The 72,089-nt window shown below is 45.5% G+C and overlaps 1 protein-coding gene across 1 annotated transcript; it reads left to right on the forward strand.

Moving 5' to 3' along the window:
- Positions 1–18,881: 18,881 nt before the first annotated feature.
- Positions 18,882–41,752, forward strand: SPADH (spermadhesin family member). The gene is given in 16 exon segments (XM_064595548.1): positions 18,882–19,191; positions 21,591–21,662; positions 23,432–23,749; positions 25,069–25,107; positions 26,394–26,541; positions 27,582–27,772; positions 29,013–29,042; positions 29,652–29,693; positions 30,527–30,913; positions 31,492–31,604; positions 34,923–34,932; positions 35,009–35,162; positions 36,676–36,893; positions 37,681–37,998; positions 39,694–39,727; positions 41,599–41,752. Coding segments are annotated over 16 exon segments (2,538 nt in total).
- The last annotated feature ends 30,337 nt before the right edge of the window (positions 41,753–72,089 follow it).

Here is a 72,089-nt window from a genome sequence, read left to right on the forward strand (position 1 = left end):
TTGTATTGCCTGTAAGGTGACTGTTACTGTATATTGTCTGTGTTCCTTTCTGGTCTATGTTGCTTTTAGGCTCTGTCTTTGCTTAGAGGACCCCTTTCAATATTTCTTGTAGGGCTGGTTTTGTGTTTGCAAATTCCTTTAGTTTTCGTTTGTCCTGGAAGCTTTTTATCTCTCCTATTTTCAATGACAGCCTAGTTGAATATAGTATTCTTGGCTGCATATTTTTCTCATTTAGTGCTCTGAATATATCCTGCCAGTCCTTTCTGGCCTGCTAGGTCTCTGTGGATAGGTCTGTTGCCAATCTAATGTTTCTACCATTTTAGGTTACATATCTCTTCTCCTGAGCTGCTTTCAGGATTTTCTCTTTTGTCTCTGAGACTCGTAAGTTTTACTATTAGATGTCGTTTTACTATTAGATGTTGACCTATTTTTATAGATTTTGAGAGGGGGTTCTCTGTGCCTCCTGGATTTTGATGCCTGTTTCCTTCCCCAAATTAGGGAAGTTCTCTGCTGTAATTTATTCCAATATGGCTTCTGCCCCTCTCTCACTTTCTTCTTCTTCTGGGATCCCAATTATTCTAATATTGTTTCATCTTATGGTATCGCTTATCTCTAGAATTCTGCCCTCATGATCCAGTAGTTGTTTATCTCTCTTTTTCTCAGCTTCTTTATTTTCCATAATTTGGTCTTCTATATCACTGATTCTCTCTTCTGCCTCATTTATCCTAGCAGTTAGAGCCTCCATATTTGATTGCACCTCATTAATAGCCTTTTTGATTTCAACTTGGTTAGATTTTAGTTCCTTTATTTCTCCAGAAACGGTTTCTCTAATAACTTCCATGCTTTTTTCAAGCCCAGCTAGTATCTTTAAAATCATCATTCTGAACTCTAGTTCCAACATCCTACTAATGTCCGTATTGAGTAGGTCCCTGGCAGTTGGTACTGCCTCTTGTTCTTTTTGTTGAGGTGATTTTTTCCATCTTGTCATTTTGTCCAGAGGAGAATAGATGAATGAGAGAACAAAATGCTAACAGAGTAACAAAGTCCCCAGAAAATATACACTAAGCAAATCAGAAAAGACCTGAAACCGGGGGAAAAGAAAGGGAAAGAAAGAAAAAATAAAAATAAAAAGATAAAAACAAACAAAAACAAAACAAAACAAAAACAGAATATGATCAAATATGACAGGACTGGTGCATAGAGCAGTGCCACCCACTAGATTTGGGGCGTATTTTGGTCTGTTAGAAGAAAGTGCCTCCCAAAATTTTAAAGAAAGAAAAACATATACACACAAAAATAAGGGTTAATACAATGAAGGGATGGAATATGACTGTAAAGATGAAAATTATAAAAGATTTTAAAAAGGAATTGATAAGATAAGAAGTTGGTTGAAAAAAGAAAGAAAAGGATTTTTAAAAAAAAGGAGGGGGAGAGAATGTGATCAGGCAGGAGACTAGAACAAAACCATACACTAGAGATTTAGGGTATATTTTGATCTGTTAGAAGAAACTGTATCTCAAAATTTTAAAGAGAGAACAACTTATATATATATACCAAAAATAAAGGTAACTACTATGAAGGGATAGAATATGACTCTAAAAATGGAAAACAGAAAATATTTTTTTTTAAAAGGGATTGATAAGATGTTGGTTGAAAAGGGAAAAAGAAAATGTCAAAAAAAAAAAAAAGACAGTTAAAAAAATTAACTTTGAAAGACTAAAGAATCAGGGAAAAAAAGCCATGAATTCTATGTGCAGTATTCCCCTAGCACTGGAGTTTGGCCGTTTTCATTGATAGGTAAACTTGGTCTTGGCCGGCTGTTCTTGCCGATCTTCTGGGGGAGGGGCCTGTTGCCCTGGTTCCCAAATGTCTTTGCCGGAGGCAGAATTGCCCCATCCTTGCAGGTCCAGGCTAAGTAATCTGCTCGGGTTTGCTCTCGGGAGCTTTTGTTCCCTGCAAGCTTTCCGTACAGCTTTGGAGGCCGAGAGTGAAAATGGCGGCCTTCCAATCTCCACCTCGGAGGAGCCAAGAACTCGGGGCCCCACTCCTCAGTGCGCCCCCAGAGAAAAGCAGTCAATCACTCCCGTCTCCCCAGTCTCCAGCCGCACTCCGTGCTCACCCGGCCTGTGACCGAGCATTTCTATCTCTGGCACCCGATCCCGTGTGGAGTCTCCAAACCCAGCAGATCCCTGTGGTGCGCTCCCGTGCCGCTCCTCCCAGGGGAGGAAGGTGAGTCTCCCCGGATCTGCCACTTGTTGGGTCCCTGCTGGAGGATCAGTGGCCCGACTGTGCCACGGATCACGGTTTATGGCAACCCTGAGCTGAGAGCCCACGCCTTGGCTCCGTCTCTGCAGCCGGCTTCCCCGCTCTGATACCTGGGAGCTCTGCCACACTCAGGCACCCCCGGTCTTTCTGTGACCCTGAGGGTCCTGAGACCACACTGTCACCTGAGGGTTCCATCCCCCGCTTACCCACCGGAGCGACGTCCCTCAGCGGAGCAGACTTCTAAATGTTCCGATTTTGTGCTCCGCGGCTCTATCACTTGCCAGAAGTGGCCAATGGAGGCCCCCTCCCCTGCCATCTATCCTCCCGAATATCGCCTCGGATTCACTTCTCTGCACATCCTACCTTCCAGAAAGTGGTCGCTTTTCTGTTCAGAGAGTTGTTGCTATTCTTTTCTTCGATCTTCTGTTGAGTTCGTAGGTGTTCAGAATGGTTTGATCCCTATCCAGCTGAATTCCTGGGACCAGACCGAAATGGATTTTTTTAAAAAGAGAAAAATAGTGGAAGATCTTAGATGGATCTAGACCCATTACAAGGACTAGATTTCAAAATGACTGGTAAAAGACAACATAAGTCAACAGTGATATTAGTCACTCACTGAATGCAATCTACCTTTCTTCAAGACACTGTGGGACTAAAAGGTAGTTTTTCCCACTAAAAGTTTGCAGTCTAATGAAAGTGAAGAAAATGGGGGTTTATAAATCAGAATAGCACTGAATTTTGTCCTGTTGATTGTTGAGTCCAGGCTATGTATTTCTAATCATAAGTCTTCAACCAGTTAGTAATGACTGTGATCATTCTAAACCAGGGTTTCTCAATCTCAGTACTATTGATGTTTGTGGATGCATAATTCTTTGTGGAAGGGGCTTTCCCATGCATATAAGCTATTTAGCATTATCCCTCACCTGAACCTACTGAATGACACCCCCCCCCCCAGCTATGGCCACCAAAAATGTCTTCAGACATGGTCAAATGTCCCTTGGAGGTGGGGGATTGCTCCTAATTGAGAACCACTGGTCTAGACATACAGATGAATTTCCACCAAATACATGACTAGTATAATGGGTTTATACTACCAATGTTAAAGACATAAATGCGTATGCCAGTGGGAAATAAAGGAAAAAATGTAGTGGGTCTAAAGCAGTGAACTTAGTCACTTGCTAAAAATTCCAATCATATTCAAGTAGAAAGACTGTATTCGTATTACACTAAGGTAATTAGTTAATTCAAACAGCAAAAATATTGGGGGGGTGTTTTGTTTCGTTTTCATCTATTTTTTGTTTCTCTTTTTTTCCCTTTGATTTGCCTTTGTTTTATTTTGGTTGTTTAGTTGGATTTTTGGTTTAGAATTCCATCAAAGCATGTCTATTCTGTAAAGCGACTGGGTCCCACCTGTCTCATGTGTGTGTGTGTGATGAGTGTTTGCCTCTTACTTGGAGGTGTTATAGAGTCTGCAGGTAAGAAACAGCACAGGCACAGCTGGGTGAAGATGTGTTGTTAGACACAGTGTATTAGCAAACGTTTGTATGTTCGATGGTTAATTAAAGTCATCTGAACTAAGGCAGGGAGAATCAAAATTTTTATATCTGAGAAATACATTTTCATTTTAAAATTCATTTTGAATTGAGTATCTCTAGAAACAACTTCCCTTTTCCAACTGTAAGTCTTTCTTTTCCCACACATGCACAGAGACTGAGTATTTCAAGCCTGCATTGGGTAAGTGCATGCTTTTGTTTTATCGACATGACATTTTTCATTCTATGTGCTACCTGGGCAGGTATAGGTAGATCATAAAGGGGAAAAAAAAGGGAATAATGGTGGGGGAGGGTTTGGATTGACATATTTTAACAATCATTATTTGCCATTTGCACATTCCTGGGCTATTAAAGATGATCTTAAAGGTGAAAATGTGGTTGGGCCACTTTCTCCCTTCCACAAGAGTTAGCCTTATTTTCATTTCAGTCATGAGAGTTTTAGGTTTTTCTCTGGTATCGATCTTTTTCAATCCAGTGGAATTGCTGTTAAAAGCATTGTTAAGGAAATATCTTGGTAAATTATTTGTATAGCTTGCACAACTGTTCAGCATCTGTTCCTTCCTACTGTGTGTTTTATATGGCTGTAGAAGGGGATGAATACCTTTACATGCTAACAGCCACTGAACTCTCAACCCCTCTCCCTTCAGAGAACGCAGAAGAATCACTGCCAACACCCCAAGGTAGGAAGTATTTTCATGTTGAATTTGCAGTATTTGTCCTGTCTTAATGCAAACTTTCCTTTTGGTTTAAAAACGAAGTTTTTTTGTTGGGATTGCTGAGCCAAATTTGAAAGGAGGAACATATCACATATTTTGTACATAAACAATCAATTTATTGGTGTACTAGGAAACTGGTGAGTTCTGAAACTAGTAAACCTGGTGGAAACATGTTCAAGATAGGCCTGTGTACTAGCCCCGGTAGGCCTTGGGATGAGGGAAGGACAATAGGTTTGGCAACAGGAGGTTTGAGTTTAATTTCCATCTCTACCCCTTACTTAGTATGACCTTGGGCAAGCCACTTACTCTCTTTGTTTTATTTATTTTTTATTTTTTATTTTTGTGGGCATAGAAGTTTATTTTTCTTTATTTTTAATTTTTTAAATTTTTTAAATTTTTTATTGTTATGTTAATCTACTATCTTTGTTTTAAAAGGAGGCAAAAACACTTCACAGAGCTCCATTTGGGTTAAAATAAGGTCATATACATGGAATGAAAATAAGAGCCAATTTTTATTGAGTGTTAAGGATATCCTAGGCATTTTTCTAGACCTTTGCCTGCACAGTTATTATTTGATTCTCTAATTCAGGGATCAACAGACCTTTTCTATAAGGGTCAGACAGGAAATCTACTAGGCTTTGTGGCTAGATGGTCACTGCTATATTTCAGCTCTGCTTCTGTAGAATGAAAGCGGCAGCCATCACAATTTGTAAGCTGCTGGGTACACCTGTGTTCCTAAAAAATTTACTTACAAAAATAGGCACTGGGCTGGATTTGAACCACAGGCTTCATTGTCCTGACTCCTGCTTTAATGAATTAATTCGAAGCACTTTGCATACATGACTTATTTAATTTTCACAACAACCTTATGAAGTAGGTATGGTTGTAATTCTTGCTTTATCTTGACAAGAAAACTGAAGCATAGAGAAGTTAATCAACTCGCCCAAGGCCATGAAGTTAGCAAGAGGCACAGTTGCTGGTCTGTTAGATTATGATACCTTGATAAGCTTGGCTTTTATGGAGGGTTGATGTTAAAAATAGACATATTCTTCCTATTCAGTTAGTTTCTTGAACCAGAGGCCACCCCACCTGCTTCCTTTCCTTCACTCCATACAACCAATGCATCAGAAAATTCTCAGGCTCTACTTCCGAAATGTATGCTAGACCCATTAGCATCTCCCAACTCCACTGTTACTCTATTCTCCAAACCTTCAGCATCTCAAATTACTGGAACAATTTTCTAAGTAGTCTTCTGCATTGTCTCTCCCCTCCATCACACATGGAATCTTTTCCTGGCCCAGAAATTAGACCTGGCTGGTAAATCATAAATCAGACCATTCCTCTTAACTCAAAACCCTCCGAAGGTTTTCTATTATATTTGGAACAATGCCCAGATCTTTTATAGTGACCTGCAAGACTCCATGATCTAATCCTTGTCTATGTTTCTGACTGGGAAAATGCCTCATCTTGTGCTGTGCTCCCTATTGGACTTTTTTTTGCCATCCTTTGAAACTGACAAGATAGTGCTCACCTTAGGGCCTTTGCCCTGGCTCTTCCCTCTATCTGGAATGCTCTTCTCCCAGATTTTTCCTCAGCTGACTCCTTGTAATCAAGTCTCAACTAAGATATCATTCCTTCAGAGAGAATTCCCCTGAATATACAATCCAAAATAGACCCCTCTTAATCATGTTCTCTTTTATCAACCTCTTGTTTATCTCTTTGTAGTACTTAGACCATCTGATATTGTCTTCAGAGTTTTCTTTTGTTCACCTGCTCATCATGTGCCCTTTCCACTCTACTTTCCAGAATGTAAGTTTTATGAGAGCAGGAATTTTGGCAAGTTTATGTCAGAGCCAAGGGCAGTTCCTGGTACATAATAGGTTCTAAACAAATATCTATTTTTTTGAAGATTTTATTTATTTATTTGACAGAGAGAGTCACAGCGAGAGAGGAAACACAAGCAGGGGGAGTGGGAGAGGGAGAAGCAGGCTTCCCGTGGAGCAGGGAGCCCGATGCAGGGCTCGATCCCAGGACCCTGGGATCATAACCTGAGCTGAAGGCAGATGTTTAATGACTGAGACACCCAGGTTCCCCCTAAACAAATACCTATTGAATGAAAAAACAATAGACTCATGCTAGCACTCTGCCTCTCCTATAAAATTGGTGTTGAAGACAATGTATTAGTCACTAACATGCTCAGTGGTCCCCAAACAAAAGCAATAACTCCCTTTAGGAAGATATCACTTATCAAACAGTTCTGCCTCCTACAAATTATTAATTAAGTATAATCCCATTGTGCACCATGATTTCCATCTCCCTTCAAATTCCAGAAAGTTCAGAGTTTAGCTGAATAATCAGTCCTAATAATTAGCCAAGAGTTTTCTTGGTCAATTATTGGTTGTATTAGTTAGTTGATTGTTTTTCTATTAATTTCTCTTTCGTCCATATTGTCATTAAACTTGTATTCCTATTTCTCTGGTTTTCCTATGCAGATACATATGTTTTACTGTCAGTCATTGGAAATCTGTGGCAGGGTATATTTACTCAGATTAATAGAAATGTTCACCAAAGGTCCAGGAAGAATATATCATGCAACTAGTTCCTGTGGGAAGCATGAGCTGGGAAAGCAGGTCAGATACAGATAGGCCATGGTCCTCCTGCTTACTCTTTGTTGGGACCCCTTCCCTGAACAGGCAGGAGACCCCAAATTCCAGGAATGCTGGCTTGTTCTCTGTCCGTTTTCTTAAGACAGCTGATTAGCAACCTTAATTCCATCTGCAGCCTTAATTCCCCTTGCCCTGTACATGACACAGTCATAGGTTCCAGGGATTAGGATGTGGACATTTTTGGGGGCCCAGTATTCTGCCTCCCACACTTAAATTCTGTAGTTGCCACACTCAGTGGCACAGAGATGGACACATCTCTCAGGATGTATGCTGAAATATGGTGACCCAAAGAGCAAGCAGAGAGGAAGGGTGTTATAAAAAAAGGGGTAGCATCTACCCGAGTCAATACAAAACGAAAAGTAATATTGTCATCCACTGTTGTTCCTTCTGTGAGTGTTCCTAAGGGATATTGCAAGTAATTCCCAGGTCTATGTAGGGTGTAGAGTCAGGTCTGGAGAAAGGAGAGAATGTGGGATTGTGTGGATTTATGGAGAGTTCTCATGCTAGGGCAATACCTATGACAGCCACAGAGCCACACGTCCATAAGGAAACAGGCTGAGGAAGGAAACAAGCAGAGCAAGTGAATGCAAGTACCAGGGGGTCTTGAAGGTCCAGACCAAACCAACTCTTAGGGAGAATATTCAGATCCAAATCACATCATTTGTGTCACAAAACACCAAACACCTGCACCTGGACGTTGAGGCTGGGAGAGAGGGGATGCAGTTGACTGAGCTGAGGATCCACAGGGCTGAGGGTCAGCAGCTGAGAGGTGACCTAGGCTCTCTATCACTTATGCAGTGGTCACTTCAGAGTTGAAGCAAAATGACATTTTGTGAGACCACAGGGAGCCCTTGGTCAGCCACATCTCCAGTCATTGTGAGCAGTTACTTACTGCTAACAGATGTTTCTTTATTACAGTTCTACCGGCTGCCAGCTCAACTCAGCTCTCTCCCATGACTGTGGCACGTTCACCACCACCAGGTAGGACTCCCAGCCCCACCCACTACCACTCTGAACTATCTTAACTCTCTAAACCACTTTAAAATCCTTAAATTACTGGGAGCCTGGGTGGCTCAATCAGTTAAGCATCTGCCCTTGATTCAGGTCATGACCCAGGGTCCTGGGATCCAGTCCCGCATTGGGCTCCTTGCTCAGCAGGGAGTCTGCTTCTCCCTCTCTCTCTATCTACCCCCTCTGCTCATTCTCTCTCTCTTTATCTCTCTCAAATAAATAAATAAAATCTTTTTTAAAAATCCTTAAACTACTAAAAAATTCTGACTGGGCATGTAACCTATTTAGAATTTGAGGCAAGGGAAGCTAAGAGTTAAAAGATGGGCTAATCTCTGAGCCAGGCCTGCATTGATTTTTGTATTCTTCCATTTCTCCCACACTCACATGTCCATTGCCTATTGGTGGTCCACTAGGACACCAGTGTCTACCCCCTCTGCACACCTGGTCCAATCTTTCCATCCCAAGCTGGCAGCAGCGCTCCCCTCTTCTAGATTCCCAGCTCTGTATCTGTCCTCACTTTTATCTCCCATTCCTTTCTTGATTGTTGTTTGTATCCATTTGTTGTTCCAATAACATGGTCAGCTTCTTGGAGCAGAATCCATATGTTTCTCATTCATGACATTGTCCGCCCCCCCCCGCCACAGACACACAGTCTCAAGAACAATGCCCGCTCTCTGACAGGCATTCCGTGTTTGTTAAATGAAGAAATAAGTAAACGTTTGGATAAATGAATCCCATCTGGCTCCCCAGTTTGCGTATCTGTGTCTACTTTCAAATATTAATGAAAGAGAGAGCAAACACATTAAATTGTTAGGTCTTATGTAATGTATGGGGATTAACATAAGAATTTAAAAATAAATAAATAAATAAATAAATAAATAAATAAATAAATAAATAAATAAATAAATAAATAAATAAATAAATTGTTAGGTCTTATGTCTAACTGACTAAGGATTCTTTTGAAACCTGAGTGACATATCCCATTCACTTGCCAGTACAATGCTCAGAGCCAAGCGCTGGACCACTGGATTTGGGGACACTCTCCTACCTCTCAGCTGTGTGGTCCTCACCAGTTTTTCCTTGCCTCTTTGCACTCAGTTTCCTTATTGGGAATGGAGGTAATAACTGTGCATTTCAATGAGTTGTAAGGAGGAAATCAGTGAGTTTGTTCACAGGTGAGCAAACTATGAAGCCAAATGAAGCCAAACCTCCCATTCCTTTCTTGATTGTTGACAAATATTTTTTTTCAACCTCAGCAGATAATGAAAAGCTACCAACTATCATATCAAGTAGAACAATGATTCCATCAGCAGGTCCTCACTATCCATATGGGAGGTGCAAAGAGATGGGTCATGCCATTAAGTTATATGATGTCCTATGCGGGGTCATCCAAGATAATCAGCATCCTTATAAGTATAATCCTTTAAAAACTTTTGCTCAATTCAACAATGACTTATTTTACTGCTGTAGAGCACCTTACTCAGAACGTGGAGTTGATGTAGAGCTAAAGAAAGTGAGGCATTTGGGGGCAGCAGGATCACATTTAGGAGGTTTCTATCAGCAGCCTGAACTTGACTTCAATCTCATTAGAAAGTCATTCTTCATGAGTGTGTGGTCAGTCCAGGCGTTTTGGAAAGGTGTGGCATAGCAACCAGTTAAGCCCTTTTCTTACATGTTGTCCTGTGTCTGTCTCAGGAAGAGAAGTTTCAGTTCCTTTTTTTTAGTAAGTATTCAATGATTTTTTAATTTAAATTCAATTAATTAACATATAGTGTATTATTAGTTTCAGAGGTAGAGTTTAGTGATTCATCAGTTGCATATAATACCCAGTGCTCATTACATCAAATACCCTCCTTAATGCCCATCACCAATTAACCCCATCGCCCCACCCACCTCCCCTCCAGCATCCCTCAGTGTGTTTCCTAGAGTTAAGAGTTTCAGTTCTAATCACTGTTTCTGTGCTGTTCCAGTTCTACCTGTGGTTGACTCACTGTCTTCCAGCCACAGAGCCAATGTTCCTTGGCCCAACTCATCAGGTCAGCAGCCTTCCCCACAGAATGCGCCATTGCCCTTGAAGACCACAGGGGGTCACCACAATGGGGGAAGGAGCCTGGGGGCTGCAGTTAGAGGCTTCGGAGGTGCCCAGGAAAGACCACGGTTAGAGGAAGAGAGATCACAGCCTCCAGGACGGTTCTGGGCCTCCGACCTCTTTGGCACCTGATCATTCTCACTCTCCTGTTGTTCCAGCAAAGCATTCTAAAGTTCAGAAAATACAGAGATAAAGAAACACATAGCCATGTGCCCTTTACCTACAGATGACTGATGCTCACATTTTGTTATATTGGTTTTCCAGTCTTACCAAGAAATAAAGCATCATAGATAAATTTGAAGTTCCCCCAATTCCTCAGTCCCAATCTCTGTTCTCTCCTTCTTCCTCAGAGACAAACACTCTCTTGAATTTTGTAGGTATCTTCAGTTTTAATATCTTTACAAATAGGAATTATGTGATCTCTATATATGTTGTGTTTTTCTTTCACACAAATTACATTATTCCCTTTATATCATTCAGTACCTCTTATTCTTTACTCAGAGTTATGTTTTTGAGATTCACCCATGTTGAAATATATATATACTTCACTGCTTTTAACTGCTGTAGTTTTATGTTTTTTGAAATAAGCCACTAAATTATGCATTTCCCGACTGACAGAAGGTCTTTGTGTGGTCTGAATGACTCTGAACAGAATGGGTTATTACAGAAACTGAGCAAAGAGCCAGTGGTCCCATCCAGTGAGGGTAATGGCTTCCTCTCTTTACACTAACAGGTTCTCTGAGGATGACCCCCTTTCCTCCAGGTAAGGCTGATTCCTACCATTTTTATATCTCATTCTTAGTTCTAGTCCTGGATAGCTAATATTTATGTGTGTGATAGAAGTGGAATGAAAATGACCCCGTTAAATCAAGCTGTGAGCAGTTTACAGAAGTTGGTTTGATTGGTCCATTTTGCTTGAAACCTAAAAGGTTTTCCCCGTCTATAGTTCACCCCACCATAACACAGGGAACTCAGAATACAGGCATGGTGCTGACCTTGCTCTCATGCTCTCAGGCTCTCCTCGAGGAAACCTGCTAATCCTGGCCTGAATGGCCTAATGCCCTTCTTCTGGACAGCTGCTTGAGGGTAGATCTCAGGCACAATTTAGGGTGCAGCTTGATGGAGAGCTCAACAGTGAAGAGCAATATCAGCAAAGAGGGAGTTCGGGAATCAGTTAACTACCCAATCACTCAGGTGTAGGAATCTTCCTAAATCAGAGTGAAATTACCAGGCAGTTGCAGGCAAGACAGCACTCTTACGGGGCCATGAAGGACTGTGATTAATGGTCATTGGCCTAGGATAGTTTTCTATGACTATGCCCATCAGTCATCACAAACCACTTATTTGAGAGAAAATTGCCATTCACTTTCCAGAGTAATTAGATCAGAAAATCATCCTTCTGGAGTCTGTGGGATCTTATCCTTTCCAACAGGTGAAGAAATGACATCAGTTAAAAATTTATCCTTATGTGCTTTTAGAGTACCTCTGCCATTAGGAAAAACCCTGGGCCATTGCAATCATTTTTGTTTTCATTCTAAAGCAGTTGGTGTTTTACTTTATTGTGTATCATAGTTACCCAGAGGGCCTATTAAAACACAGATTGCTGGGCCACACCTCCAGCGTTTCTGACTCAGTGGGTCTAGGGTGGGGTGTAAGAATTTGCATTTCCAACAAGTCCAGGATGCTTATGCTGCTGGTCTGGGGACCACACTGTGAGCACCTCTGTCTTAAAAGAAAGGAGTCTTTCTTATCCTAATAAATAGGAGCAGGATTACCATCATTTTCATCATCATTATCATTCTCCCCATCGACATCATTGTCACCATCACCATCATCACCATTGCCATTGTCATCACCACCATTGTCATCATCATCACCATCATCACCATTGTCATCGTCATCACCACCATTGTCATCGTCATTGTCACCATCACCATCATCACCATTGTCATCGTCATCACCACCATTGTCATCGTCATTGTCACCATCACCATCATCACCATTGTCATCGTCATCACCACCATTGTCATCATCATCATTGTCACCATCACCATCATCACCATTGTCATCGTCATCACCACCATTGTCATCGTCATTGTCACCATCACCATCATCACCATTGTCATCGTCATCACCACCATTGTCATCATCACCTATGTCATTGCCATCATCACTATGATCATCACCATTAGGGTTGTCATCATCACCAACATCACTGTCATCACCATCCTCAATGCCATCACCATCCACATCCTCATTACCAACACCAACACCATCACTATTATCAGCAAAAACTATTCTATCTAGTAAGTCAAACTTCATATTTATGAATCACTTCTCCGGTTGTTTTTACTTTGTGTGCTTTTTAACAATATGCATATACAAAGCTGAACATCCAAACAAGAGTATAAGTAAATTATTAAGATATTTGCAAACATCTGGATATCCCTTAGTATGTAAGTAGTCAGGTCTCTATGTGGATGATTCATTTTCCATTTATAGCTAGGAGCCTGAGGTTGCATTCATGGCCTCCTCTTCATCTGATAGCCACTGTCCTAATCCAAATCCTATCACCTCTTCTTCCCTGGATGAGCACAGAATTCTCCTAACTGGTTTCCCTGCTTACTGACTCCCAATATTATAGTCCATTGTTTACATGCAATCAGAGTTACCTATCAAAAATAAAAGTCAGGGGGCACCTGGGTGGCTCACTCAGTTAGGCTTCTGCCTTCAGTTCAGGTCATGATCTCAGGGTCCTGGGATCGAGCCCCACGTCGGGCTCCCTGCTCAATAGGGAGTCTGCTTCTCCCTCTCCCTCCCCCTGCTCATTCTCTCTCTCTCAAAAAATAAATAAAATCTTTAAAAAAAGAAAATAAAAGTCAGGCTTTTTGAGATATAATTCACCTATGGTAAAAATCACCATGTAATTTAAAGAATTTTGATAAACAGTTAAAGTTCTGTAACGATCACCACCATCAAAATATAAAATATTTCTATTACCTTAAAGAGTTTCCTCATGCCTCTTTGTAGTCAATCCCCTCTCTAATCCCCAGGTTCTGGCAACCACCAATATGATTTCTGCCCCTATAGGTTTGACTTTTCCAGAATACTATCTAATTTAATCAGACAATATGTAGCATTTTGTGTTGGGCTTCTTTACTTATCATAATACTTTTGAGATTCACCCATGTAGCTCCATGTATTAGACATCCATTCTTTTTTATCGCTGAGTAGTATTCCATTGTATGGATGTTCCACATATGTGTATCCATTTGCCACTTGATGGATATTGAGTTTATTTTTAATTTTTGACTATTATTAATTAAGCTGCTTAAAACCTTTATATACAAATTGCAAACCATTTTCCAAGGTGGTCGTACCATTTTGCATTCCCACCTGAAACATATGAGAGTTACAGTTGCTACACATACTTGTCAACGCTTGGATTTTCTATTTTTTGTTTGGTCATTATAGTCTCTCCTATAATGAGAATGATATCTCTTTGTGGTTTAACTTGCCTTCCCCTAACAACTAGTGATACTAAGTACATTTTAATGTGCTTATTTGCATCTCTTCTTTGGTGAAGTGTGTGTTCAAATCTTTTATCTTTTTTTTTTTACTGAGATATCATGTTGTAAGATAGGTCTTTATATATCAAATATTATATATTTTAAAATACTAGATGCAAGTATTTTTTCAGATATGTGTTCGGCAAATATTTTTCTCTCAGTCTATAACCTATCTTTTCATTTTCTTTTTTTTTTAAGATTTTATTTATTAAAAAAAAAAGATTTTATTTATTTTTTTGACAGAGAGAGAGACAGCCAGTGAGAGAGGGAACAGAAGCAGGGAGAGTGGGAGAGGGAGAAGCAGACTCCCTGCTGAGCAGGGAGCCTGATGCCCGGCTTGACCCCAGGACCCTGGGATCATGACCTGAGCCAAAGGCAGACACTTAACGACTGAGCCACCCAGGAGCCCCTATCTTTTCATTTTCTTAAAAGTGTTTTTTTTTTTACTATTTCTCTTCTAATGCGTAGCTTAGGCATTTTTTCTCTAGTTCTTCAAAGTGTAGAGTTAGTTGGTGAATTCAGGATTTTTCTATTTTTTTGAGTGAGGCTTGGATGGCTATGTATTTCCCCCTTAGGACCACCTTTGCCATATCCCATAGGTTTTGGACCGATGTGTTTTCATTCTCATTGGCTTCCATGAATTGTTTAAGTTCTTCTTTGATTTCCTGGTTAACCCAAACATTCTTGAGCAGAGTGGTCTTTAGCTTCTAAGTGTTTGAATTTCTTCCAAATTTTTTCTTATGATTGAGTTCCAGTTTTAAAGCATTATGGTCTGAGAATATGCAGGGAATAATCTCAATCTTTTGGTATCGGTTGAGACCTGATTTGTGACCCAGTATAGTGGTCTATTCTGGAGAAAGTTCCATGTGCACTTGAGAAGAATGAGTATTCTGTTGTTTTAGGGTGGAATGTTCTGTATATATCTATGAGGTCCATCTGGTCCAGTGTGTCATTCAAAGCTCTTGTTTCTTTGTTGATTTTCTGCTTAGATGATCTGTCTATTGCTGAGAGTGGAGTATTGAAGTCTCCTACAATTAATGTATTGTTATCAATATGACGCTTTATTTTGGTTAACAGTTGGTTTATGTAGAAGGCTACTCCCATGTTGGGGGTGTAAATATTTATAATTGTTGGATCTTCTTGTTGGATAGACCCTTTAAGAATGACATAGTGTCCTTCTGTGTCTCTAACTACAGTCTTTAGTTTAAAATCTAATTTGTCTGATATAAGAATTGCTACCCCAGCTTTCTTCTGAGGTCCACTGGCATGGAAGATGGTTCTTCGTCCCTTCACTTTCAGTCTGGATGTACCTTTAGGTTCAAAATGAGTCTTGTAGACAGCATATGGATGGGTCCTGTCTTTTTATCCAATCTGCAACCCTGTGCCGTTTTATGGGAGCATTTAGGCCATTCACGTTAAGAGTGATTATTGAAAGATATGAATTTATTGTCATCATGTTGCCTGTGGAGACCGTGTTTTTATAGATTGTCTCTGTAAATTGTGAAGCTATTGTCTTCACAATTGCTAGGCTGAATTCCATCTCCGACATCTTGGTTATATCTGAATCCATTTGTAAATCTGGGGCATAAGTCATAGTCTCTGAGTCTCTCCTATTTTGGGGTTTCCTCCTCCTAGTCATTCTGTTGAGGGGTGGTTGAGGGAATGTATAGAGTCCAAATTATTGACCACAACCCAAGCAAGATGCACCTGTTTTATGGGGACCTTAGGGTTGCTGACCTCTTGTTTTCCCAGCCTGTCTTCTGGGGGAGGGGCCTGCCACGCTGTTACTCAGGCAACCCCGTTTGGGCAAAGTTGCCCTGCCCTCTGTGGCGGTGGATGGGCTCAGTGGAAACCGGTTTTGGGGGGATTTTGTCCCCTGGTGGCTTTCCCTGGTGGCTTTCCGCATCTCTTCTGAGAGTCAGAGCAGAAGAGACTGTTTCCAGGGCGCCTGGGTGGCTCAGTTGTTAAGCGTCTGCCTTTGGCTCAGGTCATGATCCCAGGGGCCTGGGATCGAGTCCCACATCAGGCTCCTTGCTCAGCGGGAAGCCTGCTTCTCCCTCTCCCATTCCCCCTCTCTCGCTGTCTCTCTCTGTCAAATAAATAAATAAATAATTTTTTTAAAAAAAAAGAAGAAGAGACCGTTTCCAACCCTCTGCCTCAGAGCAGAGAGATTGCTGTCTGTTCTTCAGTGAGCTCTCCAAGCCACACTATCTCCATTTCTATCTGTGCTGCTATAAACTGCAGTCCTGGATTGTGCGCCCCTCAGCCTCCCTCCCAGTCCTCACCTGCAGGTCAGAGCACATCTCTGCCCTTTGTGCTTCTAAAACAGCCAGCTGCCCCCACATTGCACACACAGCCCTGCCACTCCGGTTTCCATCTGGGGGGCTGCCCTAAAGTCCTTTCCCTGCTGCTACTGGTCTGTGAGTCTGTGCCCCGTCCCCAGAGTGGGAGGCTATTGTTCACCGGTGGTGCAGGATCCTGACGGCTCTCTCCCCCTTCCGTTTATCCTCCAATATCTGCCTGCGGAATCACAACTCCCCATTTCATACCTCGAAACCAACCACCTGCGATATTCTGTTTGTAGAGATCCAAATCTATCTTCTTACATCTCAGGCTGACTTCGTGGGTGTTCAGAGTGGTCTGGTAGATACCCAGCTCAATTTCGGGGACTGGTTGGAATAGGGTCCCCTACTCCTCTGCCATCTTTTCTCTCTCCCACAGAGGCACATTTGTAAAATTAGGCCCAGTTAATGTTGCAGTATAAAGGGCTCTTCCCCCCTCCCTCCCTCCCTCCTTCCTTCTTTCCTTCCTCCCTTCCTTCCTCTCTGCTTTCCTTCCCTCCCTCCTTCTTTCCTTTCTTCCTTCCTTCCTTCCTTCTTTCCTTCCTCCCTTCCTTCTTTCCTTCCTTCCTCTCTCCCCCCTTCCCTCCCTCCTTCTTTCCTTCCTTCCTCTCTCCCCGCCTTCTCTCCCTCCCTCCTACCTTCCTCCCTCCCTTCCTTCCTGCACATGAACTAACAATTACACAGTGCTAACAGGCTTACTGTCATGCAGGCTTCCTTCTCCAACTTCACCCACTACCTTGGTTCTATACCCACAAAATATTTATCTGATTCTTTTTGGGATTGCTCTCCAGTTTTTGTTTATTTTGTTTTCTACTAAATAAATCTTACTAAGATTTCTTGCATGGACCGTGGAACCAAATTTCCTAATTTCAAATACTGGTTCCCCAGAACTGTGTGATCTTGGGCATGTTACTCAACTGCTTTGTGCCTTAATTCCCCTGTCCACGATATGGGTATAATAATAGAATATATTTGTATCTAATACATCTGTGAGTGTGTGTATATGCATGTGTACACACTATTATTTATATAAACACATCTACACACACATATATATACATAGATGTGGTTTGAGGACCATGGTGGGCATTAAAGGAGTTGATGGTGTCAATTACTTAGTGCTGGACACTAGGAAGTCTATATAAATGTTAACTTTATCATAATTGTCGTCATCATTGTTGTGATCAAATATTTGCTTTTTGCTGAAGTGAGAGTATTGGCCCAGAGAAACTTAAACACATTGAGAAGTAGCTTTCAGATGTCAGCATGAGGCCTGGCCTTTCTCCCAGGATGGTGGCCAAGTCCCAGGCATGAGTCCCTGAAGGAAACAGGACACGAGTGCATGGCACTTCCCTCACCCTGGCTCAAAAATGTTTAGTGTCACTTGCACCATACTCCATTGGTCAAGAAAGTCACAACCTGCCCAGGTTTGGAAGGATGATGCAGAAGCTCCTCCTTGGGACATGGGACAGTCAAGGTTCCAGAAGGGCTTGAGGAATGGGAGATATTTTGTAGACATCTTTCAAAAATACAATTAACCATGATCCCCTTCTTTGCCAGCACCTCACTCCTACATTGGTTGGCATCCTATTCCTCCAAACACATCACCTGCAAGGTTTCTCTGGTGTGAGTCCGCTCACTTCTGGTGGGTAGCCATCCCCGCCTAGCCCACTACAGCCCAAATTAATGCTCTGCAAACATCTCCCCAAAACCCACTCTGTCTGCTCTCTAGTTTCTAAAAAGAATGTTCTGAAATTTTCCATTAGCTCTCATTATCCTTCCCATTTTCTGTGTCCTTGTAGATCACAACATTTGCATGACTTTCTCGTGCTTGAGGAAGACAAAATGAGCTCATTTATTCAAATCGTGTTGCAGTTGAAGCACCACAAATTTCCCTCCTATGTGAACTTGCCCTTCCCTTCACTCTGTCGGGAGCAAGCCCCCTTCCCTTGTGATCAACGTGCAGAAATTGTCTTCATGTTTCAAAGCCATTTCTTGGCTGATCTCCCAAAAGAGATGAAGTGTCCATCACTGATAGCATTATTAGACTCCTAGAGGTAGTCCTTGTTATTTGCCCTGATAGTGCAGTGTGTGTGGTTTCTCCATCATGTCACTGGTTATAAATCCTGAGGAGTGAACTCTGTCCAGTTTTGCACCTTAATAGACATTAAGTGAAAATTCTATGTTTGAAAGTACAACCATGCTGGCAACAAAGAAATGTCTCTAGTGCTAAAAAGAGTGCTCTGTAATCTCCAGATTACACCACACTGGGCAACTTCTATAAGAAGACTCTGGTCAGCTATCCACCAAGGCAAGGCTGTCACAGGGGCCCCATCCATGTGACCCTCAGGTCTAGGATTCCCTGAAGTTCTTTTGCTGTAGGTGGGATGAGTTGACATGTGTAAGGCTGAGAACCCAGGGCCTCTGGCTTTCCCCCTCTAGAAGTCAGATGCTGCTGCTTCCTGGGGTCTTCCAGCCCCTTCAGGCACTTCCAGGAAGAAGAAAGTCTAGCCTTGATGTTCTAAGACCATAGAGCTCTCTATCTGCCCAACCCAGAGGAATTATGACATCAGCAGTTTATCAGACCACTATAACAGGATCAAGGCAATATGCTGACACCAAGGCCAATCTCATAATTTCCCATTGCTCTGTATCTCCCCAGGAACCTGGATGGCCCTGAGGCTGGTAAATGGCACAGGGAGTTGCTCAGGCCGAGTGGAGGTTCTCATCCAGGGCAGGTGGGGGACTGTGTGTGATGACCTCTGGGACCTGGCTGAGGCCACAGTGGTGTGCCACCAGCTGCAGTGTGGCCAGGCTGTGGCAGCCCCCTCAGGGGCCCACTTCGGGGCAGGGTCCGGGAAGATCCTGTTGGATGATGTGCAATGTGTGGGCAGTGAGAGCCACCTTGGGCAATGCGTGCACAGAGCTGAGGCCGGGCACAACTGTGGGCACCTGGAGGACGCTGGCATCATCTGCGCAGGTGAGGGGCTGGCTGGCAGTCCTCATTTGGAGGGCTACTCCTATCCCCTCACTTCTCATTCCTCCACACACACAATGTAGCACAGCCTAGAAATGTCAGTGGATTGAGACAGGCAACTGGTGTTGTCTACATCCTTTCAAAGTTATGCATCAGCCTGACCATCCCCTTGACTGCAAAGATTGTTGAGTATGGCTCATGATCACTGATGCAGGCTCAGAAGTGGCTTGTTTGGTTTGAAAATGCAGACTGAACTTGAATTCAGCCAAATCAGAATATCTGGCATAAAAATCCAAATTCTTGCATTTGTGAAAAAAATAAAAACAGAAGTTCAGGCTCAAAACAACAAATTATTTTATTATATTAACTGGCTGGATCTGAGAAAGAGCTGACCCTTTGGTCAGGAAACAGCTTTCTAGTTCACACAGTCCCCATCATTCAAATCCCTTATTTGTTTTATTTCCATGGCCCTTGGAAACTTTAGATTTTGAGTTTGTAACCTCTGGGTGATGGGCCAAATTTGTCAGCTGATTTTCCAGGCCCTCCACATCTAGACCAGGTGACCTTCCCAAACCTATGTGTCCTTCTATTTGACTCTGTGTCACAACAGAATCTTTCCTGATTCCATCCCACTGGCAGCTGGAGTAATATACCTACAAATGACAAGCTCTGCCAGGCTGCACCTGGCCCTTCCTGAGCCTCTCAACACCTAAGGCCCCTGGGGGGGGGGGGGGCGGGGCACTACTTTCTGAGGCTCTCCTGGGACACTCAGCGTTTGCTGCCTGGTCTCATGTCTCAAATCCCCAGGAAATGCTAAGACTCTCAAGGGCAGCGTCTCTGCCTCTCTCTGCTTCCCCCAGCTCCCTAAATCTAGGACGTTCCCAATAAACAGTCACTGAATAAGACATGATAACATGCACAATCTCTCTTCATGTTCACAGGTGCTGATTCCACAGCTGCTCAGCCTACAGGTAGAACCCGTGTTACATTTGGCATCATCTACTAGACCTAGCATGATATAAGAAAGATCATGAGGTTTAAAGTCAGATCCTGGTTTGATTCCCAGCTTCATTCATTCACTCATCTGTTCATTCAGTGGATACTGACTGAACTATGTGCTACTCCGTGCCAATAAGCACTGGGGCCACAGCCGTGATCAAACCACCCCTCCCAGCTCCCTTCTGTCACTGGGTCTGCACCCTAATGGGAGGGACAGACATGGCATAGGATCACCCTCAGTTATGTTACCTCAGCCAAGTTATATCATCTCTTGATCCCGTTTCATCTGGATTTCTCTTTGCAAGAGTAGGAAAAACACAGAGAATTGAATGATTGAGAATTGAATATGACAATGCCCAAAGACACCTAGCACCTGACAAGCACTCACATAGTTCCTCCGTTTGGTCTAATGCTGACTAAGGGAGGTTGTGTGGGGAGTGCAAAGGGCCCTGAGCTGAAGGAATCTGATCCTGGCCGGTCTCTCTCCAGATGAATGACCTTAGCCATCACTCCCCATGTCATTAGAATAGGCACAGGGGATTCCACGCTCCCTAAAATTCTATGCCTTTGACATTCAGTGACTACACAGAGAGGATAAGCAGCCATGTGGACTGGTTGAATGAAGTGTATGCCACTGTGGAAAGCAAGAGGTTGTCGTTGAAGGACAGAGATGTAGGTCTTGTACTAGAAATTGAGGGACACTTTCCCACCTAACATCTTATTATGAGAATTTTCAAATAGGCAGCAGTTTGAAGGATTTAACAATGAGATCCTACCTACCTAGATCCCATGATAAATTTAGCGATCTTTCTATCATCTCTTTACTCATCCATCAACCCATCATATTTTTATTAATGTTTGATTTGTGTACCATAAGGCTCACCCATTTTCAGGTCCAGTTTGATGGATTTTGGTAATTGTGTGCCACTGTATAATCACCATGGCAGTGAAAATATAATACAGTTCCCTTGCCCTGAAAGGTTTCGTCGTGTGTTTCAGGGTTGATGCTCTCCTCCCTCCCCCCACTCCATTTCCAGAAACTGCTGTGTGAATTTCCTTGCTTTGTTCAGGTGAAGTCATGACACACCTGGGGAGAGGGCAGCAAAGAGAGAGATCATGGCCAACTGATGGCCTCTCCTGTGGCAGGCCACATGGGGCAAATTGTCCATGAGCTTTGCTTTTCTGATGGCCATGTGGTGCATGTTCTTTTGTCAATGGGGAATAATACCATGTTATGCCCTAAATGAAGATCTGGGGGCTATGATGTCACTGGCCTTAGAATGCAGTGTCATGGTTATTCCTGGTGAATCCTGGGAGGAGGCAGATGGCCCCTTGAAGCAACTGTTATCTTCTCCCAATGTTCTGACTTCTCCTTGATGACCTTCCTTTTTATCCACCAACAGCCTATGAGAACCTGCTTCCCACATCATTGGTGATATCAGCAGCTCAACACCCACCTTCTTCTGGACCTCCAGGTAAGGCTGGTTTTTTTTATATTATGTCTTCTGGACAATTTTTTTCATCCAACAATGGATGAATGAATGAATGAATATGTGTCACTAAGAATATATGTCACTGGGATTATATACAGCAATAAACAGAGCTGAAACTCAAGTAAACTAAGTTCCTGGGGGAAGAGGGGGAGTAACCTGTTACCAAAAAAGTGTGCTGAATACTCTGATGGGGGAGCACAGGGTGCCATGTGTAACCAGAAGAGCCTCTCCATCCAGAGCCGAGGGGTCTGGGCAGGACCTGAAGGGTGAGGGGGCAATGGGATTGTGCCAGGCAGGGAAGAAACCAGACTGACTCCCTGTGGGCTGCAGGGTGGAAGACATTAACATGTGTTCCAAATTCGAATATAGGGCTGGCCAATAACCATACAGAATTAGTGAACAGTGCAGTGGCTCTTTGAGATGATTTTCCGCTGTGATCAGGGATGAGTAATATTTCAGGATATTTGACCTTGAATTAAGTTTTGTTTTTTTCTTTTACAAATTAGGTCTAGTCTGAGGTCAGATAAGGCAGGAATAAAACATTGGACCCTTTAGTCTCTTAATCTAGCTGTATAGTCAAAAGATTCAGGGAGGAGAGAATGGAGCCATTATCACTCCCAGGGATCTGAGCATCCCTGATAGAATAGTGCCCAGCAGGTGCCATAGCTCCTAGCCATTGGCCAAGGTTTTGGGGGTGTGGCAATTACCAAAGGCGCCATTGTTGGCTCTGTGAGTTTCAATCACCTGAATTCACACTCCACATCTTCTTTTTTATGTTTTTTATGTTAGCATTGTTTATATATCTGTCCAAGCTCTCTTCTTTGCATACAATTTTTTATTGAGGTATAATTGACATATAACATTAATATTAGTTTCAGGACTACAACATAAGGATTCCACATTTGTATATATTGCAAAATGATCACCACAAAAAGTAACTTATCTAAGAAGGGAGTATGGATAAACAAGTCTATAAATTATCTATTGCCATGTAAAACCATCCCAAAACACAGTGGCTTAAAATGACTACCATCTACCACTGCTCATGAGTCTAAGGGTCAGCTGGGTTGTTCTGCCACTCTGGGATAGGCTTGGCTGGTCTTGGCTGACTCAGCGGGGCTTGCTCATGCATCTGTGGCTAGCTGACAGGTCAGCTGAAGACTGCTGGCCTAGGATGGCCTCCCTCACATGTCTTACAGTTCCATAGCTCTTACCTGAGGTGACAGAGGTGATGAGGTCATGCATCCTTTATCACCCATGGGCTAGCTCAAGCTTATTCACATGATCCCCTCAGTGTTTCCATGGAATGAACTGAAGCCCACCTGTCATGCCTCTTGAGGCCTCAGTTCCACATGAGTGCACCATTACTTCTGCCACATTCTACTGGCCAGAGCAAGTCACAGGCCACAGCTTAAAATCAAGGAGTGGGAAAATAAGCTAACTTCTTGATAGGCAGAGCAGCAATGTCACATCGTAAAGAGTGAGGATATCAGGAAGAGAAGCATGGTGGTCATTTTTGTAAATACTCTACCACAGGCAAGCAGTCTTAAATGAGTGTGGATAAGGAAGACATTATAGGCTTCTTAAAGCAGACTTACCTAGAGAATAGCATGGGAGCTCACATGACCTTGTGAAGAGTGTGAATAGCAAAGTCATGGAAAATAAGAAAAGCTAGGTTGGGTAGCAGATAGTCCAGTCATCGAAAGGCAGAGTGAGTGATGATCACCCCGTGACCCACGGTTCTTCCCCAGGAGGCTGGGCCCCCGTGCGGCTGGTAGGTGGCCATGGAAGATGCGCAGGCCGTGTGGAACTCTTCTACCAGGGAGTCTGGGGGACCGTGTGTGATGACCTCTGGGACCTGCCAGAAGCAAACATCATCTGCAGGCAGCTGGGGTGTGGCTGGGCCATTTTAGCCCCAGGTGAGGCCCACTTTGGGGAAGGCTCTGGGAAGATCCTCCTTGACAACGTGCACTGTGGGGGAGATGAACAGCACCTGGAGGAGTGCTCCCACATCGGCTGGTTTTCCCACAATTGTGGGCACGGAGAAGATGCTGGCGTGATCTGTTCAGGTAAACCCCTGCCCTCCCAGGCAAAGCCCAGCCTCGGCTCTTTCTGAGAGAATACCTTTCAAAAGACAATGTAAATCTAGCTGTTGAAAAGGAATCAGTACTTTACTTGCTCACAGCAGATATTTTCATCCCTCATGCTTACAAATGCTGAATACTCAACAGTCTCAGCCCCGGGTAAGGAAGGCGATATTTACATGGGCAGTTTCCCAAAATCTTGGGGAAGAAGTGCTGCTGGAAGTTGGATGTGTCATCCTGCAGGCCGGGGGAGTGACTGGGACATGTGGTGTCACCTGACTGTCCAATGGGAGAAATGGATAGTTCCTTAGAAATCATTTGATCCAACCTCACTTTCAACTTCTCCCCCATTTTATACACAGGAAGCAGATTCTAAATTTCTCAGACTTGTATATAGCACTTTCAGTTTGCCAGCTCCGAGGGTTACAAGGCAACAGAAGGGGTGGTTAAAACATAAGAGGTGGTTAAGGACATTTCTTGCCCAGGAGCAGATGGCTGGTGGGCTGGACCTGGCCAAAGTCAAGGTGACCATTCCCACCTTCTCCCTGCTTCTGCTTTGTTCCTGGTGCCCACAGAACTTCTTTTGCTATTGGTTTTCCCACATGCTCTTAATGCCAGCACCCAGAGTTTTCATGCCAGTGCCCACTCTCCTTCATCAAATCCCCAGGTTCCCTGATGATCAGGGCTCTTGATCAGAGGGTGAGTCATGAATAAAGCTGAGTAGAAAAGGTCTGATAAAACTTCAGGCATATTCCCTCCTGGGTTGTCAACTCTAGCAGGTGGGAATGGATTGGTCCTAGGAAAGGGTCTCTAGTGGGAGGTTCTGGGCCAGGTGTCACTGGTAGGAGATATGCAGGGGGCATGAAGGAGGATCCACAGCATCCTTAGATGTTGGCTCACCATCTCTGAGCAACACCAGGTCAAAGGAAGGGGTAAATTGGTACCTCTTCCTATTCTTTCCTGGAAGTCTCATAACTCCCAGGCCTTGGGTCACTAGAATTGGCTACAGTTGGCAGAATTTCATGTCTTTAGTGTTCTTAAACCCCCAATTTAAAAATATCTCATTTGTGTGTATGACAAGAGGATAATTTATCAAAATCTGGAGAGGATCTAGATCAGTGCTTCTTCCATCCCACACATTAACGTCCCCTACATGTTCTGGCCTTGCCCCCAGAGATGACTCAGCAGTTCGGTGGGGGGGGGGCCCACTGTATTTGATCTGAGGTCCTCAGGGTATCATGTGCAGCTAGTGTTGGGACCTCAGAGCCAGCTGACGAGCCACATGTCCTTTGTGTGTTTGACAGATCGCCCACTGGCTGTCATAGCAGGAACAATGGCCACAGGTGAGACTTTGATATCCTTGGCTGCTCTGACCACCATCTTCTAGCTCAAGCCCTGAAGTGATTCTCCAAGGAAGTTGAGCAAAATACTACTGCCCTGGCTGGGTCACCCCTCTGAACCTGTGTTCTGAGTGAAGAGTCCAATAATGAAGGCAGATGAATTTATGGTTCCAATTCCATTTCTATGTAGTCAAAAAAGGCAGTCCAAATAATCAAGTGACACCAGCATGCTTGGTCTCCAGCATGGACACTACATGTGAAAGACAGGCATGTGGCTTTTAACATGGCAGTGTTGCCATGGAGCTACCCAAGAGCATCATTTCAGAGGGCTGCCGCCATAATGACCATGTTCTTCTTCTCCACCCTTTTCCCTTCTCTGACAATCTCTATCTTCCTTATTCATGCTTTCTTTGCATCTTCCATTTTTTCCCCTCTGTTTTCGTCTGTATCTTGGGCTTCCAGAAGCTCCACTAAACTTTTCTTAGCACCACTTGGAGATAAAGCGTTAAAATAATACTGATGCCTGGAGAGCCTGGCTGGTCCTTCTGTGGAAGAGCCACAGATAGATGACCAGAGCCAATCGAGTGTAGGTCCAATTCTCATATGGCCAGATAGTCTGATGGAGAAAGCCATTGCCTTAGGTGTTACCTTTAATTTTGTACTGAATATTGGGCATATGGATACACAGACAAGCAGATGGTAAAACAAATGGACAAGTGGTGAACAGGCAGACACAGAATGATGTCAGTGTTGGAGGGGTAGATGACTCAGGGCAAGTTCTCTCCACTTAGTAGTGGATTTTTAATAGTGTAATTTTAATAAATTATAACAGATGGCAGATGGAACGCTGACATCTTCATAGACATAGAGGTTCCATGTAGACTCAGCTTTACTTGGGAAAATGAAGCCATTTACTCATTACTACTGGTGGCCTCACAAAAGTCAAACCTACAGAACCCACCACTAGGGAATAACAACCAGAGGGAAAGACTCTGGTTGATACTGGCTAACCGCTCTGCCCAGCAAGGCCACGTCAGGGTAGAATTCTCTAAACAAGTGAGAGGTGTTTCAAAATTCAGACACTCTCATACCCTAATCTCCTAAGTTTGTGAGTTTTTAGACTGGTGTATGCCTCTGATATGTCCTAAGACATACCTACAAGGTAATGACCAATGAGACGTTTTCGGTGAAAAAAAAAAATGAAAGGGAAAGAAAGTGTGAATTATATAAAATTAGTGAACTGAACAATGAAAAAAAACTGAAATTCTAAAATATTTTTCTTCTTTTAGAAAAATCTAGGTGTGGCAGAGTAATTACCAACTCATCTGGAGCTATTAGGAATCCCCCACAGAACGAAATGCATAACAACATAACCTGTGTGTGGGAAATCAAGGCTAATGCATCTGATCACATATTGCTGGCATTTCCATATCTTAAGTAAGTCACAAGTGCATGATTTAAGTATTCTGTGTAGTTTAAAATTCGAAGCATTTTTCTGTGCCATGAGTCCTTCATGCCCTTTTTAATTTTGAATTTTGAAATAATCATAGACACACAGGAAGTTACAAAAATAATACATAGAGTCCGATGTACCCTTCACCCAGCTCCCCCCAATGGTGGCATCGTCTATAACTGTAGGACAATATCAAACCAGGAAGTAATGCAATACTGCGCTAGGTCATAGACCTTATTCTGTTTCACTACTTTCCATATCCACTTGTGTGTGTGTGTGTGTGTGTGTGTGTGTGTGAGAGAGAGAGAGAGAGAGAGAGTGAGAATGTATGTTTCAGTCTCTGGTTAAAGATGCAGATTTCAGGGAACCCCCAGACCTCACAAATCAAGAAATTTTAGGTTTTAATATTGTAAATAGTCAAGGTTGATGTCATTCACAAATGAATGTCTTATGGAAATTAACTCCCAGGAGCAACCTAAATTATTTATTACTTTTGAATTTTGCTTAATCAAAAAATGACTTAGAATGGACGGCTCATCAGGCTGAGGCATGGAGATGGTCTCCTGACTCTAACCCTGGGGGCATCTGGACAAAACTTCACAATGAAGAACAAGAGCTGACAGATCAGATGACTTGCACAAAGCAAGCAGGGCAGACTTGGTAGCGCGCTTCCCTCTAGGCAGGTCGCTTGCAGAGTTCGTAAATAGGTTGTTTGGAGCCTGAGGCCATGTCTTAGAGGCAGGCCATTGCTGGCCGTTGGCCCTGGGCTTCCAGGTACCTGCAGTCCCAGACCTCAGCAGGGGTCCACCTAGTGCTTCAGCCGCCTATTCCCTCTTCCAGTTAAGATCCCATCTCCTCAAGAAAAAGTGGGATTAAAGGATTCTATACTATGTTTAAATGGCTGACAGGCTTTTAATCTGTCCCCAGTTTCATTGTCATGAAAGAAAGAGTCTGCCTCACAGCATACCTCTAAGATCTGCTAATGGGGAGGCTAAGAGGCAGCCATTGGTCTTTGCTTCCCTAGCCTAGATTGCACCAATGAATATTTTGAAATCCTGGACGGCCCTCCATCCTCAACAAAGTCCCTGGGGAAGACCTGCTCTGGGTCCTACCTCACCTACTCGTCCTCCTCCAGCTCACTGACCCTCGTGTACTTCCGAAGCTTCAACAACATAGGGAAAAACTTCGTTGCTTATTATTATTCTGCAGCCAAAGGTATGAATGCTGGTTAAAAGCAGGAGCTTTGGAACTGCAGCTGGAGTGCCTGCCTTGGGGCCAGTTAGAACCCCATCGCTTACTTTGTGACCCTGGATAAGAGACTCGACCTCTCTGTGCCTCAAACCATTCCCTGTATAATGGGGATAAGAGAAGCGTCCCTCCTAGGCTTGTTGTGGGGCTTACCTGAAATGACACAAGCCCTTGCACAGTGATGGTATATCATGTGCTCAGTACTTGGCAGATTCAACCCTGGGCCCGGTTCCCCATAAATACCTCATTACAGTCCGCCCATTAGGATGCCACTTCTGGAGTTACACTGAATCTAGTACTAGGTGGGTGTTTTAGGACCTACAGAGGAAGAAGAAGGTGTGGTCCCAGCCTAAGAGGGGCTCGTGTACAACCTGGAAGGAGTTCAAGACAAACCCATGTGATACAATTAGAGGACAAGTAGAATATACTAAATGAAGGCAAACAAATAGAATAGACTAGAATATACTAAATTGACACATGCATGCATCTCAGCAAAAGACATTAGAAAAGGGGAAGAGCCATGCGGGCTATAAACATGAAGGGAACATAGGAGGAAACAGCCTTAGATTTGTCTTTAAGCCTAGCCAGGCTGTGAGTCAAGAAATAGGGAGGGGGCACACAGGTGAAGGAGCAGTGTGAGCACAGAGATGGGAAGTACAGGACATGTGGCGAGACGCGAAGGCAGACAGAAGCTAAGCCAAGGGTTTCTGATTAAGCACAGGTACTCAAGGTTGGGTAATCACAGCAACAGTGATCAAAGTGGCAACGAACATTTACCGAATGCCTATTTTATGCGAGGCAACCCTGTAAGCACTTTATACGTGTTACCTCCTTTCATCCTCACATGAACCCATGGTTCTTCCCTTTTTACAGATGGGGAAGCTGAGGCTAGAGAGGTTCCGTAATTGTTCCGAGGTCACCCAGTCATGGGTCCTGCACTATTTACCACTGAGAGAAAAGACGCTTACCACTGAGAGAAAAGACGCTGCCTCATGGACCTCATGAGCAGTTCTAGCTTCCGCCTTGGCTGAGATGCTGTTCAGACTAGTCTCCCACCCTGTTAGCGAGCGCCAGGGCAGCTCAGTGAGCACGCTTGGGAAGTATGCTATGAAACACAGAGGAGGCACTCTGTGTCACAAAGTGGATCAGAAGAAGTCACTGTCACTGCGATTGAACAATTACTGACGAGGCTTCTTTGTCATTGCAGAGGCAAGTTCAAGGACCCCACATCTAATCAGTGAGTCGCATTTACTGTTGCTACTCTATCTTCATTCCTCATTTGTGTGTCTTCCTCTGTCTGCCCTCCTGGTGCTTGGAGTGTCATAGTTCGATCTCTGTCTTACACATTTCCTAATTTCCTGCATCAGTCCAACTAGCTGAGAGGTCTGTCAGTCCAGGTTTTGCACAAGCATGATGACCATTCACCATGGAACCAAGTTAAATATACCAATAATTGGGTTTCTATAAATTGATAATTGCCAATTTGACTTCTTAATTCCTTGCTTTTATCAAAAACAGTAAGACACACCTAATCAAGCACTGCACACTTAGGGAAAGTTAACAAAACAGAAGAAATGGCTTTTTCCCTAGAAGGACACCATGCATGTTTGCATTTTGGCACAGGATGGCACAATTTAAGTGTCATTATATTTCCAGTGACTGAACAGAAGGGAATATTTTTTCTGTTGGATCCTACACGTATGAGGAGCAACATAAACAGAGTTTGACTTGGGAGGTCACTTATTATAAAGATGCTAGGGAGAATGAATCAACCAGAATCTTGGTGTTTAAGGGATATAGCCATCTTGACCCTTTTTATCTGAAGGGTGTCATCTTGTATTCACAGCAATCCCAACAGCAACACCCAGGACAGTGACAGCAAGACCAGGTAAGCCCTGGGATGCATTCATTCATTTACCAACTATCCTTTCCTCTTGGTACCTGCATTGGTACGTGCTGCATGGGCAGGAACTGGACCAACTGCAAGTAGTTCCTCTGTTTGCAAAATGGGCCAGTTGACTCTATGCACATTTTTAGGACCATCCAAAACTCTTGGGATCCTTTGGCTCTAGCATCCCAGGGTGAGCAAAGTTCATTTTTTCAGTGTTTTTCAGTCTTCAAACCCTGAGCAGCTTCCAAGTGCCTTTAGTGGGGTTCTATCTTTTTTTTTATTTGGCCAGTCTTGCTCATAGTTAACCTATATGTGCATAACTAATAGGCTTTTTCAAAGTGAGTAGAGCGTCAAAGCCATTCCAGAGGCAGTGAGATGGAATATCAGAGAAAAATACTGAACTTTGGAACTGGAAGTGCTGACTTTAGATCTGCTACTTCCCAGATGTGGGATTTGGGGTAAATCATTTCACCTCTCCAACTTTCAGTCTCCTTATGGATAAAATTGGCATACTGGTGCTCTTCTGCTTGCCTCCTGAGTTATTACAAAGGTGAAGATGAATACATACACGTGCACACACACGCACACACACACAAAGGCATTCCACAAAGCCACAAATTACTGTGAATATTATTTACAATTTTTGCCTGCATTTAGCTAAAATAGATTGGCACATACCTCTGGCCCAATAGGTACTCGATTAATGAATGCTTTAGGCTAAAAGTTATTTTGACAATCTTAATTGCATATTAACCTCCAACTAGGAGGTTGAGCAGTTGACTGGCTCTTTTATCAAGTTCCCCATCCCTAATAGTAGTGTCAGGGTGGAGAGCTCAACCAGCTCATGGGCAATGTGCAGTGTCTCTAGAAGACAATGATCACCGGGTCTCTATCTGCAGGGGACTGGCCAGAGCTGCGGCTGGTAGGCGGCTCAGGTCGGTGCTCAGGACGCGTGGAGGTCCTCCACCAGGGGGCCTGGGGCACCGTGTGTGATGACCTCTGGGACCTGAACGAAGCCGAGGTCGTGTGCCGACAGCTGGGGTGCGGACGGGCCCTGTCCGCCCTGGGGAAGGCCCACTTCGGCCCGGGCTCTGGAAACATCTTCCTGGACAACCTGCAGTGCTCTGGGGTGGAGCTCCACCTGGGCCAGTGTGCCCACTCGGGCTGGTCGGAGCACAACTGTGGCCACCACGAGGATGCCGGCATCATCTGCTCAGGTAGCCCCTCCCCTCTCGGGCAGTAATCTCTAATGTTTTTATTGAAGACATTTTGAAACTGTGCATCCCAGATGGAATTTATCCATCTGCCCATTTGCTCATTCTTTCATAAAACAATCCTTGAGCGTCTGCTCTGCACCAAGCCCTGGGCTCACACACACCCTTGGGCAGCGCCAGGTTGCACACGGGAGGTCTCGAATGTTTGTGCACACCAGCCCCACCTGAGGTATTGCGATGCAGAATCCTGGGCCTCAGTCCCAGAGATCACGACTAACTAATTTGGGCAGGGCTGCTGGAATCTGCCTTTTCACAAGTAGTCTGGGTGATTCAGCATAAGAGGGGCCATGGGTAATCCTGCACTGCCTGAGGTGGTGCAGAGATGACCCAGCTGCTGTGTCCCACCCCTCCCAAGGCCAGAGACCCTGCCAGAGGAGGGCTGATCAAAGGCAAGGGTCCTCTCCCCTTATTCCCCACCTGCACCCTTTCCCCTCGATCTGCCACCTGCACCCTCGTTACCCCTCCCCCATGCTTTGGATTCACTAAAGAGAGTGACCTATTGCCTTTCTTTTTGCATTCAGATGCAGAAGAGCTGCCTCCTCCCACACCTCCAGGTATGTCCATATTTTTTTCTAGTCCAGACAACTTTCCAATAATAATAATATCAAATTTACTTGCAAATGCTAAGAAACAGGCACTGTTCTGAGCCCCTCACATATATAACTCATTTAATCCCCACAATAATGCATTGAAGCAAGTACTTTTCCAGATGGGTGAACTGAGGCAAAGAAAGTGGGTAATGTACCCAGGGCCAGCCAGTGGATTTGAACCCTTGGCCACCAGTCTCATTGACCACATCCTTTCACTGACCCCAGCTCCACAAAGACAAGGTAAAATTAGCACAAAGACGGGGAGACATTTTGCTCAGACTCTTGCTAATCCTGCAAAAAGGCATTTTATATTTTACAGAAGAGAAATTTGAGGCACAGAAAGGTTGAGTAACTTTCCTGAGATCACTCAGTAAGTTAATGGTGGAACCGAGTACTGACACTGATCAGTCTGCCCACAAAGTACATGCTCTTGGGGATCTTATGACTTTTGCCTATTTTCAGAGATTTTCTAATTTAAGGATTGAGTGATATTCATCTGTAATAAAAACCAAAGATTAGAAAAACCAGACCAACACATGCAATGTAAATTCTGAAATGATACTGGAGGTAAACAAAAAGGCATTTTGTTTCATTGCAATAGACATTTCTGAGCATCTGCACCGGAGCAGGCATGATGCTGGGGTTTCTGTATAAATAAATTTATCTCATCCTCAGAGCTGAGGATTAAGGAGATCCAAAAGCCTGCCCAAGATAACTCAATTAGAAAGTAGCAAAACTAGGGGCACCTGGATGGTTCAGTCAGTTAAGCATCCAACTCTTGATTTCGGCTCAGGTTATGATCTGAAGGTCATGGGATTGAGCCCCATGTCAGGCTCTGCGCTCAGCGGGGAGTGTGCTGGAGATTCTCCCTCCCTCTCCTTCTGCCCCTCCCCCGACTCGTTCATGCTCTCCCTCTCTCTCTCTCTCAAGTAAATGAATAAATAAATCTTCAGAAAAGGGAGAGAGAGAGAAGAAAGAAAGTAGCAGAACTGGACTTTGCAGACCCCATCTCGCCCTTTGAATGAACCTGGCTGCCTCCACATACACAAGTCATAAGTCATTGGCAGAAGCATCTCTCTTGGACACTTGCGTAGAGAAGTGGGATCATGAGTGGGAGGGAGGACTGTCCAAATTTCCAAGGCCATGGATAGAGGTCAAGGGCAGTGGATATTCAAATGAAGGCCTACCTGTAGTTCTCATTTTATATAACTCAGCTATACTGAAGCTTACATAGATGACAGGGAAATGAGGAGGACCATGTTGAGTGGAAGAAACCATCCTGGTTATGTGTTGCTACTCCAAAAACAGAGTGGTTTAACACCACAGCCATTTAATGACATGTTACGTTGTTGTGGGTCAGGAATTTGGGCAGGGCTGGGATAGGAGATTCTTCTGTTCCACGTAGCTCTGAGCAGGGTCACTCGGTGGAGCTCACCTACAGGGTGGTCCTGAGACTTGAGGACAGCTGCACTCACATGCTCTGTGCTTGGAGGAGACTGCTGGAAGGGTGGGCTCAGCCAGGGCCCTCTTCCTCTCCAGGTGGTCTCAGGACTCCTCACACGGTCTCTCCTGCAGCAGACTAATCAGACTCCTTGCAAGGTGGCTCAGGGTGCCACAGACAAGCCCGTGTTCCCAGAGACAAGAAGTGGAAGCTTCGGTCTCTTAAAGCACAGTGTCACTTCCACCATATTCTGTTGGCCAAAACAGAGGCCACCCAGGTTCAAGCAAGGAGACGTAGATCCCACTTCGTGACAGGAGGCATGTCCAAGAATGTGTGGCCTTCTTTAATCTGCCACAGGACAGTAGAAATGTTCACTCAGCACCTTCAGACCTTTCTCAGATGGCACTAAGTACCTTGACACTTCAGAGAAACCCCTTCACGTTTCACTAACTTGTAGATGAAATGCAGTATTTTTCCCCTGGATGTCAGCATGACCTCCCTTTTTTTTCCCCCTTCTAGGTCTTTCCACAGCTTCTCGGGATTATATAACAGGTAGTCACTTGTTTTAAATTGAGATGTAACTCCACACCGAGAGAACCGTCACAGCAGATGCTAGGCAGTGTGCCCAGGATGTGGCACAGAGAGGCTGGCACGACACGGCTGAGGGGCTGCTTGCCCACCTCCCAGGCCAGTCCTGTCATGGCCCCTTCCTTGAGAACGCCAGGGGAGTCAGGACCTCAGCCGACACAGCCCCTCGGTCAAGGGGCATCCATTCGCACTGCTAAGGCCTGTAAATACTGACTTGCTAGCCAAAGGGACAGGCTGGGAAGGGGGTATGTGGATCTGCCCAGGTCAGAGTAGGTGGGAGGGTGACAGAGACTGTGGCTGGTCACACCTGGTGGTACCCAGCCTGCCTTCTCCGGGTACGGTCCTGCAGGGGGCACCCATGATGGGTCCCCACTCATGTGTAGAGGTTTCAAGAAACCCATCCCAGGGTTCTCGTGTCTGTCTGACCTGGCCCAGTTGTAACTACAACACGGCCAACAGGATAGCTCCGAGATGACTGGGCGTGTCCCTACTTCCCGCCATCTATCGTAGGAAAGACCAAGAATCTTGGAATTCTGGGAGCATTACCAGTTAGTTAGGCAAAAACAGGAAGGAGCAAATTAAGCAGCTTGGTAATTTAGGGGACAGGGTCAACAACTCATGTTATGTTTTCAAGTTTCCTCTAAAATAATTCGATGATTCTAAGATTTTTGCTTTTTTGCACGGCATGCTGCTTTAAGTGTATGTGCACGTGTGTACATAGGCATGTGTATTGATTTATATGAATATGACGTAAAATACAATACAGAAGAAATTAGATTTCACTTGTGTAACTCTTATAAATCCAAAGACCTGTAAGTTCCAGTCTCAATAGATACTGAGTTAAAGAAAACACAATCTACCCAGAAAAGGTGGTGAAAAAGAACTTAAGGGGGTGGCCAGTCATAGTCCCCTTCAATGAAGGCCACATCGTCCCCTTCTCTTTGGCTCCTCAGACCCCAAAGTTGTTCTGGAGCTTCTTGTTCCCCAAACCTTCCCAAACTCGCACCATGCCCAGGCTCAATAGAATCTGTCCCTTCGTCCCTCCTCCCCAACCCCCCGTGTAGATCCTCTCTGCCTCTTTCCCCACAAGCAAGAATCCTTCTGCCTTAGAAGAAGGAGGAGATAGTGAACAGACCTGACAAATACAATATTTTCTTTGGCAGAGGGTAAGGGGAGAGGAAAAGGCAGAGAACTCCCATATTTTAATATTTTTGCCCCATCAGGATGAGATTGAATGGGCCCTCCTTCCCTGGAGACGTTTAGGCTAAAAGTCTGTCCAGACACCTGGGTGTGCCCCCCGCACCCCGGGTGGACCACTGCCTGACTCCACCAGACCACCAGGTGTGAGAGGGTCATGACTGGGGTCCCATAGCTGGTGCCTCAGGGCACATGCTGACATCCTTTTTCCTCTGGCTTTAGGGGGAAGTAGCGCCTGCGGAGGGGTCTTGTCAAGTCTCTCTGGATCCTTTTCCAGTCCACTGTACCCGGAAAGCTACCCGACGGACATCCAGTGTGTTTGGGAGATTCATGTGGATAAAAAATTCCGCATAGAACTCATGATTCCAACTTTGAAGTAAGAAAACGACTTTTTCAGAGAAGATTCTTTCTAAATGTGAATTCAGAATAAATATATTTCTTTTAGTGGGAAACATTTGGCGGGGGGGACAGAAGAACACGAAATTCTTCCCAATTTGAAGATCAAATTAATTTTGTAGCGCTATCCAACAAGTTGCTTCTAGTTTGAAAAATTGAATAAGTGGTTTATTGACATATTTAACTCAACCTTATGATAATAGCTTTTCTTTTAATTTTTTTCTAAGAATGTCACCCAAATCCTCCTTACCAGCTTGGCCCTTGTTATACAATGGGTACCAATACTTATCCTCTTAGATTTTCTCTTTCCTTTATTTAAACTTTAAACAATCAGTAGAAGGCTTTCATACACACCCACGAGCCACCTACTCCAGCCCCAGGCCCTGGATCTTCTCAGTGCAGCCTCCAAGTGAAAGGAGCCAGGGCAGACATGCCTTATCTCTGGCATGTAGGGGATACATTTCTCTAAGGCACTGACATTTTTTATCTCCATGGCATGAAATAATAACTGACATTTTTTTAATGCTGGCTGTGTATCCATGCTCTGTACTATGTGTTTTGTATGCTTTGTAATATTCTAGCATCACTACAGCCCGAAGGTATATGCCCCCGTCATCTCCGTTAGAGATGAGAACCTGAGGCTCAGAGATGTTAACTGACTTGCCCAAGGCTAACCAGCTAGGTCTGTCTGCTGTCAAAGCTCCACCTCTTCTCCAACTTGTGATTCTGTGGGCAGAGTCTGCGCAAAGCCCTTCTTGTATATGACACTCAGCTTGCTACAAACACAGCAACACTATGAGATGCTATGAAAATCCACCTTTAGCATACACTGAATTACTGTTCGGTCCATGGAGTCAGGCACACCCTGTGCCAAAGAATATCCTAGAAACCTATTGTCTTTGTTGACTAAAACCCTAAGGACACAGAGAGCCCACAAGGAAGTGAGAACCTTGAACCCACACTTCCAAAGTCCTTCTTATCATAGGTAATCTGTTCCTTCAAAATCGGCCTCACACACATCCCTCACGAGTGACTGCCAAAGTGCAGATACTCTCTACATGCTGACATTTTTATTTTAAAATCAATCTTTTTCTCCCCAAGAATTTGAGTGTGGAAAATGTTGTGAAATATAGAGATAGGAAAATCTGGGTGTGATGTTGATTACATGATGATCATTGGGGGGTTGGCCTGGGAAGGATTTATTTGCAATGTACACTAGCATTTCTAATGTTCCGTGTAGATGGTGATTGGCCAGAGCCATTATAATTTTTGGTTTTCTGTTCCTAAGTTGTAACCATAAGCCTCCCACAACCCTCAGACAGAATAAGACTTCTGGAATAAGACATCTGTAGAAGTTAACTGATACTTTATATGTCAATATGCAGTTTAAAGTAAATCCAAATATTTAATCCTATGATTGTCATACTTTTTTAAGTTTTAAGATCTAGGAAGCTTGAACCTGCCATTCTAACCCTCCACTTCAATGCCCCCAGCCTGGAGGATATCCTTGGATGCCCCTACGACTCCGTTGAAATCTTCGATGGCCCCAGGATTGCCTCGCTGTTCATGGGGAAGTTCTGTGCCTCAACAGCTGTGATATTTTTCTCCTCCTCAGACATCATGACCGTGGTGTTCCGAAGTGATTCTATGATCACCAACACTGGCTTTTATGCTCTGTTCAACGCAATTCCACAGGGCGAAGGGGAGTCAGGTAGGAAGCTTCAGGTCTTTAAAAGACAGAACAGTTTTCTATCTTGAGAGACTCCTCTATTCGCAAAGGCCTGGGATTCAGTTTTTAAAACACCCCACAACTGGCCCCATAAGCCCTGCTGTGTCGCTGTTAGATTTTCCCACTAAGAGCATCACATGGGCAATTGAAATCAGGCAGTGATGTGAGGCTGAAATGACAAGATGATTTGGGGGTAGTGGTAGTGCCTGGGAAGACAGCCTGGGGGACAGAAGAGAATGCCTGGGTGGGGAGGGTGCTCCTGCGGCTTGAGTGGGAATAGAAGACCTTGCTCGGGGACATGTGATGGGTGACAATGAAGGGGCATTCCAGGCAGAGAGAACAGCAAATACAAAGGCTCTTGGGGACACGCTAGAGAAACAGAAACCAAGGTGAGTGTGGCAGAACTTGTGAACTCAGTAAGGGAAGGTCTCCAGGAGACAGCATGCCATTCCAGGTGGCCAACGCCCATCGGCCCAGAAATAGCCATCCCCATTGGGCTTTAAGAAGTCATAGACACCCTGGTGTCCCAAGTCCTTCAGGGGATTAAATCTACACTTACCCAAGTCATGTTCAAAAACAGAGTTGTGGACCCCTTCCCCCAGGACCCCAGTATTGTGTCAAGAGACCCACACAGCAAGACCCGTTACTGAATCAAGATGGCCTTAGGCTTTGTTCTTGCCTTTATTTGCCTTAGACACAAATGCAGGAGTTTGAAATCCTTCCTACTTAAAACTTCCTAAGCTCAAAACTAAAACCCTGCTCTATTTAGAAGATGGACCCCAGCTGCGGCTGGTGGGCGGATCTGGACGGTGCTCAGGACGCGTGGAGGTCCTCCACCAGGGGGCCTGGGGCACCGTGTGCGATGACCTCTGGGACCTGAATGAAGCCCAGGTGGTGTGCCAACAGCTGGGGTGCGGACGAGCCGTTGCAGCCCCTGGAAAGGCTCACTTTGGCCCCGGCTCCGGAAACATCCTCCTGGATAACATTCAGTGTTCAGGAAGCGAGAACCACCTTGGCCAGTGCCCTAGCTCCGGCTGGTTGGACCACAATTGTGGCCACCATGAGGATGCAGGTGTCATCTGCTCAGGTAGCCTCTCCTCCCATGGCAGGTTCTTTCTGACCTTTGGACCAGCAGAATGTGAGTGATGATGGAGGGTGTGCACAGAGCAGGGCCAGGGGAGCCGAGAACGGTGGCCCCACAAGAACGTCCCCTCAGCCAGATTGACAAAGAATGCTGAGAGCCTGACTCCACTCTAAAGAAATGTATGCAGAGCCATGCGATTGCCAGGTCCTTCTCTCTGCAACCTTTCCTGGGTCCGAGCTCCTTTTCCAGATCCTAACGTGTCCTTGTTCTTGTTTATGTCACATGAAACTTGCCTGCTTGAGACCTGCTCACAGTAGGAAACCACCACTTGTCTTCATAAAATGTAACTTAGATTTCCTAAATTTACCTTTTTTTTTTTTAATTCATGCAGATGCCGGGGCCTGGGCTCCAGATGTGACCCCTACATCCCCAGGTAGGTCCAATACTGTGAACTTCTAATATCTCTGCAAAGTGAATAAGAAATCTAATCTGTCTTGACCTAGACACTGGTGGACAGTGACCTAGGCACTGATCTCCCAAGGGAGTTTTGAAATTCCCAATGCCCAGGCTGCACCCAGACCAGTCACATCAGAATCTCGGGGCTCACACCAACCAGGTCATCAGTAATACTTAAAGCCTCCCATGTGATTCCAACGTGTAGCAAGCTGAGAACCAGCCACATTTCCCGAATGAGATGGCAGCCAAAACTCCCCTCTGGACAGCAGAGCAAGGAAGGGCAAGAGGGGAAAGGGGCAAGAAGTTCCATCACTATGGCTGAGAAGAAGGTCAAGATGGGGAGGAGAGAAGGTAGGAAGGTTTGCTTCCCAGGAACATGAGTTGGAAATTGAAAGTGTGGGAGAAAACACAGATGAGTCCATGCCACACTCTCCCAGTGGGTGAAGAACAGGCTGAGCGTGAGAAGTAAAGCCATTTGGAGCTACTCTGGGAGGCTTCGGACTTTGCCAACCACGCAGGAATAGAGAAAGGGTACACATCGTTCTGGTAACCGACTCAGAGTCAGTGGGTGGCAGTGACCTCCAAACTCAAGACTCCAGTGATATCTGAGCACGTGTGGTCCTGCCTCCTGCAGCTGCCTACCTCTTCTGGACAGGCTCTCAGCTGCCCACTTCCCTGCCTGCTGGCACCCTGGGCCCCACCCGGCCTCCTTCCCAACCCTGCGCAGTGATTACCTCCACCCTCTGCCTTCACCGGGGGCCTGGGTGTGGGGAAGGTCAAGGTTGAGGAGTACCCTGTAGTGTTTGGGGGCTAGGCAAGGTGGCCAGCAGCCTCTCCCTACCTGGGGCTGGCACCACCTTGGCACATTTAGAAGGACACTTGGTGGGGGCGGGGTCTCTTACCCACTCTAGTCCAGATCCCAAGGGCTCCCAGGTTGAGGTCGCCATCCCCTGGAGACTGCCCATCTCATGTAGGATGCAGAAGTGAACCTATGGGAAAGGGCGATTGACTTCCCCACCTCCAGCTGAGGCCCCACATTTTCATTTTGCATTGGGACCAACAAAGCATGCAGCAGCCGTGGAGGGGAGGCAGAGCTCACAGAACCATTTCTCGGGGACTGACAAGCAGCTAGCTCCCTTTGGTGCCCTCTGGCTTTTCCTTTCTTCCCCAGTGAGTAATCTCCCCTAGCCTAGAGCCGGAGAGGAGGAGGAAGAAGAGAGGACATGGCTTTCAGTTCATCAGACAGCTCTGTGCCAAGTCCCACTTGCGATCTAGGGTTGCAAACCTCAGAAGGCTTTTCTCTTTTCTCTCTGCTACAATATTTCTTTTCTGAGGCACAGATGCATACCTGAGTGAATAAGAGAATGCATCATGGAATAAAAGACACTAGGGGGAAAAATGAAACCTTTTATGTCTAAATACTATCCACCAGTAGGTGAACGACTTCTCAATAAAGCATTATATATTTGCAGGGACACACACACAAAATAAGGCTTTTGCCATTTAATTCTCCCAGGGAAACACTGCATCTCAAACATTTTAACAAAAGGGAATTGCTTCTTTTTTTTAAAGCTTTATTTATTTATTTGAGAGAGAGAGAGGGAGAGAGAGTATGAGGGGGTGGAGGGGCAGAGGGAGAGGGAGGGAGAATCATAAGCTGACTCCTCGCTGAACATGGAGCCAGACGTGGGGCTTGATCTCACCACCCGGAGATCGCAACCCTGAGATCCCTACCTGAGCCAAAACCAAGGGTCAGCTGCTTGACCGACTGCACCACCCAGCGCCCCAAAAGGGAATTGCTTCTGAGACAACTTGAGGTCAGAAAAAACTTACTCTGCGGCTGTCCAGCACCCTTCCTGGAGAAGGACTGAGAGGCCCAGGTGCCATAGGCTCTCACTGCTCAGCGGTTTGTGGCAATGCCGCCCAAGGAGAAGGACCATGGAGACAAAGGATTTCTCGAATGCATCTGACCCATTTGCTTCAAACTCCATGCCCACGAATCCCTGGTGTGAAACTCTGACAAGCACCAGCTTTCCATTGGACAGGCTTTCAAAACCTGCCCTGCCCTTGACCTGCCAGGCAATGGTGCCTAAGGATACATCTAGAATATAGAAATATATGCCTCACAGAAATCAAAGGCGAAAGGACACAGGAAAGGAGGAAGCTCCCCACTGGGGCCCGTCGATCCCAATGGAACGCTTGTCCCACCTGCCTTTCCCACCCAGGCTCTCGGCTGTCTGGTGTTTGTCCCTTGTCCCTATGCCTTTCTGCATGCTCTGCAGTGGTGTGCGCTCATAAGCGCAGTGATGTTACTGTGGGTGATGCCTCGTGACTGATCGATCTCAGGATAGGCCTGGGGCTGGTGGATCCTAAGGCAGAAGAGAAACAAGTCACGTAGCTGTGCGTTGTCTGTGATTTCTTGGTGAAACACTGAAAGAAGGGGAGAGACCACATCCCACATTAGGAGAGAAAAGAGAAATGAGGGAGCCCACACCACGTAGCAAGACTCAAGGGTAGTAACAGGTTCATTCATTTGTATGTAACTATACGATGCTTTTGCAATGCTGAGCTCTTTCCTGATTTTCTTTGGTTTCAGTTTTTGCAGGTCCCATCCCTCAAGGGCCTACACCGCAAGGTGGGCCTACGCCACAAGGTAACTCTCTTTCATTGAAAGTATAACCTGTAAAGGGTGGAATCACTCTGATAATTCATAAAAGCAGAATAGATATCTGCCTGTCCTGGCTGCCTGAGGGGAAGGAATTGGTGGGGTGGAGCCCTCACAGATGGATGGATCGTCTACATCTGAATTGAGCTGGTTTGCATGACAGGAAGCTGGGCAGAGCATTAATGAGATATCAACTAGACACCCCACACCTGTCACATATATGTCCCATCCCATTTCCACTCTTGCCTACAATCTTAGGGTCCCACCCTGGTACCAGTCACACATCTTTTCTTCCCCCTCATTCCCTCTCAGGGGTACAATCACACACCAGCCAAGCTACAATGATGCCTAAACCACCATGATCCCTTCCCATTTTGTGATTCCCTGTTGAGCTTGATGGAATTCTGGATTCTACTCCTAGGAAAAGACAAGGTACATGCCTGAAGAAACCAACCAGTGGTCTCTTGTCTGCCCACAGGAAGAAGTAACTCTTGTGGGGGAGTAATTTCAAGCCTCTTGGGCTCCTTCTCCAGTCCTTGGTATCCAACGAACTACCCCACTGACGTGGAGTGTATCTGGGTGATACATGTGGCTGAGAAGTTCCACATAGAACTGGCGATCCCAAGCCTGAAGTAAGCAGCTTTGCCTTTTTCTACTTCAGAGGCCAGATTAGACTGGAATCCACACTTTCCTCAAGGAGGTGGCCTTTCCACGTACCTAGTCAACTTGGCAGCTGTAACAAAAATATCACAAACTGGGTAGCTTCATAAACAACAGAAATTTATTTCTCACAGTCCTGGGGGCTGGAAAGTCCGAGATCAAGATTCAGGGTCTGGTGAGGGCCTGCTTCCTGGCTCAGAGGTGGTCATATTTTCACAATAGTCTTACCTGATAGAAGAGACAAGGGAGCTTTTTCAGGAATCTTTGTAAGGCCATTAATCCTGTGGTGAAGGTTCTGCCCTCATAGCTTAATCTCTTCCCAAAAGTCCCACCTTCTAATACCATCCTGTTGGGGGTTAGGTTTCAACATATGAGTTTTGAGAAGACACAAACTTTCAGCCTTCAGCACCGAGTGACACATCCTTTCACATTGTAGGTGAAAATTCGTCTGGTCATCTGAGCTTGGGAGATGTAGAATCATTGAGCTCAACTTCCTATGCAGTTGGAGAATATCCCAAATACCCCATGAGCATCCCTAACACCAGGCCACCAAGGGGGCCTCAGCTAGGGTCACACACAAGAAAGCCTCCCCCCTCCACTCTCAGCCAGCTACATCGGGGACATTGCATCTTCCTTGGGCTGAACCCAAACGGGTTCTTCTTCATTCCCATTTTCTCAGCTTCATTCTTCCCTCTGATGCTGCACAAAATAAGTCTGCTTCCTCTTCCCTCCAAGAATGTCTCTCATGCCCCTACAAGAGTTTTCTTCCACAGATAAAACAGCTCCATTCATTCATTCCTACTTCTTTCTCCGCCCATACTCATTTTTAAAGGAATTTATCCTATTTTAATGCATATTTATATGCATACATATTTATATATACATATACATATACCAGAGTCACTTTTTAATGAAAATAATTGCTTTTCCTGATAATGTTTAACCTGGTTTCATCTTTCTACACCGGGTCCCATCTGGGTCGTTCTCTCTTCCTGACATTGTTCACAGTCTGTGCCAGACCTCCACCACTGTTTCTACCCGTGTTCATCAGTTTTGGGAATCAAGGAGCTGAATGGTTAAATGCTGTCTTCAAAGGGGAAATGGGCCAGCAGTGGAGTGAGGGATGGATCTGATTAATTTTACCTGATGGCCCAAATTCCTCTCAAATGGGGAGAAGAGAAACTAGTATCAGGCAACATTGTATATTGTGAGCAAAATGTATTTTTCATTCATTAATTCATTCCACACCCATGCATTCACTGAAACCAAGGTGAGCAGATTTGGTACGACATATTCAAATCTATGAAAGTCACAGTTCTATGATTTGGGGGCACAGGGTGTCGTTTTATCACTTCTGGAAGATGGTTACTCCAAACAGCTGTACTGACCCACTCTCCCTGCAATCTCAAGGTGACTGTCCCAACATAAATTTCCTACTATAATTTCAGAGTATACAAGTCAAGGAGCTGCTTCCTGAGTTGCCTACAGCCAGAGCTTAGTTCCTGACTTCCAGGTTTTGATGTTTTTAAGTCTAGATTTATTGATAATTTGCCTTTTGTGTCTCAGAACATGAAGTTAATTATTTTGCCCCAAGGAGGCTCAGCTGGCAATGACAGACCCCACAGGACACTTGGCTATGCCTGGAGGCACTTTTTATGTCCAGTTGGGGGCGTGGAGTACCACTGTCCCATAGCGGGTGGAGGCCAGGAACACGGCTAAGTGTCCTATGGTTCCCAGGACAGCCCCCCACAGCAAAGAATTCTCCAGCCCCAAATGTGGATAGCACTGAGACTGAGAACCCCTGCTTGAAGCTTGCTTCTTTTGGGGGGTTTTCTTTCTATTTCAGCTTCTTTGGAAACTCCCTTCACACTTGATCTGCAAAAATTATATCCATATTTGAAATATGCTATTTCATTTTTGCTAAGTCAAGGGGGTCCTGTTTTCCAATGAAATGATTTCTCAGATGGCAGTGTCCCCTGTTACAGTCACACTATAGATAAATGTAATCTTTTTTTTTCTTACTTTAAAAATAGGTTGTGGAACTGAGTGTTGTTGGAGTGGGGGGTGGGGTGGGAGGGATGGGGTGACTGGGTAATAGACACTGGGGAGGGTATGTGCTCTGGTAAGCGCTGTGAATTGTGCAAGACTGTTGAATCTCAGATCTGTACCTCTGAAACAAATAATGCAATATATGTTAAGGAAAAAAAAGAAGAAGGTAGCGGGAGGGGAAGAATGAAGCGGGGGAAATCGGAGGGGTAGACGAACCATGAGAGACGATGGACTCTGAAAAACAAACAGGGTTCTAGAGGGGAGGGAGGTGGGAGGATGGGTTAGCCTGGTGGTGGGTATTGAGGAGGGCACATTCTGCATGGAGCACTGGGTGTTATGCACAAACAATGAATCATGGAACACTTCATCTAAAACTAATGATGTATGGGGATTAGCATAAGAATAAAAAAAAGTTAAAGTTATACTACAAAAATAAAAAGGTGCACAGTAAAAAAAAAAAAAATAGGTTGTGGGACACCTGGGTGGCTCAGTCAGTTGAGCATCTGATTCTTGATTTCAACTCAGGTCGTGATCTCAGGATCCTGAGATCAAGCCCTGCATTGGGCTCCATGCTCAGCGGGGAGTCTGCTTGGAATTCTCTCTCCCCCTCTGCCTTTGCCCCTTCCCCCCACTAGCGCTCTCTCTCTCTCTCTCACAAAAAAAAAAAAAGGGTTGTTTTGAGGTACTTGGCTCTTACTTCATTGTAACAGATGTGTTCTGTAATAAACAGATTTTCAAATTCTGTAAATTTGTACACATGCACAAGAGTAATTATGTCTATTATGTACGTATGACACAATGAGCACTTACAGTGCATTCCTTCAAGGGCCACTTACTCTTGTTTAAATGCCAACGTGCATACCTCCTATTTTTATCATGTTAGATTAATGCTGATATTCTTTTTTTTTTTATTAACATATAATGTATTATTAGTTTCGGGGGTACAGGCCTGTGATTCATCAGTCTTACACAATTCACAGCGCTCACCATAGCACGTACCCTCCCCAATGTCCATCACCCAGCCACCCCATCCCTCCCACCCCCCTCCACTCCAGCAACCCTCAGTTTGTTTCCTGAGATTAAGAGTCTCTTATGGTTTGTCTCCCTCTCTGGTTTTGTCTTGTTTCATTTTTCCCTCCCTTCACCTATGATCCTCTATCTTGTTTCTCAAAAATCCTCATATCAGTGAGATCATATGATACTTATCTTTCTTTGATTGAGTTATTTCGCTTAGCATAATACCCTCTAGTTCCATCCATGTCGTTGCAAATGACAAGATTTCATTTTTTGATGGCTGCATAATAGTCCATTGTATATATATACCACCTCTTCTTTATCCATTTCATCTGTTGATGGACATCTAAGCCCTTTCCATAGTTTGGCTATTGTGGACATTGCTGCTATAAACAATGGGGTGCATGTGTCCCTTCGGATCACTACATTTGTATCTTTGGGGTAAATACCCAGTAGTGCAATTGCTGGGAAGTAGGGTAGCTCTATTTTAAACTTTTTGAGGAACCTCCATACTGTTTTCCAGAGTGGCTGCATCAGCTTGCATTCCCACAGCCCCAATAATGTTGATATTCTTTAAAGTATATTTATTGAGCCCACTTTCTGTGCAGGCCCTGGTCTAGGAATGGACTTCTGGTGCCAAACAAGACAGAGAGATCTCTGTCCTCATGGAGTTTACATTCTAGTTGGAGAGGCAAATAGTACTTGAATAAACCAGTAACTCAATGGATATTTTTCATTAGTGATAAGTTGATATGTGCTATGAAGAAAAATATTTATACACATATGGTAATAGGATAGAGAACGGAGTGGGTGAGGACAGCGTTTGGTAGGATGGTCAGGGACAGCTTCTCTGATCATCCAGGTTGGAACCAGGCAGTTTGGGGCATGGGAAGGAAGAGTCCTACTCAGCAAGCCCTGGGAGTTTTGACAGAAGGCACCATTTCTCCCTGCTCCAGATCCCATTGAGTGTTTTACTCAATGAGACCCTAATGGATGCTTGCCCCCACCCCAGGGAGTAGCAGAGTTTGAATGAAGAGTCAGGGGACATTCTAGATACACTCAGGGTGGAGAGGAAGATGGTGGGAAAGACCAAAAGCCAAGAGACCAGAAGGGGGCCGCTGAATTAGAGCGGGTGAGACACAGAGAAAGGCTGACTCACCGGGGCCAGTGCCCGGAGGGAAGCACAGAAGGGCAAATTCAGGCAACATGTAAGGGGTCAAGGCCACGAGCAGGACGCGTGGCTGGAAGGAGGCAACAGCGATGATTGCAGTTTCTGGCTGGATTCGATGCAAATGATGATTTTATTTAAGGCATTTCTGCAGATTTCCTCGGGGAGATTTACTGTGCCTTTACCTCCTCAGGTTAGAGGACATCTATGGGTGCCCTTATGACTTTATTGAAGTGTTCGATGGACGGCTAGTTGCCTCACTCTCCATGGGCAGATTTTGTGCTGGGACAGAGCTCACGTTCCTCTCCTCTTCAAACATCATGACTGTGGTGTTCAGAAGTGATGCCATGATCACCAACACAGGGTTTTATGCTCTGTACAATGCCATTCAGCAAGAGGAAAGGGAGAATGGTGGGTATCCTGATATGTACCTTGGAGGGAAGTTAGATCTAATTTGTGTCCTTTCCCTTTATGAGAGGAGATGCTTTCTAAATCTGATCCACAGAGTCCACCATCATTAATTTAGACATCCTGAGTGATGTCCACTCTGACAGTAACAGCCCCCAGCTGACCCCTCACCCTGCTCTGCCACTTGCTGTCATTTTCTACCATCAAAACATCCTGGCTAAAGAAACAGATGGCTGAATCACATACCTTGCATTGACTGTGTGTGTAGATGGACGACCTGAAGGAGGGTCTCCCTTTTCCAAAGGAAGGGAAGATGCAGTAGGGCAAATCCTTCTGCAACAAACCTACCTCAAACTACAACTACCATCCCACCTGACTCCAGCTGAATTCCATACAAAACCCATCCAGAACAGACCTCTTATATTCTGCAGCAGGCATGGGGAACATTCTAGAGCTCTCAGTGGATTATGCTTGGGTGACCACGCAATTTATTCTCTAATCAGGATATCTTTGAGGGTTTAAAAGGGACTCTAAAATAATCAAGAGGCATTACTTGATCTACAACAGTTGTAAATCAGTATTATCCTAAGCAAATCAGGACATAAGGCCACCCTACCTAGAGTCCGATAGCCTAACGTGGAAAAAATGTGCCCAGGTGCTGGGCATTCTGTAACTGCAGAAGGTCCTAGAGTTTTGGAGACAGCGCCACGGCTCAGAAGCCTCTGTCTTCCTGTCCCGCAGGTGCATCGCTGAGACTGGTGAACGGCAGTCACAGGTGTGAGGGCCGGGTGGAGGTCTTCTACAACGGCACCTGGGGCACTGTGTGTGATGACAGCTGGGACATGACAGATGCCAGGGTGGTGTGCCAGCAGCTCGGCTGTGGCGAGGCCTTGTCAGCCCCAGCTCAGAGCTACTTTGCTGGAGGCACTGGCCGCATCATGCTGGATGATGTTCGGTGCACAGGGAACGAAGCCAAGGTGTGGCAATGCATGCATGATGGGTGGTTCTCCCACAACTGCGGGCACCACGAGGATGCCGGCGCCATCTGCTCAGGTGAGCCCCCACAGGGCACGGCACCCCTCGTAGAGAGTCTTGCCTATCAGCAGCCTCTGGGAAGGGAGAGGTCAATGCCAGCAGGGAATTACTCAGAAAGGAATCCAGGGCTTCAAGCCATCTTTTTAAGTCCGTTTGTTTAAGAGTTGGTTTTCCTTTTCTTAAATTACTATGTCTGTAAAATGTTCAAAGTCCCCCCCCCCACCCGCTTAAAAGTTGTGATAATTAGATGGAGGGTTTGTATGATCAGACACCCCATTCCTGGATAGACATGCCGCGGTGTTGGTGACGGTCCGCTCTCCCCCGAGTAGGAGTAGTAGCTCGTGTCCCAAGAGGGCTTAGCATGTGCCAGGCTCCATGCTGAAACCAGTGCATTCACACTCTCATTTGACCTTCACAGTCTCTAATAAAAAGAAACTGTTACGTCCTCATCTTATTGATAACGCAACAAAAGCATATCCAAGATCACACACTGGCCCATACTCTGCTCGGCATCACCTCCAAGATACTGTATGAAAGGACTGAGCTTGGCTCAGTTACTGAAGCTCCTCCAGGCCCATAACTGAGCAAAAGTAAATAAATACCATATTTTTTATTTGCTTTCAATTTTACTATTTCCAGCAATTAGATGAAATATCATGAGGCTGAAAAGCAGATTGTGCCCCCGCACCCTGTGGGCCCTGACGTAGGCTGCCAGTCTTTAACCAGCACTGATAGGTTTTGCCACTACGCTCCCAACTGCCCACAAAAAATGTTTGCTCCTTAAAAAAAAAAAAAAGACCTGATTTTCTTTTGTGAATCACATGACTGTCTTACTCATTCTTTCTTTTGGTCTTTGAGCAGGTGTCGATGGCAGTCCGAAAGTAGGACCAACAGGTACTGTTGCTCTTCGGTGCATCTCAGCGGCTGCCAGGCCTCCGAGTGATTATCTGTGGTCCTGGCTACTCGTTAATCCTGTAACCAGGGCACAGTTGACAGCATAAACCTTCTGTTGCTGAGGAACGAGAGCGACACAGCCCACTAGTGCTGACCTATTGGTGGGGCTGGGGGTCTGCAGAGGGCGGCTAGCATTCAGGTTCACCAGCGATGTCGTGTCTGGGCCCCAGGGATGCCGTGAGTTGGCATCTGCCGTGATAGAGGGCTAGCTGCTTGCAGGAATGGTCATGCCCCGGATGCCGTGGAAAGCCAGGAAATGGGAACCGCAGGTCAGCCCTCAACAAGCTCTATCAAAGCACTCCTAGCCGCAACTATCATGAGGCTGAAAAGCAGATTGTGCCCCTGCACCCAGTGGGCCCTGCCGTAGGCTGCCAGTCTTTAGAGTGGGCAGGCGTCCCAACTCTTAAAGGGCCAGTCATCTCTGTCCAGAGAAGTCACAGCTTTGAGTGTCAATAGTTTTGAGTGTTTTAGAAGAGTATGTGGATAAAAGTCCTTGCTCACAGTATCATTTTTTCCCCTGCGTATTTTCACAGACTCCACGGGTGACAGCCCCACTACGGGTGTGTCAGCTTTACTTAAACCCTTCGCATGGTTTTAGATTCGCCTTATCTGCAGTGTTAGCGCTTCCAGCAGCTAGATGATGCTCTCTTCCACTTATACATAAGAAGCTGCAGCACAGAGGAGACTTTAACTTAAATTCCACACCAAATCCAATATTTCAGCCATAAAACGGATGCTTTACGGGACGTTGGTGCTGACTTCAGCTGGGATTTGTATGTAATACGAGGGATCTGCCCACACAACCGGCCGGTGATGTGTCCTGAGAAAGGACGCTTAGGCTTGCCTTGTCCTTGTGTCTTTCCATGGAAACACGTGCTCAGTCCTGTCTATGCATCTGGGTCCAGAAAGCCCTGTCAACTGTATGGCACGGTCATTTCTCCTCACGAAGCCCTGTAAGCTCGACAGGACAGGTGTAATGCTCTTATCTGACAGAGAACAGCGTCAAAAACTCGGGTCCCCAAAGCCAACTTTTTTGTTATCAGGCAAAGCAGCCCTGGAGAGAACTCCCCTCATTCCTGCTCCCCAAGCCCTCTGACCCCTCAGAAAACACCAGCACGGGTCAGCGCCTCCTTCTGATGGGGTTTCTTCGCCCTTTCTTGCAGATGAAAACTTCCCCTGTGGCGGTTTGCTCACAAATAATTCGGGCTCCTTCTCCAGCCCTTGGTATCCTAAAAAATACCCTGTAAATGTGGTGTGCGCCTGGGACATACACGTGGACGCCAGGGCTCGTGTCAAGCTCACATTTGAAGTGGTGAAGTGAGTAACTATCTCCCACTTTGCTCAGTTTTATAAACACAGTTATCCTGCCCACCGCCCCTACCCCCACCAATAAACAAACAAACAAACAAAGAAATAAAAGCCACCTTCCATAGTTAACTCTCCAAAGTGAGGAAGGCCTTGAAGGCCCATTGGGTAACACTGATCAAAATTTTAAAGGCACAAGTCTTTTAATGCAGCAATTCTAGTTCCAGAAGATGAGTCTACTGACAAAGTCTCATGCACTGAGGATAATCATGGCAGCCTTCTTGTAGGAGCACTAGATTGGAAACAGTCTAATTGCCCATCAGTAGGGGATCCATCACACACCCAGGGGTATGGCCATGGAATGGTCTACAGGAAAGCCTTGGACAACAGGGCAGCAGCTGACATCTGTGCCAGATGCCTGGAAGGAAACAAAAGGAAACTGTTCATAGTAGCTGCTTCCAAGAAGTAGAATGAAGCCAGAGGGACTAGTCAGGGGTGGGAGAAAATTTTACTTTTCACCAAATACCTGTCCATACCACTTAAATTCTGTTCTCTGTGCTTATAATGCATGTCCAGGAAATGCAATTACATGGAAACTTTACAAATTGGAAGGTTTTTATTTTTTTTATTTGTTTTTTATTTATTCATTTGAGACAGAGAGAGAGAGAGAGCATGAGCAGGGAGAGAGGCAGAGGGAGAGGGAGAAGCAGGCTCCCTGCTGAGCCAGGAGCCCGATGTGGGGCTCAATCCCAGGACCCTGGGATCATGACCTGGGCCGAAGGCAGACACTTAACCATCTGAGCCACCCAGGCGCCCCTGGAAGGTTTTTATAAACAGGAAGTTACATACTGCCTGTCAGCAGGGTCATATTTCCCTCCAATCTGTGTGAAAAGATGTGGGTTTTAGGTGGCTCTTCCAGAACCCTCCCTTCATGAACCCATCTGTGCAGTGCTTGGTGAAGGAAAAGTCCCAGCAGACGGAGTCTGAGTGATATCGTTACTTCACAGGTTGGAAAACTTCTATGGCTGTCTGTACGACTTCATTGAAGTCTTCGACAGCCCGCAGAATGAATCTTTTTCTCTGGGAAGGTTCTGTTCTGGTACAATCCCAATATTCACCTCCTCCTCAAATCGCTTGATGGTGGTCTTCCACAGTGATGCTATCCTCACCAACATGGGCTTTTATGCATCCTATGAGTCTGTTGTGCAAGACGAGAACAATACCGGTAGGTCCTTTGGTTGTTTTGGTCCTGGCCCTGCCTGGTGTTGAAAGTGAGGGTGGGTGGCCGACTCTGACCGGGCACCAGGGATGGGCAGGGGTCCCCCCCCTCCCTCGTTTACCCCCAAGATCTGATTGGGGGAAATGGTGGAACAACCATTGTGGGCCACGGAGCAACACGCACATCTTCCGATATCAAAGTTCATCACACGGCGCCAAGGAAGGGCCTCGCCTGGTGCTGCCTCTGAGCCTGTTTCATTCAACACACGCGTGTAGTCTCTTTGCACTTGCTTCAAGATGTTGCCCACCAAGAGCGGCCACAGCCAGTCAGCATGCCTGGTGCTGCCCACCCACACTGGGCTTTCCGGGGCCTCCTTTTGCCTCTGCCAAGTAGACAATCCTGTCTGGGGAAAAGCTTTGAAAAAGGCCACTCAGAAAATCACACAGATGTAAGAGATGGAACCCAAAGTACCCTTTACGGCCCACTCTAGCCCTCCCTCAGTGGCTCTCTCCGCACGTGGGAGGAGAGCCCTCAAAAGCTGGTCAACTCCCAGGAGAGGCCCAGGCCCTTCCTCGAAGGCAGCGCCCAGAGCGTGACCCGGGCGTGTCTGCCTTCCCCAGATGTGGCCCTCAGGCTGGCTGGCGGCGGCCACCGGTGTGAGGGCCGCGTTGAGCTGCGCTACGACGGCACCTGGGGGACAGTGTGTGATGACAGCTGGGACCTGCGTGACGCCCAGGTGGTGTGCGGGCAGCTGTCGTGTGGCAGGGCGGTGTCGGCCCCCGGCAGGGCACATTTCCGCCGAGGCCTGGGCCCCATTGCCCTGGACGACGTGGAGTGTGTGGGGACAGAGGCCAGGCTGTGGCAGTGCCTGCACGGTGGCTGGTTCTCCCACAACTGCGGCCACCACGAGGATGCTAGCGTCATCTGCTCAGGTGGGTCTCATTCTGACCCAAGCGGGTGGGCGAAATGGCATTCCCAACTGTACTCAGAGCAGGGGGGACCCTAATGTCACCGTTTCCCCAGCTTCAGACACTCGGATGCTCCTGCAGGGTTTCCTCCCACCTACCACCCACACTCTACTTTCCCCAATACTTTCTTTTATGGGGACTCTTCTTCTTTCATTTTCATGAAATCATTTTACAAGGAAGTTCTATAGCCCCACCATACATGGACAGCCAGGATCACTGACCAAAAATAGACAATACATACCACCAGACACAGTGGCAATAAAGCAATGTTAAAACGTTAAAAAATTAAACAATGAACTGTCTAATCTGAACAACTCATGCCCATGCATATCTGAAAATATCCTTAATCAGAATGGAACTCAATGTAAAATTTTAAATTGTAATGCTTTATAAATATGTAACTCTTAAAATAGAAGATGCACCATCTCAAATTATCTTGCGTCCTACCAGCGATGAGCCCTGCCTCTGGGAAACATCTCTTTGGTTCATCCCCCTTGTTGCCCAGGTGACACAGAGATGGCTCTTAAAGTCACAGAGCTGGGAACCCAGGCCCCAGCCCAGGGCTGTTATTCCTCAGTTTTATCCCAGTTGAGTTTCTGCAAATGAATTCAAAAGCCCCCATTTCTCTCTGCATCCTTCTGGGTTTGGCTGGGAAGAGGCAAAGTTGTTTATCAGCTAGACCTGGCCAAACAATGACCAGAGGTTGGAAGAGCAAGCAGGGGTGGGGGTACTAGGAGCTTCTGAGAGGATAAGAGAGAAGTCAAGGGGCAGAGTCAGTGTTGAAGCAAAGCAGGAGTGGAAGCCACCTGCTGAATAGGACATCTGAGGACGTGGCTGGGGGCCAAAGGAGCAGGGAGGTGTGGAACCAGAACCCTGGACAGAGCCACGCGAGGTGGGTGGGAGGCGATGGGGACCGAGTTCACCTTCACCCCGGCCCTTGGGCTCCCTCCAGGCACTGACGCTGCCGGTGTGTGTCCTTGACACAAACGTAGTTCTGCACTTTGCAAACTGACACTTGCTCTGGGAGGCAAGATCCACACACCCAGGAAGAATTACAAAACCAAACCAACTGGAAAGATAAGCACTCTACATAAGGCAACCATCACGGTGGCCAGTTTGGGGTCGGGGGGAGACACTGCCAATGTCCAGCAGCTGGACAAAAATGAACCCAGTGACCCAGGACACCTAGTGGTTGTAATCACGGCAACTCAGGGCCATTCTCACATGCCCAGATTGGGTGCAATTTCTCCCTAGAACAAGACATGGACCTTTCTGTTTCAAATAAGCAGATCAACCTCTCGGGTTTGAGAAGAATGAAGGGACATGACATATGTTCACCTTTTGATTTATGTCTCTCCTAGCCTCTCTGCCTTACTCAACACCATCAGCTGCTATGAGTCACCCAACTTCAGGTAATTTCGATTATTCTCTTTTGAGTAACTGTAACTTATCTTGGCAAAGTCACTCTGGGCAGTAGGGCAGCGGTTTGGGGGCCAAATGCCCTGGCTTCATCAGTTAGGAACTGTGGGAGCTTGAATAAATCTCTGAACCGCCTCATGCCTCCTCCTGTAGATAAGGATGAGGAGGAGGAGAATAGCATTTACCTCCTAAAGCCATGCTGGGACTCAGTGCTCTCTCTGTGTGGAGGGGGTGGAGCAGTGCCCGCCGTGTGGGGCACACTATTTAGAGGCAGCCAGCTCCTTCCAAGCACTGCAAGGATTCATCTCTGTATGTACTACTTTCTACCTGACACAATTACAAAGAATGAAGAAGCTGAACATGTAACTTGGTCTTTCCCTGATTCTGTGACCGGCTCAATAATTGTCACATTTTGAATTAGGTCAGCAGCCTGTTTGTGGCAGAATCTTTAAGAGTAAATACAATATGCAGGGGAGTTAGAAAAAAAGGAATGACCCCAAATCCTCAAAGGAAGCACCAAAGTAGGTTATACTGAACAGCAGGGATGCCCAAAGAATACTTTCTTTAAAATCTATCTGCTTAAAAAAAATCTATCAACCACCATGCTCTGATTTTCTGGAATGTGCATCAGTTGCGTCCTCCCGGGGCACGCACCAGCTAGCTGGGCGATGAGAGGTGCACCCCCACCAAGCGAGGACCGGGGAAGGGAGTCGATCTAGAATCAGAAACTGTACATAACCCATAAGGCGGAGGGCCCACCAACAGTTAACTGAGAGTTAAATATGTTTGACACTTAAGATGTTGTATCCTGTTCTTTTGTGTTTCACTCTGTCCTTAGCATCTTTCCCGAAGCCGACAGAGGTACCCACATCAGCAGGTAAGCCGTTCCTCTCCCCTCAGCTGCCTTCCCTGACTCGAGTTTTAGCTCAGAAACGCTGCAGCATGACTGCTGTGGGAGGAAGTGTCCCCGCTGCAAATACGCCTCCGCAGCCTCAGGTGGGCACACAGGGGCAGCTGTTGGGGGCAGGGCTCAGGATGCCTGGGCTCGCCTGGAAAATCTGTGGTTGGAAGGTGAGCGGCAAGAAGCTATGAGATGCACGAACAGCTTCTGGGGACTGGTCTGGAGGGCTGAGGGTGGCCCGCTCACCCCAAATCTCCCCCCTCCACTCCCACCATGAGCTGTCCTTGGCTGTGTTTTGAGCCTTAAAAGTGCCTTTGTGGTGCTGCTTTGGAGAGTTCCATGAACAAAACCCTGTCCCTCTCACCTAGACCCTTTGTGAAACCATCAGTACTATTTCCTTGGGGCCTCAGTGGTTTGAGATGGTTTCCCTTTCTCCTTTTTTTTTAATTCAGCCCACATACACGTTATCTCAGGCTGCCAAACAAGTAGGATTACAAAAGCAGGTCAGATGAAATGAAAATACCCACTGCCCGGCTTATCTTAATTTTATAGAGCAAAGACAAGAATGATAGGATTCAGTGAATACATCCATTTATATAACAGTTCTTGAGCTCTTTCCCTGCGCCAGGCACAACTCTACGTGGAGACATAGAAGTGAGCACAGCAGATGACAATCCTGCCCTCATCGGGCTTCCTTACCAGGGCGAGGGGTCAGGATCATTTGTGCATTTCAACCACAATAGGTCATTCACGAAGGTAACATTGAATCAGGAGTCATAGTATGCTTGATTATGTTGAGGAGTCACTCTCCTTTCGTAGTCAGACCTTGGTGCTATGGTATAAACTAGATGTTAGGTTGGTGAAAATGAGCAATCAGTGTTGGAAACCTAAGGTCAGAATTAGAAAGATTTCTATACTTTTCAACCCTAGGAAATATTTGCTCTGCACGGCATCAGAGAAACAACCATTCTGACTCATGCGGGGAGATGATACTGTCCTCACAACCAATGATGATTCTCACCTCCACCTTCACAAAGCCCTAGCTCCAATTCAATCTCATCCAAGAGGGCTTTCTTATTTGTAATTTCACATTTCAGAAGTCATTTTTGTGTCTAATTTTAGTACATCTGGAGCATAAATGTTTTAAGTAAAAAGGTATCTTCTAAATTTTCTGTTCATGGGTGGGATTTTTGTCTGGATTTTCTCTTATTTTGGCTTTGTTTTTGTTTTACAATGTCAGCATCAGCCACAGAAATGACCACTTCCTCTGATAATTTTATTTTCGTTCTTGCTTTGTATATATCATAGATGGCTGGATGGTCTTGCATATGGTTAGGGTTAAAGTTTATACATCACCAGAAACTAAATATCAAGCTCATATCAAACTAATATAAGGTGCTCACATATTCACTGGATGCTTAGTAACTTGGACAGATAGGGCTTACATCCCTTCTGTATGGAGACATCATTTGCCCAGTGTGCACCCTTGGCCCTTGGTGTACCTGCAGGTCTCTGAGATCAAGTTATAGTGACGTGAGCCTCCTTCAGATTCACACATTTGGGAATTCAATGAGTTCATTTTTTTAACAGCACAGGACTTTGGGCATCATGGGCAAAGTTATCCCTGTAATCTGCATTTTCAGAAAATAATAGAGTAGCACATCTCCCATGTGTGTTTCACAACACAGTACATCAACCCAGTCAAATGCAAATTTTTAGATATAATTTACATGACTAAATAAGTTGGGGAAATACCATATTTTTGTCTTGAAGATTCACAGTCTGTTGGTCCATTAAAGTCTCGGACAAGACCTGTGGTAAAGGATCTTTTTTAACACTTGGCTTGACCCAGTGTTTCTCAAATTTCTTTGACCACTGAAACTTTTATAGTAGAAATGCAGCATCACAGAATTTGGAGCCCAAGAATCTTGGCTTATATTCTGGCTCTAGCCTTAACCAATTGGGTGACAGTGGGCAAGTTCCCTTACCTCCCAGAGCCTCCTTTCTTCATCTGTAGAACAGGATAAGGAAGCTTGTCCTGGAGATTAGGTGGCACACACCAGTGCAAGCACACGGTCACAGGAGCTTGGTGGTCACACCACTAAGGGATGTGTGAGCTAATGTCTGCTGAGTCTGACTTGGCTCTGATTTAAGCAACACATGTGTCTTTTTGTAAACTTCCCTCTTGGGAACTTTGGGGACCATCCTAGGGCTTGAGTTGATCAATATATGGCTAAGTAAGTTGGAGAAATACCACCTCAAAACAAATCAATTCAAGTCAAGTTTTCTCCGACAGTAAACACTCATGAAAGTAGTTCTTGGTCCATTTTTCCAAAATCTCAGAGCCCTCTGCCAGGCTTGGGAGAAACTGACCTCTAAGAAAATCAGACAATGAAATCAATTTGTCTCTTCGTGGTTGGATTTGTGAGAATCAGCTGCTAGCTCTCTCGGGCAAGGTCAAGTTCAATATGGCACCATCACTGTATAACATTTTTTTTCAAGATTTGCAAGAAACCTTAGAGACTGTTCAGACCTGAAATCACAAACAGGCAGCCCATTGGGCCAGTTTCAACTCAGGGAGAGGTTTTGATTCAGACAATAGAGTTTTGCCTATGCAATGTTTAATTTTCTTTTAATACCACATTTTACAAATGAGCAATTTCATATAAAAGTCCAGATTTCAAGCTCTTTTGGAGAACCCAGAGGATAGGAAGTGCTAGCATGAATTTTGTCAAGGCACCAATTGTCTGGGGTTGAGCAGAAAAGGGACCCTTTACATGGGCATTGCTGTCTGGTTTCTTCCTGGCCTGTGCCAATTATTTCTAGGGCTAGAGGCATCTCCATTTGGATGCTTGGTGCCTCCCAAACGTCAATGTTCAAATAAATCACCTGGAGATTTTTTTTTTTTTAAAGATTTTTTTTTTTTAATTTTATTATGTTATGTTAGTCACCATACAATACATCATTGGTTTTTGATGTGGTGATCCACGATCCATTGTTTTCGTATAACACCCAGTGCTCCATGCAGTACGTGCCCTCCTTAATACCCATCACCAGGCTAACCAATCCCCCCTCCCCACTCCCCTCTAAAACCCTGTTTGTTTCTCAGGTCCATAGTCTCTCATGGTTCATCTCTCCCTCTAGTTCCCCCCCGTCATTTTTCCCTTCCTTCTCCTAATGTCCTCCATGCTATTCCTTATGTTCCACAAATAAGTGAAACCATATGATAATTGACTTTCTCTGCTTGACTTATTTCACTTAGCATAATCTCCTCCAGTCCCATCCATGTTGATGTGAAAGTTGGGTTCTCATCCTTTCTGATGGCTGAGTAATATTCCATTGTATATATGGACCACATCTTTTTTATCCATTCATCTGTTGAAGGGCATCTCAGCTCTTTCCACAGTTTGGCTATTGCGGACATTGCTGCTATGAACATTGGGGTGCATATGGCCCTTCTTCTCACTACATCTGTGTTCATCAAGATAAAAAACTTCTGCACAGCAAAGGAAACAGTCAACAAAACAAAGAGGCAACCCACAGAATGGGAGAAGATATTTGCAAATGACACTACAGATAAAGGGCTGGTATCCAAGATCTATAAAGAACTTCTCAAATTCAACACCCAAAAAACAAATAATCAAGTCAAAAAGTGGGCAGGAGATATGAAAAGACACTTCTCTGTTTTTTTAAATTTTTTTTATTTTTTGTTTTATTTTTTTAATTTTTTTATTGTTATGTTAATCACCATACATTACATCAGTAGTTTTTGATGTAGTGTTCCATGATTCATTGTTTGTGCATAACACCCAGTGCTCCATGCAGAATGTGCCCTCTTTAATACCCATCACCAGGCTAACCCATTCTCCCACCCCCCTCCCCTCTAGAACCCTCAGTTTGTTTTTCAGAGTCCATCGTCTCTCATGGTTCGTCTTGCCCTCCAATTTCCCCCCTTCATTCTTCCCCTCCTGCTATCTTCTTCTTTTTTTTTTTTCCTTAACATATAATGTATTATTTGTTTCAGAGGTACAGATCTGTGATTCAACAGTCTTGCACAATTCACAGCGCTCACCATAGCACATACCCTCCCCAGTGTCTATCACCCAGCCATCCCATCCCTCCCACCCCAACCCCGACTCCAGCAACCCTCAGTTTGTTTCCTGAGATTAAGAATTCCTCATATCAGTGAGGTCATATGATACATGTCTTTCTCTGATTGACTTATTTCGCTCAGCATAACACCCTCCAGTTCCATCCAAGTCATTGCAAATGGCAAGATCTCATTCGTTTTGATGGCTGCATAATATTCCATTGTATATATATATACCACATCTTCTTTATCCATTCATCTGTCGATGGACATCTTGGCCAAAAAGACAATTCTCTGAAGAAGACATACAAATGGCTAACAGACACATGAAAAAATGTTCATCATCATTAGCCATCAGGGAAATTCAAATCAAAACCACATTGAGATACCACCTTACACCAGTTAGAATGGCAAAAATGGACAGGGAGAGAAACAACAAATGTTGGAAAGGTTGTGGAGAAAGGGGAACCCTCTTACACTGTTGGTGGGAATGCAAGTTGGTACAGCCACTTTGGAAAACAGTGTGGAGGTTCCTCAAAAATTTAAAAATAGAGCTACCCTACGACCCAGCAATTGCACTACTGGGTATTTATTTATTTTAGAGGAAGAGAGAGAGAGCAGAGAGCATGAGTGGGAGGAACAGAGGGAGAGGGAGAGAGAATCTCAAGCAGACTCCCCATTGAGTGCAGAGCCCGACTCACAGCTGGATCTCAAGACGCTGAGATCATGACCTGAGCGGAAACCAAGAGTCAAAGGTTTAACAGACTGAGCTAACCAGGTGCCCCACCTGGAGATCTTTTGAAATGCAGACTCTGATTCGGTAGTTCTGGGGTGGGTCCTGAGGGTTTGCATTTCTAAAAGGTGATGCAGATGCTGCTAGTCCATGGACTAGCCCTTCAGATACAGCAGAGGAAGCTGAGAGATGCAAAGGGACTTGTCCAAAGTCATATACTTGGTTACACAAAGAGCAGAGACTGAAACCCAGGTCTCTTGGGTCCCAAACCTAAATACCACTTTCCTCATTATTTATTTCCCTTAGCTCAATGATACAGAGAACAGGAAAATCAAAGAGGAACAGAGCATAATCAAATATGAACACCGTTGGGGCAGAATTTGTAAACAGGGTGATTTTTTAAAAAAAAAATATTATTTACCAATGAACTTGTTGGACAAGGAAGGTATTTAATTAAAATTTCCTTGAATTGTGCTTGTTTTGACAGTTCCTGACTCCACTGCAGCCACAGATTTGGTCCTTGGAACTGGTAACAACTTTTCTGCTGATTTGTCCTCTTCCTGTCTTTAGGGGTTATTGCTGTGTTGAAATTCTACCTAGATAGTACACTTATACTATTTGTCCAGGGGTCGCTTGGCTGAATCAATTCTTTGGAAAATAGACTCGAATCCAGAAATAGACACTGAGGGCCTTTACACAGCCAAGTTTAGGTCCCAACATTCAAGCTCACATGAAAGTATTCACAGAGCCTGTTGTTTTTACTTCTTACACACGAGTAACAACTGGCTATCTGGTCTCCCCACTGACTGTATATTATGGAAGACAACAAACTGGGGAAGGAGAAGAGCTGCTCATACGACAGCCACAGTGGCAACTGCAGGAAATGCTAACAGATCATCTGATAGCCAGAGAAGTGTTCAGAAACCCAGTAAATGTCACCAAACTTTCTAAATATTCCGATATGGACCCAAAGTCCCCACTAACCTCAACATCCTTTGAGGTACCCCTGTATGACAGCCCTGAGTCACAGTGGTTTCTTCCCCATGAGCCTGAATCATGCAGGGTGGACTATGTCTTCTTTTTAAAAGGACAGGGCAGCCCCGCATCGGGCTCCCTGCTCTGCAGGAAGCCTGCTTCTCCCTCTCCCACTCCCCCTGCTTTTGTTCCCTCTCTCACTGTGTCTCTCTCTGTCAAATAAATAAATAAAATCTTAAAAAAAAATAAAAATAAAAGGACAGGGCAGGGAAACGTGCTCCATTTCAGGAAAGTTTTTATTTATAACAGTTCATGTTTTGCTTTGGGTGCCTTAACTTTTATTCAGGAGGTTGGGAAATGACTAGTCCTCACACTTGAATTTTTCCAACAACAAAACCAGGTAGAAGAGATCTTAGGAAAGGTAGAATTGTGTAGAACTAGAAAATGCATAAAAACTTTCTCATCAATTGACTGGTTTTCCTGTTTGTGTTTCCTATTTAGGCATAATTTCTACTTCAGCAGAAGTGACTTCTTCACCTGGTAATGCCCTCTGCCCTCTGCAAATGTAAGGTCAACAAGACTGCCTGCGCCATGTCACCAGGGCCAAAACCAAGACAGCTTTGGGGGGGTGGGGTGCGGAGGGAAGGAGTGTCAGGTTGTCACAGTCTTTGAGTGGAGTGCCCAGTCTGGGCCAGACCCTGTGCCAGGCATGAGGTGGTGGTGGTGCCTCTCAGGAAGACAGAGAGGGGAACTCACTGGCCAGGTGAGATCACCTGTCATAGGTTCTCAGAGCATCACATATCTCTCCTTCATAGCGCTGGTCACAGCTGCACTTTGACAGAGCAGGAGCTCTGTCTTGCTGTCTTTATTGTTTGACTCCAGCATCTAACACAGTGTCTGCCATAGAGGAGATTGATGAATCAAAAGCTGTTGATTAAATAAATGAAGTCTTTGATTTCTATGCTCCAGGGACGGAGAGAAGAAAACGAGTTAACTATAAAACAAGTATTTTTGCCATTTAGCAGGTTTTGACCAATTGCCTTTTCTCATTTCCAGAATCTTTTAGTATTACTGTAACCACCTCAACAGGTAATTTTTATGTTATTGTGGGCTCTATCCATCTTACTTGCTATAAATTATCTTATTTGATTTTCCAGGGAGCTCATTATGCAATTGTTTATGTCCCAATCAAGTTATTTTATTCTTTAGAGTTGTTAAATATGTTTATACTGACCTGACTCACATAGGCCACCTCTGTACCCCCTGATGGTGAATGAATTCTGAGCAGCCCAGCTAAATGCATGGGCCAAGGGAAAATAGTTCAGCCAATTCCCAAACTCAAAAATAAGTCACTCACTGGATTGACTGGTGGTCTATCGTCAGCTGCCCATGGTGGGAGTTTCTCCTGGAGACCAACCACAGTGTGGGTGTTGGCAAGATGGTGGGGAGTCAAGCCATGGCTTTGATTGATCCTCCTCAGACATTCATCCAGCATTCGACGAGGATGGTCACGTGCCAGGCTCTGTGCCAAGATATTGAGGGATACAGAGTCAACCACGGTAACAAGTAACTTTAGTCTTGTACGATAATCTTGAGTGATGCTGGTTGCAATTATCTGAAGAGTTCCTGATGTGACTTTGGGGTGAATAGTTTTACAAATAGAGTGTTAGAGGTTTATTTATGAGGAGGACAATAAAGAGGGTGCTCTCCCCTACTCTAAGTGCTAAAGAATTAAATAAAACACCAGAGTCAATACCAAAATATGGCCTTTACTACTGAGAAGGTTTGGTTGGAGGGCAACTCTTAGTACAAGAGGCAAATGGACCTGCCACCCCCTCCTTACCCGCAGTCTGGGTCTTGGGACAGCCCACCTAGAGAAAGCTCTGGTCTATAGAGCTCGCCCTTTCCTCTGTCACTGTCTTCCAACCATGTGAGGAGAGGAGAGAGGACCAGGCAAAGGAATCCTTCCAATTACAGAATCTTTGTAAGACTAGCCCATATTGGGAGAAACTTGGACCAATGGTTGTTGCCCTCTGAGTAGGTGATGTCCACCTTCTCTGAGGGGAGAAGTAAAGGGTGGGCAAGAGGAATGGAGACCCAAGGAGTGGAGGGGTGGCCTAGAGGCAATGGAGGATCTAGGGATGTCCTGCCATAGCCCCTGTCTGGAAAGCAAGAAGACAAGACAGGTCATACTGATCTAGGATGGCCACCTTTACGTCTCCTGTATCTTACAAACATGTATGCCTGATATGGGTGTCTTATTCCTGCCTTGTTATTTTTGTTCATCTGCAGCTTCAGTAGCAACCGCTGTGACCTCCACACCAGGTAAGACACTGTCTCCTGCCCCATTAAGTACCTCTTCTTGGAGTTCCATTCATCAGGCTAGGCTGTTCTATGGAAAGTTTATCCCCAGCACAGCCTCAGTAAGAACAGACCCCCAGGAGTCCTCTTCTCTCTGTTGGTGTTTAGGTCTTTTCTTCTCTTTTTCTACAGATACCTCTTCAACCTCAGCAGAAGTGACCTCTCCCTCTGGTAAATGCTCTCTTGTTGTGTGGTTTAAATCAATGAGACCAGTTTCTCACTTGCCATGTTCTATTTAGGAAATGAGCCCATGTGATGACTATGTTGACCACAAAGTAGACTGAATGAAAAGACACACTGAAGTGTCCTTTCTCCCATTTTTAAGTATCCTATTTTCTCTGTCCCTAAACAGATGTATCTTCAACTTCAGCAGAAGCAGACATGCCCTCTGGTAATATTCTCTGCCTATCACATTTCTTAAGTTAAATATGATCAACTCTCCCTCTTTATGTTGGGCAAATGAACATAGATACTGAATATTTTGTCTGTCGCAGAAGCGCTGATGGAAACAGAAGTCCCAGCATCCTTTTCACAGAAATGAAGCTTCATGTTCTCTTCATGCATCCATAGTCACAGGAGTGATCCCTCCGCTAGGAAACACCCTCTGTTTGTTGCCCTTGTCTTAATCAGATGTGCGCATGGGAGGCAAGGGCAGGGGCTCCACACGTCCACTCGCTTGGTGGTCTGTGTTATGTTACAGGTGATGCTTTGATCCATCCCGCACACCCAAATGCAAGAGAACTGTATTGTGATAGTGTTGGTTCTACCCATTTGCAATTCCATCTTCTACCACACTGTCGTTCAAACCAAAACATTCCATTGTCTTTTCATTGATATTTGAGTTTGATTCTTCTTTGTTTGCAGATACAACCCCCACTCCAGGAGAAGAGGCGCCTTCACCAGGTACGCTCTCTGCTCTTTGCGGTGCCCTTGGTGAGTGACTGAGAAACCACAGCCCAGCAGGAGTGGACACACCCAGAGAAAACACTTCCTATTTCCCCAAGAGAGGTCAGGAGAGAGGAGAGGGAGGTCTGGTTGGTTCCAGGCCCCTGTAGCCAACGGTGGTAATGATTCTGAACATGGTGGAGGCAGATGCGGGGACAGGATGAGTAGGATAAAATAGCATTAAGTGTCAACCCTGGATGATACCATAGAGATGACCCATGGCAGCTATATTCAAATGTCAATGTATAAGTGGACGGCCTGGAGAACTTGTTAAAATGCAGCTTCGGATCTCGTGGCTCCAGGTGGAGCCTGGATTCTGCATTTCTCACAGGCTCCCAGGTGATGCCCATGCTGCTGGTCATGGTCCACATTCGAGGAGTAAAATGCTGAACCACTACCTTCGTTTTGGAGGAAAATGCGGCCCAGAGAAGGAGGAAACTTGCCACTGTCTTAACTCAGGCAGCCATAACTAAATATCACAAACCATGTGGCTTAAACAACAGAAATTTATTTTCCACAGTTATGGAGACTAGAAGTCCAAGATTAAGGTGCCAACAGGGTTGGTGCCTAGTGAGGGTCTTCTCTTGGGTTGAAGGTAGCCACCTTCTCACTGAGTGCTCACAGGACCCTTCCTCAGTGTATGCTCTCTGCGGGGGGCGGGGGAGAGCACTCTGGTATGTCTTCTTATAAGGATACTAGTCCCATCAGATGGGGGTCCCCCTTATGACCTCACTTGAGCATGATTACTTCCTCAGAGACCCCATCTCCAAATACAGCCACGCTGGGGGTTAGGGCTTTGACACGTGAATTTTGAGGGGACATAATTCAGTCCACAACAGTCACAGAGCAAGGCAAGCTGGGTCTCCCAGCTCCCATGCAACTTCCTCTCTGCTCCCAGGCTTTGCTGATGAACCTATCTATGTGACTCCATCTGATGGAGCGGATACTGAGCTCTTCAGTAGCGAGGCCTAATGCTTTCTTGTATTTTATTTCTTTCCTTTCTTTTCAAGTCCTCGTTACTTTGAAGACATAATGGTGTAAAAAGCAGTGAAACCAAGTTTAGAACTTTCCTCTTACTTATATTTAAGGATTGCCTCCCTCCTGCCTCCTTCCATCCCTCCCTCCCTTCCTTCTTTCCCTGGCCCCACCGTGACCTCATTTTTGGCAGAAGATTCCTTCCCTTGTCATTCTCACTGGCTCTTGACGTCACATGAGGTGAGCTTTTCTTTGCAGACCTGGTTGATGGTAGCTGTGTTGATGGCCACACAGATTAGGAGTCACTCACACACTTTACTTCCTTTATGAAATCATCACAGCAAAATCACTTCCTGCCTCGCAGAGTGAAGGGTAGATGTGGTGGCCATTATTAGCCCATTACCTTCCTTCTCCCTTATCCCTATTCCCCTCACAGCACACAGAATGAATGCAACACCCACATTTTATGCTCCTGAAAGGCAGAGCGCTGTAGAAAGGGTGTATGCTTTGGGGCCTCTCAGGTCAGAGCTGAAAATGTCCCAGGCATGTTTACAAGCTCTCTGAGTCTCGACTTCCTTATCTCTAAAACACTGACAATATTTCCCTGGCACAGCTGTTGTAGGGATTCAAGATGTAAATTATAGGACATAGCATGGATACTCCAAATGGGAGTTGTTCACCTATCTGGCAAAATGCCAACTTCTCATTTGCCATTTTACTCCTGGATGTGTAAGTCCACAAGATAAATAAGCAGGGTGGATTCTATTCTATGCAGCTTATGGATCAGGCTCATTTTCATACACTTATAGTGTACAGTATAAAATTTCAATGACATGCAATATTAATGCTTTCTTTTTTACTGGAAACAATTTTTTTCTCTCTCTCTTTTTTTTTGGCAGCCATAAATATGATTTCAACAAAAGTGACATCATCACCTGGTAAAGATCATATGCCTGTTGCTACAGTAACCCTTAGCTGTATAGTAATTTATACAACCGTACTCTATCATAAAATCCATTGTTACTTTTCCTACCTTGCTTCCTTCTGTATATTTCACATGGAATTACATCTCTCAGATATGATCTTCTTCTTATCTAAAAATGTTTCTGAGAAATCTGATTGGTTTTCTTCATTTAATTGTCCTGATCAAATTATTTTATTCCTTAGAGTTTTTAAATATGTTTAAATTGATCTGACTCACATAGGCCACCCCAATAAACATTTTTCCTACAAAATCTAATGCTTTTATATTCTTCCTATAAAAATTCTGTATATTTATAAGGCTTCTTTTCTGACCATTTATCAAATTATTTTCTTTTTGGAGAATAAACAGGACACACCACTTGCTATGTTTTGATAAGAAAGTAAAACTTAGTGGACAGTATTTCTACACCTAAACCTAAGCAGAAACTCAAACAAAACGACTAGTGTCTAAACCTTGAGAAAATGTGTGGTTCTGAATATAAATATGTGACTTTGAGGATATGCATTTTTTTAAGCTAAGTTTTTCTTTTTACAGTTACAATTTCAATTGGCAAGGACATGACCCCTTTACCTGGTAAGTTGTGTTTGTTCTAAGCACTTAAATTATCAAATCATTTTTAATACCGTTAGGGTCGTATTTTTTTTTTCAAAGTTGCTTCTCTTTACAGAAAATTTTTATGAGCTAATAAGTAGATATGTGCACACAGATGTGTGTATACACACACACACACACACACACACACACACCGAAGAGATATTTGCCTTTATTCATAGTGCCCACAAACATGGTTATCTTGGTCCAATATCACAGCAACAAATCAGATGAGGAGCAAACAACTAGCCTAAACCAGGATACTGTAGCCACAGAGAAACCACAGCTAGTGGTATTTATTAGCATTCACTAAATATCTTCTATGGACCAAAGAGAGCAGGAAGTTGGAAACAGTCATCAGCAACCACTTTATACGAAGACAAATCATTTTACACACATCTATGGGTGTGGCACCACCAACATAATATAGATTTTTAAAACAATTTTTACTTTTTAAATGCCCTGTTTTGAAGTATAATTATATACACTGAATTGCAAACGTCTATGAGATTTTTCTAATGTAGCCAACTGTGCAACCACCAACACAATCAAGACATGGAATGTTCCCATCACCCAGAAAAGTTCCTTCATGTCCCTTTGCAGTAAATCCCCCAGGCAACCACTGGTCTGCTTTCTGTTTGTAGATTAGATTAGTTTTTGTAGAATCTCATATAAATGCAATCAACTATGTGCTCTTTTGTGTCTGACTTCTTTTGCTTAACAAATTGTTTTTGAGATTTGTCCAGATGGTTCTTTATATTGGTACTTTGCTCCTTTTTATTGCTTACTAATATTCCACTGGGTGGATCTTCTGCAATTTATCCCCTCTCCTGCGGGGGGACATAAGGGTGCTACCCAGTTTTTGTCTCCAGTGGAGGATTCTGCTACGTACAAATCTTTCAGTGCACATCAGTTTTCATTTATCCAGAGTAAACACCTGGAAGTGGAAGAGCGAGGTCACAGAAGACACTTTTTACAGTTCAGATGCGGGTTTTTATTCATCAGGAGTAAAAGAAATTTTATAGGATGGATTTGTTCGCCAAGTCAAGCCAGTGCCTCAACACTTCTCCCAAGATTGGAGTTTTTTGCCATTTTGTTTTCTTTTGGTTTTTAGTGTTTTTGTTTAAGGATTAAATTCTTGGGTATCTGGGCAACTAGACTGACAATATCCGATGTTCTTTGAGGGCTTCGGTTAATGCAGGTTTGAATTTTTAGGAGAGAGGGAGTGCTACGGCAGGGGTGGAGGGGGAGGAAAGGAAGGAGAGAGAGACAGAGAGAGAGGGCAGCACCACCAGGCATGGTGGCTCTCACTGCGGTGTCATTTCTTCCGTGGCAAATGACGCACGACCCAGAGATGCGGGGCAGGGGAGGACGGCGGTCGCGCCTGTCACCGCCGTCCCCTGATCGCTCTCTGTCCTCCCGCAGACCCGCCCCTGCGCCTGGCCGACGGGCGCAGCCGCTGCGAGGGCCGGGTTGAGGTCCGCCACCAGGGCGTGTGGGGCACGGTGTGCGACGACCACTGGGACATCAGGGATGCCCGCGTCGTGTGCCGCCTGCTGGGCTGTGGCCGCGCGCTCGCTGCCCCGGGGCGCTGCCGCTTCGGCCCGGGCTCGGGGCCCATCCTGCTGGACAACGTGCGCTGCGCGGGCACCGAGGACACGCTGGGCCACTGCGGCCACTCGGGCTGGGCCCGGCACAACTGCCAGCACCGGGAGGACGCGGGCGCGATCTGCGCAGGTGTGTCCCCGGGCTCCGTGCCTCGTCCCTGCCAGCGCTCCTAAGGTCAAGGGACAGCACGTCAGCCAAGGCGCCCTCTGCTAGGATAGCAAGGGCGTATTTGCCACACAACCGCTGTGCTGAATATTTTCATGGCACAGCTTTGTGGTTTTATTCATCAGTTTTGTCCAATTCCAATTCAGGGCAATATTTGTCCTGAAATAGGGCTACGAGATTCTGAGGTCGAAGGAAGAAGTACCAGTATAATGCAGTGATTAAGGACACAGAACTTGAGGCTATCAGTCAGACGACAAAGACCCTTTTTCAGTTTCTGACAAGGTCATCAAGGGCACTATCCTAGGTGGACACCCTTGACCCAGTCCTCAGGAGTCCGAACCCCACAATATCCTGGGCTCCCTTTGTGTTCCTTTCATCCAAGATTTGGCCTATCCCTTTCCTGGAGTACTTTTTATTACTACCCGATACCCGTCTTGGCATTCTGACCTCCAGAGGTCGACCCTCTCCTGTGTGGAGTAGTACTTTCTTATATTTGTCCTAAATTTACCCAGATAAATCTCAAAAAATGACGGAATTGTAAGATTTGGTGAACAAGTCCGAGCTTCTTTGTCTGTTCCATACTTAGTTCTTTACAGGTAAACAAAGGAATCACTCCCAGTGCTTTTATCTTTATCTGGGAGGTACTCTTGTTCTAAGTAGAAATGGATCATAAATAGAAAAACCACCAGAGTCCCCCAGAGACACACCATCCCGGGGAGAGCCTTATGAGTAAGAGTCGGCCTGGGGTCTTGGGATCCTTATCTCCAGGATCCTCACTTTCTCGCTGTGTCTGTTCACAGTTCCAGCCATCCCTTCTGCTCTCAGCAGGCCCACTAGAAAGAGTAATTCATTTTCCCCTCTTGGATTATACACCAAGGGGTTTCCTTTCCATTGGGTATAGTGACAGAAGGACCAGAGGTCTGGGGCCAAGCGTGTCTGAAGGGGCTGAGTGAATGTGGCCAGCCATGCTCCCTGGGCTGGGCCCTGGCCCTGGGTTACTGTCCTACCTTGCTTCTGGGCTAGGGAGGCCTTTGAGGGCCACAGACTGCCTATGTCCCAGCCTGAGATCCCAAGCATGCCATGTGCATGGGAAGGGACATCAGCCAGATTCACACAGACAGTGCTTAGAACCTGCAAAGTCCGTATTGACTCTTCCCTTTGCTCTAACAAATCTTGGCATCAATGACACCAGTGTTCTCAACACTGCTTGACACACGCAGAAATCCCTCCCCCACAGCTCCATCAGGAGGCCCTGGGCCCTCTTTCCCTCCCCGTCGCCCTGGAGTCTTTTCAAGCCATTGTATCCCAGCTGTGATAGCTAAACCGAATGAGCCCATTTCCCCCCACTGCCTGTCTACTGCCGGCTACGGCCTCCTCATCATGTGTCTGCCCAGCTGACGCCGGCTTCTCACCCCTCTCCCCTCACCAGGTCCAGCTGCCTCTGCTATGCCCAAGGACAAGGGTAAGCCCGCCCCTCCAGGCTGCGGGAAGGGGGAGCTCAGAGGGCAGCTGTCCCGGGGAGAAAGAATGGGCTTTTCTGTGTCTCTGCGGAGAACTCCGGTATCTCCATCTACTTGTGGGCTTTAGGAGGCTGGGGAAGAAACCCCTTAATACCCATGCTCCCTCCCGCTTTGCTTCCACTCTCTTTCCCCAAACTACCTCTCATACAAAGCCTCAGATAGATGTACGTTCAACCTCAGGTGTCCTCAACATGGGAAGTGGGCTGTCCTTCAAATCTTTAGACAAGGGTCTGACTCAGACCGTGGGACATGTGCCGTGGGTAGGATTCCCATGATGTGGTGTGACTTTTGGAAAAGGAGGGACATAATAAAGTCAGTGAAAGTCAAGTCAAGGGGTGATGAGAGCTGAGCCAGCCCCCACCCAAGGCACCGCCCATGCTTTATAAAGTAAGCACACACCCACATCCCGACCTACACGTCCAGTGTGCCAAATCCTTTGTGAGTTTCTCCCCATGCCCCTCCTCCTGCAGCCCAGCTCTCCTGCTTGCCTCACCTCTTCCAAGTCACCGTTGACCGAGGCTATCTCCGGAGGCTGGGCTACTCCTCTTGGGACATTCGCTTAAATGATGCGCTCTGCCGCCCCCAAGTCACCGGGCGCTACCTGATCTTCAGCATCCCCTATGGTCGCTGTGGCACCATCAGACAGGTGAGAAACTGCTGCGAGTTGGTGGTACCCTTCTGTGGGTGGAGGCCAAGGAGAGCTACTTGGAAAATTCAACCACCTGTTCAAAACCTGGTAGGGACAGAGGAAAGGCACCACCCTGATTTTGTTTCTGAGTTCAGTGAGACCTGGAGCACTCACTCATTTGTCTGAAATCTTCCTTCCTTCTGGGAATTTGGAATACATACTGAATTTGGAATACACAGTATTAAGTGCTGAGTGCTGATGGACTGATGGATGGGTAAACAACCGACGGATGGATGGATGATGGATGCTGTTCTCTTAGCTCCAGAGCCAAGCATTTTCCACCACATGCTTCTTTATTCACCTTCAGTGCACACGTCGTCCTCTGGGTAGGCCACAGTGCTGGGCATGGGGGAGGATAGATGATCTATCTGACTGCTGTGTTCTAACCAGGCAACTAGCTGTATTTCCCAATCTAGAAAGCACATATCCAGGACAGGTGGGGATAATGAAATGCTTATGTTTATTTCCTGTTCCTTAACCACCAGCTTATTTCACAGAACAATGTCATTGAAGTTAAAGAAACAAGTAGACCAGGGATATAGGAAGAGTGTCTAACTACAAAATCCTTGTTTTCAGTACATCTAACAGTGTAACCTGTTCCACGATAGGATCTCCACGTTGTTCCTCTCTTCTTTTGTATCCGTATTTAGACACACACACAAAAACAGCAAACCTTTGGAGTGGTTGGAGGTTAATTCATTCAAACAGTCTGCGTGATGCCGAGTGACCACTTTGATTCCCTACTTCACATTTTGTCACTTGGTTATGCAGATCACGGTCATTCTTTTTTTTTTTTATGTTATGTTAGTCACCATACAATACATCATTGGTTTTTGATGTGGTGATCCACGATCCATTGTCACGGTCATTCTTACCCTTTTCGCTCTGAAACATCTAGTTTTTAACTCAGCGGTTTCTGCCCCAGGGGCCATGCCGGAAGCCCCCCAGTGTCTGGGGAGGCAGGCACCACGGAAGCTTCTAGGCCGTCAGAGAGGACCCTGCCGCTGTCCTCTGTGGCCCTGGCTGGCCCAGCTCTCACCTCCCGGGGGAGAGAGGACACAGCAGGTCAGGAACCCCTCAGGGTGACGGCCAGTCCCGGGCCACCCACGGCGAACACACCGCCACAGAACGCATGATTTCAGTGAGTGGCTGAGCAACCTTCTAGGTGCTGAGGACACAATGGCCAACCAGACTGACAGGGTCCTGCTCCACAGTGCTCACATTCGAGAAAAGGGAGACAGGCACTGAACAAGTGCACATTGGAGAATCATTTTACAGATGCTCAGAAGACAGCAAAACAAGGAAGGGAAGAGGAAATGATGTGGGGTGGGAGGAAGGCCACTTGGAATCGGGTGGCCAAGGAGCCGAGACCTGAAGAAGGAGATGGCGCTAGGTAGAGGGGAGCGGGAGGAGCGCTCCCGGCAGGGGGCAGCCAGCACCCAGGCCCCGCAGCAGCAAGTTCGGAGGGCTCGAGGAAGAGGCCGGAGGCCGTCAGCACCGGGAAGTGCTAGGTCCCCTGGGAAGGGGCAGGGCCGTGTGGGCAAGGAGTTGACTTCTCTAAGCTGTGCATCAGGGCGAGATCTGCTTCAAGGGACAAGGGAGATACTTGCTCTTAGGGGCAAAAAAAAAAAAAAATCTGTTTTTATGGCTAAAGCACAGTTATTCAAGCAGAACATAAAGAGTGTCTTTGTTGTATTAAAAATTTCATAATGGGACTGGGAAGGGGCAGGGGGGCATGAGCAGGAAAGGAAAGGCCTAGAAAGGCAGACCTGGTTTGAGCTGACGGGGAGGTCCTCGGAGGTTCCAAGGCAGAACGTCAAGGATCTGAGTCACACAAACTGAGGCTTCCTTGAACCAGCGTCACGGTTCAAGGTGTGTGTGTCTAAATACGGATACAAAAGAAGAGAGGAACAACGTGGAGATCCTATCGTGGAACAGGTTACACTGTTAGATGTACTGAAAACAAGGATTTTGTAGTTAGACACTCTTCCTATATCCCTGGTCTACTTGTTTCTTTAACTTCAATGACATTGTTCTGTGAAATAAGCTGGTGGTTAAGGAATAGAGGCTGAGTCTCTGGACAGCACACAGGGCTGTGGGGACCGGGCTGCCAGAGACTATGGCACTCTGCATGGTGGCCTTCAGCACCCCCTTAGCCCTTCAAGTCGTGCTGGATTTGAGGGAGCACGGCTGAGACTGAAGCTGAGCAGGGCCAGGCCCACAGCTCACAAGGAGCC

Source organism: Mirounga angustirostris, unplaced genomic scaffold (genome assembly GCF_029215605.1).
Source record: "Mirounga angustirostris isolate CCGP_5_RB_7025 unplaced genomic scaffold, mMirAng1.0.hap1 SCAF_6, whole genome shotgun sequence".
Lineage (NCBI taxonomy): Eukaryota > Metazoa > Chordata > Mammalia > Carnivora > Phocidae > Mirounga > Mirounga angustirostris.